The sequence below is a fragment of the Equus caballus genome, chromosome 15 (genome assembly GCF_041296265.1).
Source record: "Equus caballus isolate H_3958 breed thoroughbred chromosome 15, TB-T2T, whole genome shotgun sequence".
Classification (NCBI taxonomy): Eukaryota; Metazoa; Chordata; class Mammalia; order Perissodactyla; family Equidae; genus Equus; species Equus caballus.
The window spans coordinates 93882119-93954207 of NC_091698.1; the positions used below are offsets into that span (position 1 = coordinate 93882119).

The 72089-nt window shown below is 42.8% G+C and overlaps 1 long non-coding RNA gene across 1 annotated transcript; it reads left to right on the forward strand.

The window, feature by feature from the left end:
• The first annotated feature begins 25217 nt into the window (after positions 1-25217).
• LOC138917906 (uncharacterized) lies at positions 25218-31462 on the forward strand. The gene is made up of 3 exons (XR_011426563.1): positions 25218-25298; positions 28444-28522; positions 30830-31462. It is a non-coding gene; the product is annotated as an uncharacterized lncRNA (long non-coding RNA).
• Positions 31463-72089: the final 40627 nt, after the last annotated feature.

The following is a 72089-nucleotide window of genomic DNA, read 5'->3' on the forward strand; positions in this document are numbered from 1 at the left end:
AATATAAGACTAACGTTATTTAAACTGTATTTCTCATTGATGGTTGTTGAAACCTCTGAGTATGGGGAATTCATTACCTTCAGAAGCAGTACCATCTCACCCTGCAACATATTCTAACGGATGTACTTGGACAGGCACAGAGATATTGAAACAGAGACTGGGAACCGTGAGGTCTATGTTCTAGCTCCTTCTCCTTCACCATGTGACATATGAACTATCTCAGTTATAGATTTGAGGCTATAAAAAGACTTCAGGCTAAGTAATGTCCCACCAATATGGATACTATAAGTAATAAATATATAGGCCATTGTATCGTGTGAGTATTTCATTTAACATGCTTCCAACCTTGAGTGTTCTCTGTCTGTCCTTCTTTGTCTCTCTTTAGGCATTTTCAAGTTTTGCAATTAAATAATAGAATTCAGACAGATTGGCATCAGATAAAACTGTCTACATAATGTAGAAATAAAGTAATCTGTTACATTTATATAGTGTTTTTGGCTTAGAGAAGGATTTCACATCTCTTCTTTGTTTCTTCATGTGATTTTCACAGTGACCCTTGGCTACACCTCCACTTGACAGATAAGAAAACTGAAGCACAGAGAGAAGTGATTTGCTCAAATATCTGCAATTAGATGGCGGTAGAGCTTGAACTCAAAACCAGGTCTGCCTGACTCAAAGTCTGAGCTGCCTTCCCACGTGGCCAGCAGTCAGATGCACCGAACTAAGACTCTAGGAAAAGGAAAGTCTTTTGCAGGATGGAGAAGCCTAGGTAGGTGAGAGCACCCACAGAATGAGTGACAGGAAGTTTTGAGGAAATGAGCATCGTGTCTCATGGAAATTCCAAATTCCAAAGCAGTTCTAAGAGTGGTCATCATGAGCATTTGCAAATGATATTGCAAAGGACTCTGAGCATCTTCTACATCCACTGGAGCCAAGAGGACATGCATATTCTGTCCAATACAGAAAAGCTAGCGTTTCAGTCTGTGCTGCCTAGAACCGATGAGCATAGCACAGTGAGATTACTTTTCGGTTGAAGTGATAAGAGAAATAAAAATGTTATTCTGACTATTAACAAGAGTATATTTTCACAGATAGCTGATTATGATTGAGACCATGGTAAATGATGCCCAAAGCCTACCTGAAGTATAGATCTTACACAGCAAATATCAATTTTTAAACCCTTTATCTGGTGATGCTGTACGTCAGGCACTGTGCTTGCTAAGAGGAGCCCCAGGAGAAAAGGACTTCTTAGTCTCTTTACCTCCTTGTCTATCTTCCGTACTTCCAAATCTTTATCCAATTGCCATAGACATTTTTACCAATCATCTTTAAATATTAATTCAGAGAGGTCAAAGGAATAGAATAAAGGTTTACCTTAAAGTGAGGTTGATATTTTCATCCTTTATCTTTAAAGAGAGAATTTCCTAAGGTCTGCGCAATAATTGAAATACTCAGTTGTAGGGGACTTGGGTTTGTTTGTTTGATGTCTCGGTGATGCAATGACTTCAGCAGTTAAATGGCAGAGGCCCCTTCCTGAAGACAGGGAGCTGGTCCAGACCACGGTTGGCAGGTTCTTGCTGTTCTGAGGACTGTGATGCGAGGACGTTTGGCTTGGGTACCCAGCTGACCTAACATTATCTGAGCCAGTGCTATATAAACACTTTTACTCCTCTGAGTCCATTTCTTTCTGGAGACTTCCCAGATGCAAAACAATTGCATAAGCTGCTGCTAGTTAGCTTAATTGGCACGTTCAGGTTGGTCATATAAACCAGGTTCTTTTTATATTTTGCCAATCTCTCTTAGTGTAACAGGACTGTTCCCATGTTAAGGATTTCAAATAAGTGTTTCCTGGAGTGATTAGAATCTGACTAGACTGCTTAGCAATTATCTGTGAACACGCTGACACTTGCACATGATGGTGCATAGAGTTCTGAAGGCACCTCCATGCCATCCTTCACTGTCTCCTTGGAAGAAGAGAAAGACCAGCTGTGCTGGTGAGGAGGTTCCATGGGGCAGTTCTGGGAAGAGGTTTGGGGACTCTGGAGCTGCCACATGTTAGCCCTGTCCTGACTCTGTGCCTTTTTCTGCCACCATCTACTGGCTTGCTGTTCCTTCACTTTTCTTGGATCCTTAAACTCCTCCTCATTTCCAGGGCTAACACCCTAGTTCACGGCCCGTCTGTCTCTGGCCTCATGACTGAAATAGACTCAACTCATTCTCCTCAAATCCACTTGCATGGAGTGACCTTTTGGAAATGCAAATCTGAAAGTCTCTTTCACTTCTCTTCCAACCCTTTTCTTAGGTGGTTCCCCACTGCTTATAGAACAGACACTGAACAAAATCCAAAGTCCTTTTCCTGGCCTGGGCCCCATCTACTCATCAAATCTCATTTCCCTCCACTGCTACCTTTCTCCTTAAACTCTAGAAAAGACTCATCCTTGTTGGAGGTCAAGGAACCATGAAGTTCAATCTCTTAGGCAGGAAGACATTTCTGTTGGCTGCTGGTGCTCAGACAACTGCCAGGCAGAGCTGTGTTGTGGGACATCGACGGGGTTTACTTCCAGAGCCCCACTAGGTTCTCAAGAAAGATCCCCTCTGGCTCTGGCAGGGAGAAGGGACAAGTGCCCATTTCTAAATAGCCCAGAGTGTTCTCCATGACAAAGTCCTGCTCTCTAGGGAGGGAAGGCATTCTCTTCCTGGGGGAAGGGCATTTCTCCCATTGCAGCCCCTCTGGCCTCCCTGTATCACCTAAGAGGAGAAAACAAGGTAAGAAAATAAAGTCAATTAGGAAACTCCCATGAATTCCAAGAGGCCTGGGAGTCTGAAGGCTTCAGAAGAGGACTCTGTAGAAAACTGAGCTCATCTGCAAGACAAAACTTTGGCTGTCTTGTGGGAGTCAGAATTCCAGTGACCTCCAGGTGCCCTCAGTCCCGTGTTAACTCTTAATTCAGACCTTCTTTCATTCTGCTGTGCACTTTGCTGAAGAGTGGGAGGGAATCCTATGAGAAGAAATACCCCAGGCAATACCTGCCCACAGCAATATCACATCCCAGGTGACTACTGGGAAGTCTGCTGTAGCCCTCCTGGCTCTCATACACAGACATCAGTGATGGATTCTTCTCTCACAGTCAGTCTATGGTAGGGGTCACTAACCAGGGTTACAAGACCCAGAATTATGTGTGTACATGTGCATTTTCTGAGGTCATAGAATCCATTATGTTCTATCAAATTTCTAAGATTCTGTTAACCAAAAAAGGCAAGGTACCACTAAAAAGAAGCCTCTTCTTTAAAGGGTGCCCTGGGAGAGGTGTTCCTAAAGAAAGCTGTTGAAATTAAAATAAATCCATCTACTATGTCAGAGAACAGCATCTTTCACAAGACGGGATGAAAGCCAGAAACCATAAAGGAAATAACTGGTATACTGGGCTACATATAAAATTAGAAGCATCTTCATGTCACAACTACGACATTCCCCTCACTTCCCTCCACATCACAACTGCCATAAACATAGCGAGAACACACATAATCAACTGGAGAAACACTTGCAATGTAAATGGCAAACAAAGAATAATATCAGAAACACATAAAAAGCTCTTGCAAATCTATAAGGAAAAAGCAAATCTCTCAAGGAAAAAAATTTTTAAACAGGTTAATCTATAAAGCAAATAATGCAAATGGCCAGGAAATAAGAAAAGTCACTCAACCTCACAAATAATTGAAGAATAAAAAACAGGCGTATCATTTTTTTTAATCTAAAGTATTGATGTGGATTTAAAAGACAAACCAAACTGATATTGATGAGTGTTTAAAGCACTGGTTCTCAACCTTGGCTGCACAATGGAATAACCCAAGGAACTTTATAAAATATTGATGCAACATCTGCTTCTGGCCGTGAAGGACTAATCGCTATGGGAATTGCCCTCCCACCATAAACAGCTAGAAAACCAGACAAATACACGAAACAACTGTTTTCAGATATTGGCAACAAGCAGAGCAGGACTGTTATCCCTGAGGGAAGAGAAACAAATGAGATGAGCCCCACGATTGCCCAGTTTGCTGTCTGGAGGCAGCTTCCAGGACACAGAGCAGAACTGAGAACCCAAAAAAGCCCCCCACAGTCTTGCTGAGTTGAGGACAGAGATCAGAGATCCAGGAAGGCAATTCGCAGGACGAGAATTTGCAGAGCAGAATGTCGAAAAAGAGGAAGCTGCAGAGAGAGCTCTAGAGATCTGAAGAGAGAGTCCCTTATATCTTTGACAGACTAGTGAGTCCACACGCATGGGCCAAGTTCCATGAGATGGGCAGGGAGGAGAGTGAAGAACAGCAAAAAGCAGTGGCTGAGCCATTCTGGGGGTTCATGAAGCACTGTTAACAGTGGATATAGTCGTCCATAAGGTATTGACTTAGCAATGGGCCTAAATTATAAATTAGTCTTAAACTAAAAATTGCCCTAGGTTCTCCCTAATGAAGCTTGAAAGCCATCCTGCAGAGGCTCAGGCTGATGGTAAGCAAATTAACTGCATTATCCCCCCCAAAAATTCCATGCTAAGTAAAGGTTTACAACAAAATCCAAAATCCACCAGTGTCAAATGCACAATATAGAGCAACCAATAAAAATTAACAGGCTTACCAAGAAGCAGGAAAATATGATCCATGACCCACAGAAAAATCAACCAATAGAAACAGACACTAAAATGACAGAGGTGATGATATTAGCAGACAGGACACTAAAATATGTGTTATAAATATGCCCTGGTAACTCAAGAATGTAAAGGAAAAGATGAACGTGATGAGAAGGTAAATAAAAGATATAAAAAGAACCAAAGGGAACTTTAAGAGATAAAAAATGCATTATCCAACAAGAAAAATACACCAAAAGGTATTAGCAGCACATTAGACATGCAGAAGAAATCATTAGTGAACATAAAGACATAGCAATAAAAACGAACCAAAATGAAACACAGAAAGAAAACAAATGAAATAGAGAAACAAACAAACAGGTAAATAAGAAAACACAGCATCAGTGACCTGTGGAACAACAATATTAAGCAGACTAACATGCATGTAAGTGAAGTCCCAGAAAGAGATGAGAGAGATATGAGGGGGAAAAGATGATGGCTGGAAGTTTTTCCAAATTTGATGAAAGTTCTAAACACAGATCCAAAAAGCTCAATGAATCTAAGCAGAAGAAACAAAGAAAAGCACACCAAGCACATCATAATGAAACTTCTAAAAGCCAGTGATAAAGAAAACTTGTTAAAGCAGACAAAAAAAAATCCACAGTAGACAGAGGAACAGAAAAAAGTCCAGCAGACTTATTACAGAAGCCGTGCAAAACAGAAGATAATGAGCAACGTTTTTAAAGCAGTGAAAGAAAAAATGTAAACCTACAGTTTATTAGCAAGTGCATTAAAAAATGAAGACATTCCAAAGAAAAGCTGGAAGAATTCACCTGCTTCAGATATGTACTATTAAAAAATGCTAAAGGAACTTCCTTAAGCAGAAGGAAAATGATAGCAGATAGAAATTTAAGATCTATGCAAAGGAATAAAGAGCATCAGAAATGGTAAATATATATTTCTCAAGTCATAGTGTTGTGTAAAGTAAACAGTAATAAGCGTATGGTGGGTTTGTAACACACATTGACTGTGAGGCAATAGTATAAAGATCTAGAGAGAAAAATAGAAGCAATTAAAAATAAAACAAATCAGAGACAACATGGAATCCTATAGTATACAAAATTAATCACCAAAAAACTGGTAAAGGGGAAAAAGCCAAAAATGAATACGTAGAAAACTGATGACAAGCTGATGGTTTAAACATAACCATATTGATAACTACATGAAATGAAATGATTTAACTGCCCAGGTAAGATTCAGAGATTGAGACTGGCCTGGTTGCATAGTGGTTAGGTTTGCAAGCTCCACTTCAGCTGCCCGGGGTTCACAAGTTCGGATCCCAGGCACGGACCTAGCACCGCTCATCAAGCCACGCTGTGGCAGCATCCTCCATAAAGTAGAGGAAGATTGGCACAGATGTTAGCCTAAGTGACACTCTTCCTCAAGCAAAAAAAATAAAAAGTGCAGAAATTATCAGATTGGTTTAAAAAAGCAAGATTCATCTGATTCAAGGATTTGCTTTCCGCAAGAAACCCACTATAAATATAAAGATACAGATACATTAAAAGTAAAGAATGGAAAAAGATATACCACGCAAACACCAACCCAGAGGAAGATGGAAAGTCTATACTGATGTCAAAGTTGTTTCAAAACAAAAAGTATTACCAGAGATAAAGAGAGACTTTCATAAAGATAATAAGATAAATTAATCTAGAGGATATAACAGTCCTGCATTTGTATAAACTGAATAACAGAGCTTTAAAAAATATTAAGCTATAGCTGATAGAATTGTAACAAGAAATAAATAAATCCACAATTATACTTAGAGACTTTTCAACACATCTCTCTCAGTGATTGATTAAACAAATAAAACAATCATTAAGAACAGAGCAGAATTGATCCACACTATAAACAATTTGATCAAATTGACATTTATAGAACATGTAATTGAAAAGTAGCAGAATGTAAGTTAATTTCAAGTGTATATAAAATATCCACCAAGGTAAATCACATTCTGGCTCACAAAACAATCTCAAAATATTTAAATAAATTGAGACACAACCTATGCTTTGTGGTCATAGCAGAATTAGACTAGAAATCAATCACAAAAATATATCTGGGGGGTTGGCCTCGTGGCCGCGCTCCGCTGCAGGCAGCCCAGTGTTTCGTTGGTTCAAATCCTGGCGCGGACATGGCACTGCTCATCAAACCACGCTGAGGCAGCATCCCACATGCCACAACTAGAAGGACCCACAACGAAGAATATACAACTATGTACTGGGGGTCTTTGGGGAGAAAGAGGAAAAAATAAAATCTTTAAAAAATATATATATATATCTGGAAAATCATCCAAATATTTGAAAATTTAAAAATAAAAAAAATTCAAAATAACCTCTGTTAAAAAAAGAAACTATAATTGAAGCTAAAAAATATGTTGAACTAAATGAAAATGAAAAACAAGATGAATGTTTGCAGGATGCAGTTAAATCGTTAAACCATGGTACCTCCAAATGATACAACAATATGAATTTGGGGAGCCAGCCCAGTGGTGCAGCGGTTAAGTGCGCATGTTTCACATCATGGCCCAGGGTTCGCTGGTTCAGATCCTGGGTGTGAACATGGCACTCTTGGCATGCCATGCTGTGGTAGGCGTCCCACGTATAAAGTAGAGGAAGTTGGGCATGGATGTTAGCACAGGGCCAGTCTTCCTCAGCCAAAAGAGGAGGATTGGCAGCAGTTATCTCAGGGCTAATCTTCCTCAAAAAAATAAATAAATAAAATAACATGAATTTTTTTAATATTACAATATACAGATCTATGTTTTTTGGTTGGGAAAATTGTTCATGAGATATTGTTAAGTGAAAAAGTAAATTATGGAAAGTATGTTTAATATGCCTTTTATGCAACATTTTTATAGAGTGTTATATTTACCGTAAATGTGTGAAATGATGATCATCAAAATGTTAACAAGATGACTTTTTAGGGGAGGGATTTCAGATGATTTTTTCTTTCTTTTTTACATTTTAACACGTGTGAATTTCATACAGCATGCAAGTATATGTATTATCAGAAAAAAAAATAAACTATATTTTTAAAATGATAAAAGATGAAAAATCGTTCACTCACTTTCTCAAGACATTTATCAATGTCCCCTATGTGCCAGAACTTTCCTAGTTACTGGGGATAGGGAGATCATGAACAGGAGTTTGTTTACTTCAGTTCAAATCTCCTCTCTTTCACTTCCCAGCTGTTAGCACTATGCGTTCAGAGCTGACTGTTCTTCATCTCCATTTCCTAATCTGTGAAAGTGGGTATAATAGTAGCATATATCTAAAGTGATCATTATGATAACTAAGCGACATTATGGGCGGAGGGGCTCTTTCTCTGTGCCCTTTTGCTTCAGTGAAGACAGAGAGGCTGCAGCCCAACTCTGAGGACAAATAGGCACTGTCAGGCAGAGACGGGTCTCAGTGTTCCCCAGGCTGCCTTAGCTCCTGTGCAATATGGAAGCTGAGATGAGAGCCAGTGGGCCTGCATGGGAGGTTAGTGGTGGACACCCCTGTCCAGGGGTCTGATGGAGGACATGGTGGAGACTCAGAGGGTCTGCACGGTCAATGCATGTGGGAGAATGGGAGGCAGAGGTCCAGTTACGAGGCTCTTTTATTTATTTTTTCAGCTATCCTGTCAGGCAATCCCTGACTGCTGATCAATCTGCCTCTTTGCACATTTCTCTAAAGACAACTTCAAATGCCAAACGAACAGGAGGATAGTTTACGGGAAGCTTCAGGGAATGGCAGTGATGCTTCCTAGGATCTTCCCACTGAGAGCATAGAGTTGACTTTTTTATATATTCAATACCTGCTTCACTCTGTTAATTGTCAAACAGAGCCCTTAGGGCCATGAGTTAAAGAAGATCATTCAGTATTTCTCTAATGACAATGACTACTAAGAGTCTAGACTACAAGCTCCGTGACAATAAGGGTCAGTTTTTACATATATCTGTATCCCCAGTATCCAGCACAGACCAGGCACATAGAAAGTGCTCCATGAGACAGTTAAATTAATGAACTCTACATAAGTGAATGAGTAATTGAATGTCGTGGAGCACAGGAGAATTCACAATTCAAACTGATTGAGATAATTCAGGGTAATAACAGGGATCTTTAAGAATCAGGTGGTCTTCAAGATGGGCCTTACAGATCATGCCCCGTGCCAGTTCAATGTTTGTTTGCGTACTCAAAAGGGACCTGTAAACCATGAAGGCCTAAGGATAGATAAGTCAATCTGAATTATCTAGTGTTCAGCCAGGTGAGGTGAAAATCCCAAGAATTACTTCCTACACCTAACGATCTGCAGCTGGCTTCACGATCAAATAAAGCCCCTCAGAAGTGGTCTTAATCTACCTCTTCAAACTTATCTCCTCTTGTCCAACAGCCCCGACCCAGCACTGCAGGGAGCCTGGTCTCCTCTCTGCCTCAGAACTGGCCATTCTTGATCCCATCACCAGTCACGCCTGTAATGCCCGAAATGCAATTCACTGATGAACAATGGTGAGCTACCGAAGTTCCTAGATCAGAGGTCCAACACGATCTAATTTGTGGTTTAGAACACAATAAAGATAAGTCCCCATGGTAGTTAGGATACAAGTTTAGGTGCTTAACACTGAGAAAAATAAAAATGATTGCAGCAAAACAGCTTGATTGTTTTCACATGGAAAATTCTGAAGTGGTAGATGACCCCAGAGGCATAGGAAGCTCTGCTCCACAAAGTCATCCAAGGACCCAGGCTCCTTCTCCTTTGGTATCCCTCCATCCATTGAGGTGTTGCCTTCATATATAAGGTAAAATTGACTCACTACTGTTGTTTACATGGTCTTGCCCATGGGAGAAGAGAAAGAGGAGGTAGAGGGCAGGCGGCATGACATAGAAACTGTACACATCCTCACTTCCATTCACATCTCCTTGGACAGAATCTAGTCACGCAGCATACCACACTGTAAGAGAAGTGGGCAAATGCTGCCTCTAGCTGAACAATCTTGTACCCAGCTAGACTTTAGGTGTTCTTTTACTAAGGAGACGAGATACTGGGGAACATTTAGTTGAATCTAACATTTCCCTTTCCCTCTCCCTTTGCACTAAGTCGTATTGTCCCAACAATGACATTGACCTTCTGATGTGTGAATATAGGCCCAGAGGTTGGCAAATAAAGCAGTGTATGTGGGGAGCGTGGATGTGTGTTTGGAGTGTGTGTTGGGATTGTGTGTGTACTGGGAGTGCACACGCATGTGTGTGTTGGGGAGGAATCACTGTTTCTTAAGTACCTACAGCTTGTCCACTCCATGATAAGTGCTTTCCCTACACTATTACAATCAATTCCCAAAAGAACAATGAAAGCAGACATGACTCTCCCTAACATGGTTGAGGAATCAAGGTTCAAAAATTTTATGGTCAGCAAACTAAGCAACAGAAACTGGATTCGCACTCAGGTATATCTAACGCCAATTCCTCTTCAGACGGCCTTTCCTGCCTAAGGTCTTATTCTGGACTGAGTGATAAACTTAAGACTCTTTTCCTCCTTCTGGTACATACTAGTCAAACTATTTTTTTTCCTGATAGTTAATAATTATCCTTGACGGCAGAGAAACTCAATCCATACATTGTCTATCTTCTTGTCCTTGAATAACCTGAAATTGGGTATAATACAGTGTTTCATGACTAACCAATATCTGAGAAACTGTGGTAATTTTAGCAAATACTAGATTTCCCATTTCAGGGACCACACAAGGAAAGCCAAGTCTTTTTTATTTTTTCTGTTTGTTTGTTTTTCTTTTTTTTTTTTTTTTGAGTCAACTGAGAAAACATTCTGTTTGGTTCTGAATCTCAAACTATCTTTGAGTTATAAAACTCCACAAATGAATTCTAGATGCTACATAGGAATTCATATTTACATGTCATACACAGCAGTGAACATCCTCTTCTTCATCAGACACTGAGCATCCTGATCTATTAAACAGGTCCCCTGATCACTCCTTCCATGGGGCCAGGATGCAATTTGCTAACAAATTGGAATCAGAATTGGATTTTTAAAGAGAACCTTCCCACAGTTATAAACATCCTTAATTTTTATAGCAACACAGTGACTTCAAACCGGACTCCTAATTATTGCAATATTTCCTTTAAAAGCTTGCCTTGTAGATTCGGCAAGGCCTAGACATCTGCTTCAAATCCAGAAATTTCTTTCCTTTCTCAGAAAGGTTGCTCTCCTCCAATTAGCCTCACCAGAGCAGCAGGAGCAAGTGGAGCTCTGCGGATGGGGTTTCATGTTTACTGGGCACATTCCAGCCTCACCCGCCTTTTCCCACATGGGACCATAATCACCACTTTGCCTGTTGGACCAAGGACCAAATGGCTTTTGAAGTACAAAAGAGATGTCTTGACTCTTTTTAAAATATCCTCTTGCAAACCTTTGGTTTATCATAAATAAACGCAGTTTACCTAAGATGAATTCTTTGACATTTCTATTTTAAGAATTGGACGTAAATTTTAAGTTACATAAATTTTAAAAGTTAACTTTTGTTGTTGTTGAAATCTATCTTTACACATCTGAAACACAAAATCCTGGAGGCTGCTTAGCTGGAGTTGGTGGCTGGAGGCGGTAACTTATTATCCAAAACCCAGAGGGGTGCGGTAACGATGATTTCAATTCATACCTAAACCTCTCTTTCATCCCCGATAATCTCAAAGCTCCCAATAAATGGTCTTACATTAAATGTCAATATGGTTAAATGAATTATTCTAACTTAAGTCTGCTTTCTCCAAGAATCCTGTACTAAAAAATCATAGGTTTGGGTTTCATAAAAATGTGGGTTTAGGTTGCAAATCTGTTACTTAAGATGAGCGACCTTATATGAGACTTTTACCTTCTGGGCTCAGTGTATGTCAGCCTCAGGTCTAATTTTTCCCCACCTGTAAAATGCGAATATTGGGGTTTTCATGGTCAATGTTAATTATTTCTCTTTCATCCATCTACCTCCACATTTAGAACCAATTGTTCACAGATGAGCAGAGAACAAGATACCAGCTTATCCTGATAAAGTGAGTTTGAAGAATGAGGCTCATGAATGGCACGTTCAACTAGAGCCGCCCACTGAATGGTTAGAAGTGTGGGTCTGGAGCTCAGAGAAGAAATCAGGGCTGGAGATAAGACCAGTTGTGGAAATCATCAGTTTATGTCTTGTAATTGAAACCCCGAGAAGAGATGAGATCACACAGAGGTTGTTCAGACTGAAAAAAGACAAGACAGAGATTCAGATGGGCAGAGGGACCCGGGCAGGGGCTGGCTCACAGCTGGGCCTAAAGAACACACTCTGTTATGGACACTTTTGGGCTGAGAGATGCTAGTCAAAAGCAAACCTGCTTCCCTTGCTCAGCCTGCTGAGACTGTTTTTAGACCCAGCACAAGATCAGTAACCGTGCCCAGCTTGGTAGAGGATGGAAGTATGGCTCGTGGAATCCCTGCATCTGCACGTTTCATGCAACGGCGAAGCCATGTTATCAATTAGCTCTGATGCTCCAAAAATACTGAATAATAACTACTCCTACTCCACACTCCCCCCAAAAATTCCCAATGCAATAATAACTCTCTTTAAATTGCCCTGTTTATTTAAATTTTATTAAGCACACCAATACCATCAATTCTTAGAGTCTCCCAGGAAAAGGGTTTTGTCAAACATGGGTCGTGATTTTTCTTTTAGAAGAGAAGTTCCCCAGCAATCCTTTCCAACCAGCAATCAAGCTGATGAAAGTGAATCATGGGAGTATGTTCCATGAGGTCCAGTATTACTCTAGCATATCTGAGGCTCTCCCTAGGCGGGGCTACTGCTCACCATTATGTAGCTGTGTGCTGCTCAACTCTAGGGGGTTCCATTTACATTAGGGTCTATGTGATTATCACCTTATAGAGTTCAGGCAAATGGCACCTCTAAAGCTGAGTAGAGCACAATCTCCACAATCATATGCAGAAGTCCTTAACCCGGTACAGGATCCTTTTCTTGCTTTCAATAAAGCCAACCAGATACCAGAGCTCAGCCAGCATTCCTAGCAGCTGCAGGCAGCTTTTTACCTTCAGAAGACAAACATCATCTCTCCATCCCATGGATAAGGCCACTAAGATCTGGTCAGAGGGAAGGAATTATCTGAGGTTCTTCCATCCACTGAATTATAGTTAGGCCAAGGAGATCTGTCTTCCTGCAGCAGCCAGGGCTGACTTTTCAGAGAACTCGTCAACCCCTTGTTCTTGCTAGTCAAGTTTCTGAAAGCCTTACCACTGAATTCGAGCGTAAGTGGTCAGCTAAGTGGGCTCCCCACATGCCCTTAGCTTCTTCCTCCTCTCGCTCCATCTCTCTCTATCACCTCGAGGTAACGATAATCACTCCTCTTTCACTCAGTCTCTGGAGAAGATAGAGAGGAGCTGGCATGCCTCTGAGAGCTGAGTGACTGACTAAGAGGAAGGAAGAAAGAATGCACAAGATAATCTAAAGAGGAATAGAGAGACAGGGACAGCTGGAGTGGAGAACAACCCATCACTTTATCCTGGTGATGACGGAAGGATGCACCTAAATCACAGACAGCCCCTACCCAACTACCTCCACCCGTGGGTTTCACTCCAAATACCTTTGCTCTTGAACCCACAGAATATGTTAGTCTCTCAAATGTATCTCAATATTGCTGAGTTCCATCCCCCTTTGGCATATGTACCAGTTTATTCTAAGTGTTTGCCCTTCCCACGTGTATCTGGGACTCTCTGGACCACTGAGAGAAGGTTGAGGTTAAGGACGGAAAACAGGGTTTTGTCTTGTAGCCTGGTTGTGAATGAGTGGTAGTGGCTCCCTGGAGTGCTACTTTGACCAGAATTCAGATGCTTCATCTGGGAGAGCTTGTTTCCAGACTCTAAAACAATGCGCATTTCTTAGCCTTTAGTGGAACTATGTTGGCAGTAATCCAGTCATGTTGTTCAGATCCAATAATGGCCATTACGCATCTGAGTGCCCTTAAACTTCGCAGGGAGGGGAATGCCATGGCTCATGAGTAATTGAGAGTCAGTCAAGACCTGCAGTGGAGGAAGGAATTCAGCTGAGCTACTGTGGCACTTAAAACTGTCTGGAGCTGCTGGGGTAGAGAGTGCAATGATAGGACAAGGTCCCTGACCCTCAAGAAGCTCTTAAGTCTAATAGGGTAGATAGATATGTAAATATATAGTGACAACAGGGTGATAGGAGCTTAGGTGCAGTAGACACAGAAAAGGATGTGATTAGTTCTTCCTGTGGTCTAGGAACTGAGTTACAAGTCTAGAAACAAGGCTTTGTAGAACTGGAAAGATTATACATCAGAAAAGGAAAAGGAAAGGTGTATGGAATGTTTTGAAGAAAAGTCTAGAAATGGGTCAATGACATGATGTATAGCTGGAATGCAGGCAGCATGGCAGAATGCAGTGGGAACTCAGGCTTGGGGCCAGGTTTTGGGAAAGCATGGTCACCAAGTCAGGAAATGAGGAGTCAATGAAGAATGTTTAATAACAGGAGTGATTAGATGACATTTGTGCCTTAGAAAGTTTACTCGGTAGAATGGAGATTGAGTAGAAGACATGAGTCTGGAAACACGAACAAAGGTTAGGAAGCTGTCAAGCCACTCTAGGGGATAAATGATAGTGGATTAGGTAAGGTCATACCAGCGGGGGCGGAGAGGAGACAACAGGCAGAATATTTAGAAAGTAGACTCTGGAGAACATTTTGATGGTCTGCAGATGTGAGGAGACTGGTGATAGCGGAGCGAGAGAACCCCAGGATGACTCCGTGAAGAGGACAGACGATGCACGGATTCTCTGAATGAAGGAAAAGAGGAAGGAGAAACACCCTGTAGGGAGAGGAACACGAGGTTTGGACCCCACCCTATCCCTACCACTCCGTCCTCAGACCCTACGTTACGGAAATAGAGAGCGGCTTTGCCGGGGGACTGTGGGCAGCGTCCAGCATTGTCTGGCCTTCACTGAATAGGGTAAGTCTATGCTTAGAAATAATGTTCTAGATACAACTCTAAGATATTCCAAAATCCTATAAAAAGAAAAGGGAGGTGAGAGCTCTGAAAATTCAAATAAATTGATCTAAATAGTGCTAATAGTAACAATATCTAAATAATTGAGTAACATCTAGTGACAATTTTAATGTCTAAACAATTAATTTACCTATCTGATGCTGCTATTACTACTAATAATGATAATATCTAATACTAGTCTTTTCCTTCTGAGTCCTTTCCGCCCCTCCCCAGGACTGGGCACAAATACAATGTGGTAATCATTCCAACGGTTTTTGCATGGCTTTTTGGTCACATCAGTCTCGCTCTTTAGATTAAAGTTGTCTCATAGCTTTTATGATAATATACACTTATCAGTTTACAAAGCTTTTTGATCATGTGTCTGTACATTCATTTGTATGTTCATATACTTGTATATTCATTTTTTATAAATAACACATATCTATCTTGTTAATTTGTATGTATTGTAAACTATATATCAAATAAAAATTTAAAGAGGGGAAAAATAGATGTTCTAATATTTTCCCATATTCCTAACGACCATTTTGTGCAATCTCTGTGTGTGCTTACTACATCAGACCAAAAATAAATCTTGTCTAGTTAATTTGTCTAATAAATTAACATAAAAATTGTGCTTATATGGGTAAGTATTCTTTCTTACCATGAAGTGGTTAAGATAGGAGGAGACTGAGACAAGAGTGAGAAGGTGAACGAGATGATCTCTAGGGCCCTCCTGGTCCTGCTGCTCTCAGACGGAGTGACTGGTTCACTCTAGAAGGACCAAGAAAACACTGACCGCTGAGGGGCACATGGCCATCTGATCTGAAGAGGCCTCGCCAGTAGCCACTTTGATTGGCTGAGCAGGGAGAGGGGCTGAAGGGCCAGCCTCAGGTCACCTTTCCCCCTAGTTTGGGAAGAAAGGATATATTGCCTATCCCAAATCGTTCCATCTTCACACTCGAAAGGTCTCCCTGCCTGTGAAGGTCTCAGCTAGATGGCAATGGTCCCACACGGAGACCAAAAACATAGGCACCTCTGTTTCTTAATCAGAAAAACTTTATACTTTTGGATTTAGAGGAAACAGCAGATTTGTTTGAATTCCATACAAAAACGCATGTGGGTCCATTTTCTTTTCTCTGAGACCTGGTTCACATATTAAAATAGATAGAGACATTTGGGTGACAGCCTAAGTACATTCCTTTGCGTCAGACAGTCCTGGTTTAAATCCTGCTCTATAACTATCTATTATCTTAAGAAATTTGCTTAACTCTTCAAACCTGTATCCAAAAATAGATAAATGCTAGTCTCCTAATAGAGTTTTGTGGGCATTAAATGGGAGAACAAATATAAGCATCTAGCACAGTTCTTTGGCACATAGTTGGCATTCAGTAATCAACACCAGTAGCTCCTCCAAATCCTGAGTGGCTTCCACAATGCCACATGAGGCTGCCCCCAGAAAGGTGACTGTCATGTCCTTTGGTAAATTTGTAAGTATGAGCCTTGGTAAACATGATTATGTGGGACATGGAGGAGAGTTGGAGACTAAGTAAAAGTTAAAAAAGCCGAATTACCAGTAGTTTGGGGGTGGGGGGGGGAATATCCATGCTTAAGGGCAGTTGGGAAACATATGCAAATGGTGCTCCCCAAGTCACCGCAAGGCGAGGGGGCTTCAGCTCCCATGCCTGGCAGTCCTTTGATAGCATTGATGTTTTATCAGTGTGGGCTCAGTTTTTCCTTTGGTTAAACTTCCCCTTTACCACACTGAGCAAAAGCATTGTCTTCAGAAGGAAGGGTTATGTGGTGGGGAAACCACTTCTTCAGGGGAGTTGATTGTGGCCAGTTTATTCCTGGGCCCAAAGCAAAGCCAAAGGGTCTCTCTGAAGAAAGAAATAGTTCTCGTGAATCATGAATCATGTTTTCAGTGTGTCAAGGGCAGTTGACTGAGGGAAGATGTCTGTTCCTTTCACTGCAGGATGCCAAAGCTCATAACTCTTCCTGAGACCATAGGGTCTCTCTGTCCTGTGGGGCCATTCAGAAGCAGGCACATCACTCAAGCCTCAGCCTGGTGGTTTGTGGCCTCTGGAGTGTCTACAGTTTGGATGGGCTCAAAGACTTGACTAATAAACCTCAGGAGCCAGTGGCCCCTGACCCATCCATTTCATTAACCAACTCAGAGCTTTGGGCAGTAGAGAGAAAGTCCTCATTTCTTTGATGCCCTTTCATGCTCTGTGCACTGGGAAAAGGCTTAGAGTGGAATCCTTCTTTGTTTTTGTAATGTTTGCCTGAGACCTGGGGACGAGATTGCCCTGTATGAACTCAGACACCTTCCTCCTTATGGGGTTGACCTATGGCACAGATTGAGCTGATTTTACATTCCAAGTGTACTTATGTGCTCAGGGCACCTAGCACACAACTGCTCCCTTTCTCTCTTTTCTCTCTTTTCTCTCCCTTTCTCTCTGCACCTTTCTCTCCTTTCTGAGAGAAGAAAACAATATGCAAAAATGGGATACAATATATCTTAGTGGTTGAGAATATAATCTTATGATTCATACAGACTAGGGTTCAATTTCTGGCCCTATCACTTATGGCAGTTATTTTAACAAGATACTTTACTTCTCTAACTCAAGGTTTCTTCATTTATAAAATGGAAATAATATTAGGACTTGGTTAGCTCATAAAATTATAATGAGCATTTCATGAGATAAATGCATAAGAAATAGCATAATATTTGGCACATAATAAGACTCAGGAAGTTCTGATTTGTATGTTACTCTTGAGCCCCATACCTGGAAATTGAAACTCAATCTTACATGTGCTGATAAACTGAACAGAGTCCATAGGACAGAGCCCAATCTTCAAGGATACTCCATGCCAGGTCCCTTGATGAAGAAAAATGGGCTTGTCCAGCCTCTATAAGTCTCCAGAAAACCCAAGGGCAACCATTTTATCCAACTAACTGATGAGTTGAATCTACTCAAGCATCTCCACTCTTTCATTAGGAAGATTTCCCCAACTTCTTAAGCCAAGTTTCTTTCATCTGGGATTCATAGTCTCTGAACTTCTCTCTTTCAGAGAACTTTCTGCATAACAATCATCTTTATGTTTGTGATTTTTTTTGAGTATCCACCAGCTCACCTTTCTCAGGCTCTGAGCTCCGTGAGCACAGGAACCAAGTCTTATATATATTTATCCCCTAGCATAGAACTAGAATATAATAAAAACTCAATTGTTGGAGTGAATGTTGAGACACTAAAAGTTCTGATCACCAATTACAATGTGTAAAGTGGGGGATTTCCCCTCCCACCACCAAGCAATGCTTGGGACACCAGTTGAGTGTCCTACAATTCAACTCAATTCTGACACTATCTACCCAAAGACAGCATCAGATCCCACAGTTAAGGGCTCAGTCCTACAAAACTATCCCCATTGCCCATTCACACACTAATTGTAAGCCCAGCTCATCGCTTGTGCTTCTGACCACCTGGCTATAGATTGGAAGTTCCACTGACCCCCTCCTTGGGTTCAATTAATTTGCTAGAGTGGCTCACAGAACTCAGAGAAACATTTCTCCTACTAGATTACCAGTTTATTACAAAAGGATATAACCCAGGAACAGCCAGATGGAAGAGATTCATAGGGCAAGTGTGGGGAAATGCGGCAGAGCTTCTATGTCCTTCCAAGAGCACCATTCCTTTCAAATCTCCACGTTCACCAATCAGGGAGCTCTCTGAACCCCATCCTTTTGAGTTTTGATGGAGGTTTTATTATATAGGCATGATTCATTAAATCATTGGCCACTGATAACTGAACTCAATCTCTAGCCCCTTGCCCCTCCCCCTGGCAACCAGCCCCCATCCTTAGGGGCATTCCAAAATTCACCTCATTAGCATAAACCCAGTTGCGGTAGAAAGGGGCTTGTTATGAATAACAAGACACCTACTTTACCTCTATGGCTCTGAAGTGGTTTTAGGAACTGAGGACAAGAAGCCAAATATTTTAACAAAAGATGCTCCCATTGCTCTTATCACTCAGGAAATTCCAAGGCTCTTGAGAGCTATGAGCCAGGAACCTTGGATGAAGACCAAATATATGTGAGAAGTATATTTTGCTCATCTAAATAACGAAATACGTATTTCTCATAAATCACAATATTGCAGACGCCATCATCTCCGAACACCTCTACTGTGAACTTTTTCTTACCAATTCACTCCTTAGACCTTCTGATTAGTCTTTTTTGAAAAATGAGCCACCTCTTTACTTTCTGCCATTCAAAAGGCTTTTTTTTCCCTAGTCTCATCTTTCATTTCTGCCCAGCCCCTTCCTGGAATGAGTAAATCAGACAATGGTTTGAGCATGCTAGTCTCTGGGCATTCTTTCCCACCCAATGGGCATTTGCTCTTGGTCTTTCCGCTGCCTGAATTGCTTTCCAGAAGCCCATATCAGCTGTCCAATTGATATCGGTCCTTCAAGTTGAGCTCATGTATCCTTTTTCCCATGAAATCTTCCATGATTGTCACCAAAGGGAAATCCTTGGATCTCTCACAACATACACTCCCCACCTCTTTTCCCATACTTAATGTTCTAGATATATTAGCGTTACTTGGACCTATAGTCAAGCATCATATATTGACCACATGTTTTGATTTACTCTCCTCCAACTAAACTGGTAATTAAGGGAAAAACTAGGATAATCCTACAAAGATAAAGAGAACAGGAAAGGAGATGTTAAACAGGTAATAGATTTCATCAAACTTCTCATAGACAAAAATGGAATAAAAAATTTGGACAGAGGAGGAAGCTCATCTCTCTCTGTTCTTTCAAGGGCACTAATCTCATTCCTGAGGGTTCTACCCTCACAGCCTATTATCTCCAAAGGTCCAGCCTCCCAATGCCATCACTTTAGGGATTAGAACATCAACATACGGATTTTGGGGGACACAAACATCCAGCCCGTAACACATGATAATCTTGAAATTTTAGGAGTAATGTTAACAGACATTTGATCCATTGGGTAGAGCCTGGCAAAAATTGAGGAGAGATGAAAAACTGAACTGGTAAGAAAACAGGGCAATTATTAACACCAGATTTATAAAATGTTGTACAGGTAAGGAAATATTATCATAGTCTATTACTTGAGCTTATGATAAACAATATTTATTTAATTATAACAATGTAAAAAACTATTAATGACTTTGACAAAATTTTAATATTGCTATATTGGAAGGATAGGGCAGGGTTTGGCAAACTTTTTCTGTAAAGGGAAAGATAGTAAACTTTTAGGTTTTGTGGGCCACATACAATCTCTTTAGCATGTTTTTGTTTTTGTTTACAACTCTTTAAAAATGTAAAAACCGTTCTTGCCTCAGGGACAAAAGAAACAGGCTGCTGGCTGGACATTAAATCCTTCACTTGCCAGGAAAGAAATTTAATAGAAAATATATAAATGTGTTGATCAGGAAAAGTCAGTGTAAGCGTATTATTTAAGACAAGACAAGACACTATATCCAAAGAGGAACACCTAAAAGACTTGTGATGGTTGCCTCTAAGGCTTGAGATGAAGGAAAGGTTGCTCTTTGTTTTGTCATCATAAATATGTTAGCACTATTTGATTTTTGTTAAACTATATGCATGCCAATTTCAAGTCAAATTAATTAAGGTACCAGGAAGAATTAGTTCTAGTCTAGTCTGTGCTCTGGTTGCTCCAGAGCACAATTCTATCCCCCCTGCCATGGCCCAGCAATGTGATTCATGCTCATCTGAGAATTCTGGTTTGTCTAACCCAATCCTGGTACCTCTGATCCCTTCAAGGGATTAGATCAGGATCCTGGCCTTAAATCCATCACAGGATGGCATTTCCCTGACAGTAGTTCTTGGACCAGGATCATGCATCTAAGTTGGCCCCATAGAGGCTTTACGGGTTCAGGAGGGGCTATCTCTCTTTCCCACGGGTGTGGACAAGACAGTGAGAAGTAGCCCCATTTCCTACTGGCAACCATTTTAACCCAACGGAGGCTTCAAGTTAGAACCAAGGCTGCAGTTGGCAGAGCAGAGACCTAGGTTCTCAGTGACATATTTAAGAAGCTGAATAAACCAAAGCTGGTATCCACCCAGCTGTTATGTGCCTTCCTTCAAATTTCAAGTTCCTTAGGCTCTCCTATTGATTTCTGCATTCCCAGTGCCCAGAACTGGCTGTTCTGTTATGGTTTTTATGTAAATGAATGACTATACATAGAGGAACAAAAAGGAAAAACGGTAACAATAATTCCGAAGTGCAAAGGGAGGCAAATTTAAACCAGAGCACCCCCGCCTCCACCCCCAGCATAGGACACACCAGGGAGCGGACTCTTTACTCAGCTGTTTCCAGCTCCAGTCCCCACTGAATCCTGGTTCTAGATTGGAACACTTGGCCTCTCTCCTTCATTCCCCAAATCCACGTTGCCCCAGGACCTAGGCTGAGCAGCCCCAGGAGAGTATGAGAAGAAAAGTCATTTGTTTCTTTGTGGGTTTATAAACCTTATTTTTCATCAGAAATAATTTAGGATCAAAAGAAGCATTAAAATATCAAAAAGCTTAGATCAGTCAAGAGCTATCCTTGGAAATAGGCGTTTTGGTTCCGTTCCTGCTGCTGTTTGCTCCGTGGGAGCCTCTGACTCATTTCCCATTTGTGCCGGGGCTGAACAAGAAGAATGATCTTGAATTCACGTCCTGAACAAGTTCTCTCCCATCCTCAAAGGTCTGCCATCTTAGTCTCTTTTCTATAGTCCATGGCTATGGGAACAGCTGGATGAAATGGCTCCCGGACGAAATTCCTCAGAATGGCATTTCTATGCAAAAGAGAGACTTTCCATTTGAGTCTTTCGATACTGGGCTAGCTTTCAGGTAAATAGACAGGACTGTTCTCAGTCAGTCAGTTATGCTGACCTGAATGTGCAAACTGTCTCTTCCAACGGCAGCACTCCAAGTGAGAAGTTCGAGAAAGCCCCAGGAGGCTCAGGGTCCAGATCTGTGGTCTTGTCCCAGAAGCTGGGAAAGCTTAAAGCTCAGACCAGGGCTGGCTCGCTCTCTGGAGGGATGTTTCACCATTCAGTGACTGCAGAGATCACCAAGGGGAATTTTTCATGAAGAAATCCAGTCTGATATTGGCTTTGAGAGCAGAGACGTGTAGCTTGGATGCAGGTGAGTAAAGAGAAGGCAGAAGGACACATTCTAATTTTAGTTGGGAACTGTTCCTACTGATTCATTTTCCTAAGATTTTGCTTTGGAAAAATTTTGTGGCCAATTCATGTTTGTTTCCGTGGTGAGCACTGAGCGTTATAATAATACTGTTTTGCATGAATACTGGGTGTTATAAACTGAAGTGTGCCCCACCCCCAAATTCATATGTTGAGGCTTTAACACTCTATGTGACTGAATTTGGAGACAGCATTTTTACGAGGTAATTACAGTTAAATGAGATCGGAAGGTGGGGCCCTAATCCAGTTGAACTGGTGTCCTTACAAGAAGAGGAAGGGACACCAAGGACATACACACACATGGAAAAGGCCGTGTGAGAACACAGCAAGAAGGTGGCTACCGGCAAGCCCAGGAAAGAGTTCTCACCGGAAACCAATCTTACAGGCACCTGATCTTGGACTTCTGACCTCCAGAACTGTGAGAAAATCAGTTTCTGTTATTTAAGCCAGCTAGTCTGTGGGGTGTTGTTATGGCAGCCCCAGCTGACTCATACACTGGAGTTTATCCTTCATGAAGTCAATTCCTGTACGTTATTTCAATCTGTTCCTTACAACAGTCCTGAAAGAAGGATACTATTATTATCTCAATTTTACAAATGAGACAGCTGAGCCCGCAGGATCACTGCAGAGCTCCTGGTAGTAAATGCAGGCCTCTCCTGGAAGATGACAGTGATTGAACAGTACTCAAGGGTCCTCCTCTGTCATCGCTCCACGGAAACGGCTCCTCAACCGGTTAACCCCAGTAGCTGGGCTCGTCACGTGAGAGCTGCCATTTAGATTCAGACACTGTGACTCCGGAAGGCCTCTAGGAAAGTGCAAGTTGTCTTCCTAGCTAGGCAGGGGCCCAGGATTCTTGTCTCCCTCTAACCGACGAGCCTGTGTTAGCTGCTCTGCGCTCTCTAGACAAGCTCAGCTAATCTTAAAAGCAGAGGCCACGGCTGCTACTCCCAGTGAACGGGACCTAGGACAGACATGCTAGAGGAAAAATTCAGGAATCTCAGGGAGGACAGGCCAAGAAAGAAAACGCAGAGGACACCAGAGTCAGAGCCAGGGGTTCTGACGGGGGCGATGTACTGTTGACGTCCTTCTGCACAATGGAAAATAACAGATTTTCTGAAAGTATATAAATAAGAATAATTCTTGGAATGCACAAAAGTCTGTACAGGGCAGAGCTTCAATCATTATTTGGTAAGGAATGAATGGTTTCTAAGGTGGCCTAAAAAAGTCTTGTGTCCTTTAGAACTAAGACCTTTCAGTAGTTGCTTTCTGGTTTTTTGCTGTTTTTGTTTGTGTTTGTTTTTTGTATGTTGTATAAACAGCAACATATATACAAGGCACTTTCCTATATCGGTCATCATTTGAACCTCACAGCAATCTTGTAGTGTATGTATGATTAACTCCGTTTACAGGTAAGGAAAGGGAGTTCCAAGATGGAAAACTAATTCCACAACCTCCCGGGTCCATTAGTGGTGGCACCAGATTTTGGACTCAGGTGCTCAATTCCTCATCTGTGCCATATTCCCTCCTCTCTTCAGGTGGAAACCCTTTGCTGGGCAAGGGTCATTCCAGAAGATGACTGTTCCCATCCTCCTTCTGTCCTTAAGACATGACAGAATGCAATTCCTTTCTGATGTCCCCATGCATTGGAGCGAGAGTCACCATGTGCTGGGGCTGGAAGCTGAGCTGAAGTGCAGCTGTTTGTGGCCAGCATCTGACCTGATTGGTCAGTAGTCACACCACTGTACTTGTTGCTAAATAAATTGCTTGCATCTCTTCAGGCTGGGAAAGTGAGTGGTGACCCAGGCAGGAGAACAAAGGCCCCCGCCTTCCTAGGCCCGTGGGAGGGATGTGGTCTGACTGGGGTCTTAGCATGGTCTTCCCAGCCTTTCCGGTCTGGTCCCAGCTGCCCCATTCCCCACCATCATCCCATATCTCCTTTTTGCCACACTGAGCTGAACACATCATGAATGTATTTACCCCATGGTTCTGGAGATCGAAGTGTGAAATGTCTTCTAGGCTAAAATCAAGGTGTCTCCAGGTTGCACTCCTTCTGCTGGGTCCCTTCTGCCCTGTATAGATAACAACCACAGGTTTTGGGAATTAGGACACAGGCATCTTTGGGTAGGGGAGAGATATTACTTGGCCTATTATAGGGGGTCAGGTGTTAGTTTGGTTTATAATCTGGAACTCAGAAAAGAATGTATGTTAGAGAATAATTTGGAAGTTATGGGTTTTGATGAAATAATTGAAGCCTTGTGGGTAAGCATGATTATCTAGGGGGACAGTATAGAGTAAGAAGATAAAAGAAGTGACAGTTAGCATAAGGTCTCCAAACCCATAAAGGCAGGTAAAGGAAAAAGAGCAGGCAGGAGGGCCACGGTAGGGGAGTCTGCATCTCTTGGGGTTTCTGCCGCTCAGGGTTCTCAGGGACTGCTTAGTATTTGTGGCCCTGCCTTCCCAGTGGCTGAGGTCCTGGCTGCTCGTCTCCAGAAGCCCACAGCCTGTCTGCCTAAAGAGGGCCCTGCCAGGGTCCGCACCACTTATCTGCTTCACAGTCAATCTCTTACCTTCGCTTGCCTTTCTCCCCATCCACCAGCAGGGCCAGAGACCCTGTCTAGATTCCCAGACCCATCCATCCACCCATCCATAGAACAACAAGCCTAAACATAGCCCCTGTTGCACCCCAACAGGTTCATCAGCCCCTGAGTGAATGCTGAGATCTCCAGCCCAGATTCTCCAGCTGCCCAGTCTGCTGGTTTTAGAATCCCAGTTCTTACATTAGCATTGACGTCTTCCGAAAAAGAGGCAAGAAACAGGGGACAGTTGGGATTACCCCGCCAGCCCTGGAAACACCAGGACTTAAAGTAAGCACCTCTTAGGGTTTTAGAGACACAAGCATATTGAAGGAAATCCTGCTTCTTGCTATGAAGGAGCAAAGCAGGGAAAACTCTTGCTCAAAGTTGGCACAGTCAGGAAACGTCAACAATTTCAAGAGTTGTAAATATATTCCTGGATGATAGGCTGGGTAGGGCTAATGAGGCAATACTTGAAGGTTAGGGCTAGTCCCGGTTTTTAAGGGCAGGCTGCTCTGTATACTGTGTGTTATCTATCTGCAGAGAGGTCAGCGCAGAGGGAGAGTAAGTATCTAGAAGATTGTAGAGCAATGATATGGTCATGATATCAATGTGTGTGATCATTTTCCCAGTAATTCATTGTTATTGTATTTTATAAAAGTATTAGTTCACAACAGAATTTTAAAAATCTGTTCATTCATCACAGATGATTTGAGAAGCACAGGTATAGAGAACTTCCAAGGGCCGTCTCTCGGAAATTGACCCCTGTGTGGAGGAAATATAAAGGTGATTGGTCCTGGGTGTTTGGGGATGGAGGGTGGGGTGGGTTGGAGGAATTAGTAGGGATTCTGCCAGTTTTATCATCTAAACTCTAAGAGTTTACTTGACTGGAGTCCAGCTTCAGTTTCACGGCAAACTGATGAAAGGCAAATGGTAACCTTCACTATACGCCTTTTTTAGCAAGGAGAAGAAAGTAAATGCACCCTCTCTACTATGGTTCAGAAGGAAGGACCAATCATTGTTACTACTATTTATTGAGTGGCAGGGCCAGAATTTGAATCCTGCCTGCCTCAGGACCTTTGCAGGTTACCCTTTCCACCTGGCAAGCACCTCCTCAACCATCTCCCATCACCATGGTGACTTTTGCCCTTCTTTCAGAGTGAAGTTCATGTACTTATTCCTCTGTGTGCCTCTCCTGCTCCTCCCCTCCACTCACTCAAGCTCTTCATTGCTCCCTGTGCTTCTCCTGCATTAGCAACAATAACAGAGCTAACTGCGATTAATTGTTTAACTTCTATCTTTCCAAAAATTGCTAGTTTCCTGGGGGGCAAAACCTAATCTATCCTCTTCACTCTTGTGTCTTCATGGCCTAGATCTGCTTGGCATACAGTAGGTGTTTAATACATACATAGGGCAAAGGAATGAGTAGGTAAATAGACAAATGAATAAATGGATGGAAGGATATACAGCAGTCTCTTCCCCATAATTGGCAAAATGTCTAATCTCCCACTTTTCTGTCTCTTCCACATGTTAATCCTGGCTTTGCCAACACTGAAAGAAAACAGTCAATAGCCTAAAAATTCTAATTCCCTGCTAACAGAGCCTTATACGGTGCCAACACGGAAAATCTCGCAGGGCTCCCCCACCCCAGCCCTGCGTTTTCCCTCTAGAGAGATTCCTGGAAGGTGAGCCGCAGGCATAATCATTCGCTATCATAAAGTAAATTTGCAAACCTTTGTAATGTACCAATCCAATTTCCTCTGAAAAACATATACCCGATAGTCTTCAAATCCTGAACAATGTTGTGTTTCATTTCGCAGATATTTAAGAAATGGGAAGCAGGGATTGTTAATAATAGAAGGAAGAGAGTGGCCTCTTGTGTAAACCCGAGTGCTGGGCTTGTGTGTGTGTGCGATTACCGGCACTAATGAGACTAAGGGGGAGGTGCATGATGGGGGTTCCTGTAAATCTATCCAGAGGATAATATACCTCTTAATTTAAAATAGCTGATAAAGGGTGAATAAAGGCCTCTCGTCTTTACCACTTCTCATTTCTATTATGAGAGGAGTCACATAACATTTTAGGACTGTAAACTAATTGTGCATATGGATTTGGAGGGCACGTGCTTTTCGCCCAACAGGTTATTCCCGACTCTACGTTCATAGGAGGCTGGAGCGCTGGGGCGGGGAGCCCTGGACGGCTCTGATCACCAGAAGGGGCTGTCTGCTCACCTCTTAGCAAAGGAGAGGAATCGCTAAGTCGATGGTAGAGACGGAAGGACTGAGGACCAAGGCAAATAAGTGAGCCAGAGAAAAGAGATTAAAACCTTTGAAAGGCTTTAAGCGTCTTCCATGTTGCCTTAAAAACCTGACCACGTGCTAGCGACCCTGAAATGTGCCCCTGGTGAGGACTCTGCTCTAAAGATTACTTCTCAGAGATCTGCAATACGACAATCCAACTGTGTTTAGAAGGAAGAAATGGGCAAAGGAGAGAACAAAGAGATTTTTATTTAATCTAAACATATAAAAGATATACATGCTTTCCACTCGCTATATTGTTTTTGATTTATTATTCACCTCCTTCTTGATGTTTACCAGACCCTTCTGGCTAATGTCGACATTAGCTCATGTTTGGTCTTTAGCTGTGACATATGTAATTAACAAACAAGATAAATATACACTTTGCCATTCTGATAGAAGTGGCGTAATTAGATATTTTTCTTTACATTCCTTCCTTAGAGAGATATTCACCATCAGCAAAAGGATAATTGAAACAACAAACTGATACATTTCCAGAATGCAACAAAAGAAACAATTTCTATAAAAGCCACTAATTCAAAACCAAAGAAATTATTTGATAGGAACCCTTAGTAAGCACTGAATAAGATGTGTTCAATTAAATTGAATTGAGTCGAAAATTCAAAGAAATCATTCATATTCAATTCAAAGCAGCGCTTTTCAAATGTCAGCAAGTTGGAAGCTACTCTTTTATTCACAATTTCCATGTAGTTTGGAGGGAAAAAAAGTATTTGTCTTCTGTTATGTCTTCTTCTTCCCTCTGTAATTAGATGAAAGTTAGACAGTCTCGTTAAGACAGTCTCTTTTGACTTTTTAAATTACGTGAACAACGTAAAGCAGACAGACCTTTCTCAAGAGAGGAAGGAAGTAACCCCACAGAACCTTTGCATTTCCAGCAGGGCCCTGAGTGACAGAGCCAGCTTTAGAGAGAGCGGGCACCATCACCGCTCAAGGGCCAAACTGCGTACTCTCCGCCATATAGCATTCCGCTTCCGCCGCTTTTCGTTCTCCTTCCCACCCCATCCCCAACCTAGTTTCTTTTTTTCCTCTTCCAGATGTTCCCTGGATACTTCTTGATTTTAGGGCAAATGCGGTAAATCTGCAGTATTTCCAGCTTGAAGGTGACTCCCTCTACCCCTGCTGAACAACTCAGCGCCTTGTTACTCAGAGTTTAGGGCAGGCAACACGTGACTCCAAGGCACGTCTGTAAAAAATGCCCGTGGAGCGAGAGGGAGACTCATAATATGGCTTTTTCAAAGTGCAATAAAACGCCCAAATCTACCAAGAGTTAGTGGGCCCTTGCACATGACAATTAAACATTAACAGGCCCCAGGGCCCTGGGAGCAGGGCCCAGCTATCCTTTGAAGCCCTGTTTGCCAATTAAACACCGGCTGACATTAGCGTCAAGGTGGCAGGGATCCAAAGCAGAGATAGGAACGTCAACCACTTCAGGGGCATTCATTAGCTCCCCAGACATTCCTGGCGTGGCCTGTTTCTTTACCATTGCCAAATCCACACCCTGCTCGGGAACTCAGAGGCTCTGAGAAAGTTTACTCAGATAAGCTTATTATGGAAATAGCACTTTGTCACCATTTACTACTCACTCCTTGTTCAATTATCTTTTATCTGTTTAGAGTATTTGCCAGCTCTCTCAAGGTTCCTGGGGATGAAGCACTGGCTTGAAAGCCCTCACTGGGGCTGCGGTGGGGGAAGGTGAGGTACCACTCTGTGCTTGCCTTTCTGGTCCCAGGATGCCGGGCTCTCCACAGAACTTTGGAAATTGCTGAGAGAAGACTTGCAAAAAGTCTTATGTTTTCTGATCATGGGAAAGTCGCCTCCCCTTGAGACAGAGACCTAGGCACTCTGTAGCCACACAGCCAGCAGAAATAGGGATGGACGGTTATTTGGATTATAATATTTTGATATAGCAGATTAGAATATATTATTTTGATATAATAGAGCATTTATTGTGTTACCAGTGTTGAGTGTTGAGCAGAGCGTTTCACCCACTCCCTTCCACCCCACAGAGGGTGTATGGGAATTTTACCCACTCTCCTCACTCATCCGTAGCTGTGGAACCAATATAATTGAGATTTTTATTGATGGGCCTTAGTCAAATCCCAATCTTCCTCCACCCCCATATTTTCTACTGAGTCATCTGAGTCTCTTATTATTTGTATTCTAACACCTTCAAACTGAGTGATTTCTGTACCGTGAACTCATCTCACACGTGAGGATACAGACTGCACTTTTGCTGCTGTCGTGGTTTTAAAATATACTCACAAATTCCCTGGCACTCCTCCCATCAAGAGGTGGGGATTAATTTCCCTCCCTTTGAGTGTGGGCCGAACTCGGTGACTGACCGACGGCAAACTGAATGTGGTGGAAGTGATGGACCGTGACTTCCAAGCGCGGGTCATGAAAACATTGCAGCTTCCATCTTGCTCTTCTCTTGTATCACTTGCTCAGATGGAAGCCAGCTGCCACGTCCTGAGGAGGCTCAAAAGTCTCGTGGAGAGATTCACGTGGGAGAAACTGAGGTCCCCTGTCAATGGCTGGCAAAGAACTGAGGTCTTCTGCCCAGAGCCACGTGACTGAGCTTAGACACACATCCTGCAGCCCCAGCCAAGCCTTGGGCTTCACTTGTCCGATTCTACAGCTTGACTCAACCTCAGCTGAACCAGAACCACTCAGCTGATCTGCTCCCAAATTGCTGACCTACAGAAACTATGAGATAGTATGTATTGTTTAAGCCACTATTTGGGATAGTTAACTATGCAGCAGTAGATAACTAATACACCAGCCTCAACTTGTCGCCAAGAAATTGCTAAGATATCCCAGGGCAGAGAGTCAGGGGACCTGAATTCTACTATCAGCTTCACCATTTACAGGCTGTGTGACCTTAAAAAATTTACCTGCCTGCTCTGGGCTTCAGTTTCATCTGGGGAAACTGGCCCTTCTTTCCTTTTACAGTTGGTATGAGAGTCAGATGAAATGTTTTAAGAAATTAAAAGTTCTCTGATATCATAATTGTCATTATCATCCAGAATTTTGGCTCCTCACGGCAATCCATCCCCATCCCTTCTCCTTGCCACAGTCCCAAACCACACACTGCCCACATACAGAGCAAGGACAGCACCCTCATTTCTTCGTTGGATGTCTTATCTTATCCAGGCCCGAGAGGACCAAGACAGTGCCATGTTCATAGCAAAGATTAGCTGGGAAGGGACATTGGCCCCAAGTGAGAAGACTGCTGTAACCGGACTGTCAGAGAAGATGACCACACAGTTCCCTTGAAGAGGCAGAAGATGCAGAATTGCCCATCAGGTTCCACGCAGGCTGGCAGTGCTCATTTGAATGAGGGCAAAAGCTCTCTGGCTCTTAACTCTGATGGTCTCTTTAGCCTATTTGATATGAGTTGTTTTCATTTTGTCAACTCTCCATCAGCTGGGACACCCACACCACCTTCAGCCAGAATGTCAGGTGATCAGAGACGCATCACCACCCAGTATGTGCACTGAAGCGGCACATGCAGCGTTCATGTCGAGGTTCTGAGGGATGCTGCAGGCTGAGGATGCTATCAGCTCAGTCTCCACTCTCTTCTTTGAGTCTAGCTCCCCCTCTTGCTTTCATTAATCATTTCTCCTTAGATGAGGCACCCTCATTTTTGCCCGTTTGGAATGCCATCTCCCTATTCTAATTATGTAAAACAAATCTATGTGCATAATGTACTCAGTTAGTTGCCTACAGCACAATGTTGTTCTGGCCCTTCTTTCTAATGGAACCCAAATTATTTTAAGTATGTCACCTCCTCCCAACCCCAATCGGAGAGTAAATGCTAATTAATATGAGCAAATCAGGGTAATTTCTTTCCCCGGCTAGTGATTGGTTTAGTATTAGACATGTGATGCAATTCTGGCCAATGAGCTGTAAGGGAAAACCAGCTGGGGGAATTCTGGGAATGTTTTCTTTGCTCCTAAGAAGGAGGCAGAGAAAGAGAAGGTTCTGTTCTTCCTCTAGGTTTTTTGTCCTGCCTGGATTTGGCTTCTGAAACTGCTCTGTCATCGTGCTACAATCCAAAGCTCAGAGGAGGACACGGCTGAGAGTTACTGCAGGGAAGCAAAGCTGCAGCCCTGGCACCAGGGAGCCATGAGCCAGCTCTTCCGACACATCCTCAGTATATAGGATAATTGCTTTGCTGTCAACGCCAGTGTGAGTCAGGATTTTCTGCTCCAGATAACCCAGGCTTCAGGGCAAGGGCACAGCCCAGCTCCTCCAAGACGCCTTCGTTGATGTGCCCACCCTTCAAGGCTCTTCTCACCTTAGACTTCTGGTGCCACTGCCTGGGCTGGCAGCTGCACTGGTCGTCACTGAACTCGTACAGCTTTGTGCCATCATTCAACTTTTAGTGCGTTAGATCTCCATCCACCACCGCCATCCACCACACTGAGAGCCTTAAGGAGAGTGTGCGGGTTATTAATGTCTGTATTCCCCATACCAGCACCCATCCTGCAAGTGAATAAGCCCGATTAAGCCCAAAAGTTTTGGTTGCACCTTCTCCTCAGCCAGTGGGCACCTACTGGTGTTACAGTTCTGAGACTTAGAAGGGCACATCAGTGATTCCTCATGTAATAAAGAATATTTGTTCTAAAATATTGCCCTCTCTTCCTTTTTAGAAAAGCAGCTAGCATTTTTTAAACTTCTGCCACATATCAGTCACCTCATTATAAATGGGTGAATCTAGTAATCAAAGCCACTATTGCTTATTTTTTCTTAAATATGTGAATTGGAAAGAATGAGACCTACCTCAATGTGGTGAAAAGTGAGCGAGATAATGCAAGCAAAACCCTATCATAGCTCATGGCATAAGTCAGAGATCAACTAATAGCAGAGGTTCTATGGAGCAGATGATGCCTGGATAGTACATGCGAGGCCAAATCTAGTCAAATCAGCTGGAAGGGAGAATCCACTCAAAGGGATTGCTGCAGGCAATGAACTATTCAGGTCTTTGCTAGGTAAGAAGAGAGATTAATTGTGGATAGTGACTGAGGCTTTAAAAGAAGACATGAAAGGCTGACATGTATCATTGTCCTGATTCTTTATAGCTCCAAGTAGAGGTTTTATCCTGTGATGATCAGGTATAACAATAAAACTCCTGTAACCTGGAAATCTAATTTTCTCTTCTATTTGGGCCAGAATGGAAATATGTCGCTGTTTTCCCATGGTTGAGTGCTGCCTATGCTCTTCATTCTCCCAAATAAAAATTTCCCTGAGCAAGAGAAGTTGAGAGAATGGCCTTAGACGGATGAAACTCGTCACTAATAACCATAAGTGGTGCACTCTCCCAATCTTTAAAATTGCAAGAAAGAGTTCAATGAGTTTGAGTCTCTAGTGCGAAATTCAAAACTTAGACAATTTGCAAATATTTTTTTTTGTTACGTGATAATTCCGATCAACCACCATGGCTCAAAACAAGACTCTTATGACAGTCTTTCGGAAAACCATAGTGTTAAATCCAGCCTCATTTGTTCCATACACCACTCCTGCTGCATGAGGTTGTAACGATGCTTTTATTGTGTGCTGCCATCTGCTTCAAGACTGTATCTCCTTTCCATTCAAATGTTAGTTGAGTCTCACACCAGTATCACACATTTAATTTTTTTAATGATTGTAGCTTTAGAAGGTTTAATATTTGGGAGAGAAATTTCTCCACATCTTTTTACTTAAAAACAACCATTTAAAATAAATAATAAACATTCAAATTATACGTTTATCTCCCAAATGAATTGTCAAATTATTTTATCAAGATTTCTGAAATCTTTATGGAATATTTGACATTGGTATTGTATTGTATTGTATTGTATTGTATTTATTTATTTATTTATTTATTTATTTATTGAGGAAGATTAACCCTGAGCTAACATTTGCTGCCAATCCTCCTCTTTTTGCTGAGGAAGACTGGCCCTGAGTTAACATCCATGCCCATGTTCCTCTACTTTATATGTGGGACAGCTGCCGCAGCATGGCATGCCAAGCAGTGCCATGTCCGCACCCGGGATCCGAACCAGAGAACCCTAGACGACCGGAGCGAATGTGGGAACTTAACCGCTGCGCCACCGGCCAGCCCCGTGGTATTGTATTTAATCCATAAATCAGTTTTGAAAGAATTGATATCTTTCTGATATGTCATCTTCTTGTTAGGGGATATCATATTTTTTTCCCATTCATTGGAGTCTTCTTTTATATCAGTCAGTAAAATTTTCAGTTTCTTTTTCTTCTTTTGAGTTCTCATACATTTCTTATTTAGGTTGCTATTAGGTATTTTCTATTATTTCTGTTTATAAATCATTAATTTCTTATTACAGCATCTGTTTACTCCTGAAATACAGGATTTTCATATAATATTAGATAATTTGCCTTTTATTGAACTCTTAGTAATTTAAAAGAATTCGCATCGATTATCTTTGGTTTTCTAGGTAAATAATTGTATTGCCAATGGATGAGAGAATTTTGCCCCTCCCTCCCTATATTCTGTCTCATATGCTATTATGCTGGCTGGAGCTGTCTGCTTCCCATCATCCCCATCATCACCACCACTCTTGTCCAAGCTCGCAACAGCTCTCATCCTCGCTGAAACCATAGCTTCCAAACATGTTTACCCACCTTCGCACTGGTGGCTTCTCGTCTATTCTGAGCACTGCAGCCTGGATGATCTTTTCAACGTGAAATGATTGTGCCACCTTGATCCATAGAAACAGCAAATATCTTTCTATTGCTCTCATGATAAAGACACAGCTCCCTACTGTAGCCTACAATCCGAGGCAGCTGGTCCTTATTCATCTCACCAGCTTCCGTTCACACCATCCTCCACGTCTCCAAGTTCCAGCCTCACTGGCTTTTGGCCCTTCATATTTCCACGTACTCCTCTTTACTTAGCAAACTCCTAACATCTTTCCATCTGTGCTCTATACTCACTTTCTCTGGGAAGACTTTCCTCTGTGTCAAATGCCCAAATTACACACGGTCAAAGCACCCATGGAGCTCTCTTTTGTAGCATTTACCACTGATATAATTTTACATATTGTGTGTTATAATTTAATGAATATCTACCTCTCTTACAGACTGAAAGCTCCATGAGGCCAGGTACCATATCCATTTTTGCACACCATTTTGTCCCCAACATTTGCACAATGCTTGGCACATGATGAGCCAGATTGATTAAGTGTAATGCACAACATCTGCAAAAGAAAGTTATGAAATAACTGTGATAGAGATCATTTTTGTTCTATTTCTGATTTTAGAAAGAAAGCCAATAGCATTTCACCATTTAGTGTATTTGCATTCTGCTGCTGACTTTAGCATTTTCTTTTTCATATTAGGGAAATGTTCTTCAGTTCCTAAATCGTTGACTCTCCACATGGGTACAGGTTGAAGCCCCTTCTCAGGTCACTACACCCAGGTCTCTTTTCTGTCCCCATTTACAACACAAAAAAAGGTCACCTTTTTAAAAGCAGATTACCTCATAAAAAGCATCAGAAGAGCAGCTGTATCGAATTGTGGTGCAGCCATTGAGAGCTGAGACCCTCAAGGGGTGGACCGTGAGGAGGAGCGTGGCGGTGCCCACTTCTTCTGCGATAGCTGCATTGATCTCTTTCAGGGGCAACAATTAGAAATCATGATTCTCAGCGGACCTGCCTAGTGTTGAGGTTGATGGGATTTCTTCCCAGAGTCTCACAAGAGTTCCACTGCCTTTCTAATGTGAGGTTAAGAGAGGCTGTGTGAGGCACTATTGGGCGGCAGACTATTTTGAAGCAGAAGTTTTAAAATGATTTCTGGAACCATGACTGCCTCCCTTAAGTGGGGGAAGGGACACAGAGATTGACTCTCAAATAACCAATAGATGCCCTCCAAAGAGTAGGCATTGATGAGGGAAAAAGAGAAAGAACGAAATCTCTAGAAACCTAAGAGTTGAGCCCGGGAAGGGATGAAAAGTGGGAAACTGGTGTCACAAACAACTATTAAGCTCTGGGATTCTTCACATCGGGGACTGAAGTATAACCTCAAACTGTCTGTTCTCCAGGACTGATCAGTAGCTCATTTATAGAAAATAAATATACAAACTTGGTTGTGAGATAGAATGTCTTTTCCATGAAAACTCTTGCTGCATCCTGCCATTGGAAAGCTGTGTTCCTGGGTAATGCCATGCTGGCCTTCATCCTCATCAGTCCTGCGAAGAGCCCTTTGTCATTAAAACAAGAGATTTTACACTCTTCCTTTTATACTTATTGCAAAAACCTTATGGTGGATTTGGTTCAGAACAACACAGGGAATTGTCTTTATGGGGCCCTCCGGGAGAAATTTCTTCTTGTCTCATTTCTAGTGCTTTCCCTGAGCAACTGATGTACTTTCATCATGTGTATTGTGTAACTGACCATACTTCCCCCTCCACTGGCTACAGAAAATTCAGAGTCTAAACTGCAGCTCAACATGGATGACCATGCAGAACGTTAGAATATGCAACTAGATATTAGCATTCTCTTCTAGCTTTTCAAGGTCTGTTGTGTTAACAATCATGTACTTTCAATGGTATTTTATTTTTTATCTTGTCTTATTATTTGCATCTTGTCAACTACCACAGATCTTTTCAGAAAGGAGTTGAATATAAGTAATAAATACATTAAGAATCATCACATTTGTAGAAATCCACAGTATAGCCTCAACTGTAACTGGAATTTAGTCGACTCCCAGAAACAACTTATAGGAAAGAGAAAATGTCCAAAAGCACACAGACTCATGGCTATCCAGCTTTCTGTATATGTCTAGGGGCATGATGCTCACCACTTCCCAGATAACCAACTCAGAGATTGAAGGCTGCAGTTTGTTTATTTAATGTGTGTGTATAAAGAGCATAGTCCTGTGTCTGGCATATATTATTAGTAAGGGCTTGAAAAATTTTGAAAGCAAAAGTGTGCTCTCCACATCAGATTTCAGGTCTGCACAACCAGTCCCTTCAGAAGGAAGACAACACCCAACGTTACAGGCTGAACAGATGGGCTGTGCTAGGACTCTACGTCCAATAGAGATTTGGCAGTTTTAGCTACAAAACCCTTTTTCAAAGGATACATAATTCAAATTTTATAATTCAAACCTCCTTGAAAATAAAACATGTGGGGACAATCATTTTTAGCTACTATTCTCCTGTCTTTGTTTAGCCAAATATAATTTAGTGTGTTCCTTTGGCATTATGTAATGCTCAAAGTCTCTCTGTGTGTGTGTGCAGCCATCCACAGATATTGATCCATAAATGTTCACAAGGAAGAAACCTGCCAAAGAACACCACTCTCCACCCCCTGGGTGGATAAAGCCCATCAGGGTGCAGTCATTCATTCTGTGGACAAACATTTGTTGACCTCCCACTATACCACCTACTATGTGCCGGCTCGTATACTGTAAGTTATAAATACAGATTTAGAAAAGATTGTACATGTGCTTGCATGTTCTCTCATTTTGTCTTTTAGGGCCCAAAGGGTTTTATGTAAATCAACTGTAGATATTAGGACATGTTTGCAAATACATTTGGATGCAGTATGATGGGCATGCCTGGGAGATACATTGTTCTGTTCCAGGGAGCATTAGTTACGGTAGCTAGACTCACTAATATAGAATTAAACCCAAACATGGGTTAGCTCAATGCAGCTATAGAATTAAGCCCTAACAGGCATTGGCTCCACAAAGTGGAAGGCTGTTTCTAGCTCATGCTGATGGTCCTGAGAAAGAGAATAAATCCATGGGGTTTCTCTCTTTCACTTGCTCATCCCGGGACCCAGAACTCCTTCCAAATGTGGCTCTGTTTCCATTTGGGCCTCCTCATCACCTGCATTTAGCTGGCAGAGGGGAAAAGTGTGATTGGATGGCCCAGGCCTAGCGGTGACACACAGCCATTTGCCCCTATTTCCTCAGTTCCAACTCAGGTGCGTGTCCCCGCCTAACTGCAGAAGGGATTAGGAAATGGAGTCTAGCTGTGGTCCAGAAAGAAGAGAGTAAAGATTTTGATGAATAGCTATCAATCTCTGCTCACAGAAAGAAAAACTAGTTCCATTGGGTAGAAGTTAAAGGAAGACATGTCTGAGGTCAGTAAAAGGCAAAGCCACTTAATTGTAAATGTCTGACAGTGCAACACTCTGTGATGTCGTGAGAAGATTCACATCGTTCCTCAAGCCAAGATGAGATGTCCACACAGCAAGGCCGCTGCAAAGATAATTTCAGCCTTGGGTACAGATTTTATTCACAAAATTAGAGGACCAGCATTGGGCTCATAGTAACTTGTGACTGAAAGTGCTTATTTTTTAGAAAATATCACTTCATTTTAGATCTCCACTTAAATGTTCCCTTCTCGCAGAAGCTTCTCCTGACATCTCTTCCTGAAAAAGAATCTCCCTGGCCCTCTGACGTCTAACTTGAACTTGTCAGTACCTGAATTTGTAGCACAGGCTGTGACTGCTTGTTTATGGTCTAGTTCTCATTCTGGTTCTGGAATGTAAGCTCCCTGAGGGCAGGGACTTTGATTCTGCTATTTGATGCTGTTTACCAATTCCTAGGGCAGTGCCTGGCCACAAGTATTTACAAATACTTGTTGAATGAATAAATCCAAACAAAATAAAAGCAGAAACTTCAAGATTATAAAAGGCATTAACCTGCAGCATGATGTTCACATAAATTTAAGGTCAAGGAGCTAAAAGAACCCAGACTTCTTTGAATTTGGCATCCTCATTCTTTCAGTCTTTTGTTTGTACCGTCAAACAGCAACATTCACTAAGCATCTATTATGTGTTAAGCCCCTTGTTAAGCACAAGAAACACAAAGATGAATGAAAGTGTCCCCTAAGCTGGGAAGCAACAGAAAGCGTGTGCTTTTCCCATATCAGAGCCGGCAGCCCACTTTCTATTACTGCTTGTTCTTTGTGTGTGTTCCTCTTTGGCTATAAGGTCCATACGCAGAGCCACTCTGTTTTGGTGTTAATTGTGTTTTAACACAGAGCTTGCACAATGTAGGCGTGCAACTCTACACACACTTTTGCGGAAAGATGACAGAAAGAAGAGTAGCAGGTGGGGAGCGAGAGACAAAGAAACAGGGAGGGAGCGTGCGAGGGAGACACAGCCCTGCCCTCAGGGAGTCCACAAATGAATGATTTCAATTTACAGGTGAGAAGAGTGGCAGTCAGAGTGGGCGTCACAATCTGCTGGTGGCGAGCTTGGTCTATGCCCTTGTCCCTTCTCTCCTTCTCCAACACATTCGTCCTTCACAGGTAGATTAGACGTTAGCCATTTCACATGTATGCATGTGTGTAGCTGTGACATGTTTCCTGCCAAATAATCTTACTTGACTTCGGAACAAAAGGTTGCTGTTCTTTATGAAGTGAGTGAGGTGACCAACCTGAAGTGGCCCAAAGTGCACTGAGGGCTTTCCCTGTTTCCTCCCCCTCATGGCAGATGTCTTAGTCTGTTCTGCCTGCTCTGACAAAATACCAGAGACTCGGTGGCTTATAAACAATAGACATTTATTTCTCACAGTTCTGGAGGCTGGAGTCTGAGATCAAGGTGCCAGCATGGTCGGGTTCTGGTGAGAGCCCTCTTCCTGGCTTGCAGGTGGCCATTTCCTCGTTGCATCCTCATATGACATAGAGCGAAGAACTCTCTGAGGTCTCTTTTGTGAGAGCGCTAATCCTATTCATGAGGGCTCCACCTTCATGACCGCCCCACCTCCCAAAGGGCCCACCTCCCACTACCATCTCACTAGAGATTAAGATTTCAGCATATACATTTTGGAGGGACACAGATGTTCAGCCCATAACAGCAGACATTGATTTCATAGTAACAAGCGTGTGCCTATGTGAAGATTCACAATACTAATGTGTCTTCCTTTAAAATACCATATTCCTATGGACAAAGAAGGATGTGTGCCATGTGTGGCACAGATGGACCACGGAAAAATCACAAGACTTGAAATCAGAAAAATTCAGATTGATTCTGCCACTTGCTAATTATATACTGCTGGAAAAATCACTTTATCTTTTGGAGATTAAGCTTTCTCATCTGCAAACTAGACCTATAAATACTTCCTCAATTGTTGTAGCTCATGAAGTAGTTTATCTGAGAAGGACCAGAGGGTAGTAATGTCAGTACCCATCAGTGGAACTGAATAAGATCAGGAGACAACTCGGATGCGCTTAGGAACCTGAGCACCTGCTCCTGGGCCTTGCTCTATGCTGGCACCTTTGCGCAATGAGGCTGGTCACTCCTCAAGGGTAATGATCTTGCTCGAGACCTTCGAACGTTTGTAATGCTGACCGCATGTTGTATTTAACATGAAAGTGGCCAGTAAACAGTTTTTAGTTGTTTTGGAGTTTAAAAATTAAGTAATATTTATATGAGTTATTCATTCATTCCCTGTCTTTCTGCATAATCATAGGAGTTACCTTATATTGGTCTTTAAATTGACAAAAAGCACTCTTGTGTGTTGTTTCATTTGCTCCTAAGTTCAATCTCGAAAGGGTACACCCTTTATCTCCACTGTACAGCAAAGGAAATCAAGGTGCTGAGAGCTTAAATTATTTGCCTAACATGGAAGACTTGACAAGTGATAGAGATGTAACTCAAAACTCTTCCTCCTAACCCCAAATCCATTCTTTTCCCACTCTTGGAGAGCTCTCAAATCCACTCATAGGTCATGGAACACCATGAGAGTACAGGAAAATCTTTCCTGGCCAGAAACAACCTACAAATTCCTTCTTAAGGCCTTCAAACATTGTCTGGCAATGAGGTGCCCCTGGGATAAACAGCACAATTTGCCAGCCTCCCTGAGATGGTACAACATGTTTCAGACCTTTACATCACGTCTGTAGGATTATCTTCCCCTCTGTTATGTAAAAATAGTCCTTGCACTCATCATAGCCAGCATGACTGCACATGATACCCCCTTATCTGAACGTGCAGGCCTCTCATGCAGGGAGCGTCACTCAGCCACATGCCCTGTGAACCTCTGACCGCTGGTCAGCGGCATAGAAGCCAAAACATCCTGGGCTGTTCTGAGGCTGCCTCTTCCTGACAGTTTTCCAAGTCTATCTCTTGCCGCCAGTGTTTTCTTTATGAGAGGAGAGAACATTATTAATCATCGGAATTGATCACTACCTCATAGTTAATGATTCATCACTTGGACAAATATTTGTTGAGTGCCTGCACTGGGCCAGGCTTTGTTCATGGCACATGGGATAAATCAGTGATCAGAAGGGACAATAATCCCTGGCCGGGCTGAGCTTCCATTCTAGTAGAGGGAAACAGACAATCAACACAGACGTGACAAAGAAGTGAAGAATCTAGCATATTAGAAAGGGACAAGTGCTATGAAAAGAAAAAGGGCAGAAGATAAAAGAATGCTGGAGGGGGCAGGCTGCAATTTTCAGTAAAATAGCTAGATGAGTCCTCCCTGAGTAGGAGAGATTTGAGCAGACTCACATATCTAGGGGAAGAGAGTACCAAGCAGAGGAGATAACCAGTGCAAAAGTCCTGTGGGGTCCAGATATCTGGCTTGTTCAAACCACAGAAGAAGTCTGGTGGGGCTGGAACAGAATTTGAGGGGTGCAGAGGGTAAGAGATGGGGTCAGAGAGGCAGGGTCAGGTAGTGTAGGAATAGGTCACATGGGGTCCTATAGAACCTTTCAAGAACTGTGGCTTTTACTCTGAGTGAAATGGGGAGCCACTGGAGAGGACTAAGGAAAGGAAAAATATAATCTGACCTATTTTAAAAGAAGTAACTACCCTGTCAAGAATAGATTGAGCATATGGGGTGGGGGCGTGCAAAGGTAGAAGCAGAAAAATGAGTTAGGAAACTACTGCAGTAACCCAGGTGAGCCGTGATGCCTGGAGGCCAGCCAGTGGCGGTGGGGGCGGGGGGAGGGAGGGAGATGGTACAACTGACGTGCTTTCCCGATGGACTGGATATAGCCTGTGAAAATAGAGTCATGAGGGGCTGGCCCGGTGGCCAAGTGGTTAAGTTCGCGCGCTCCGCTGCAGGTGGCCCAGTGTTTCATTGGTTCGAATCCTGGGCGCAGACATGGCACTGCTCATCAAACCACGCTGAGGCAGCGTCCCACATGCCACAACTAGAAGGAACCACAACGAAGAATATACAACTATGTACTGGGGGGCTTTGGGGAGAAAAAGGAAAAAAATAAAAATCTTTGAAAAAAAAAGAGTCATGAATAACTCTAAGGTTTGGGGCTTAAGCAACTGGGAGGATGGTAGCGCCTAAACTCCTGGGGGGTGGGGAAGGTGTTTTTAAGACTTCCATTTGGATTACCTTGATTTTGAGATGTCTAACTCACAGTCATGCATATCTGTTGGGTAGACAGTGAGACACGGATCTAGAGGACAGGAGAAAAGATGGGTGGAGATAAATCTGGGAGACTTTGGCATATAGATCGCATTTAAATCCATGAGATTGATTAAGACTATCAAGGGAGTGAATGAAAGAGAACAGAAGAGAATCAAGGAGGGCAGCCTGGAATCTCTGGGCAGTATCCAGGTGAGACTGTGGGAGAAGCTTGGGAACCAGCAGAAGAGGCTGAGACAGAGCAGCAGGTGAAGTAGGAGATGAGGGGAGAAAGCACAGTGTTCTGGAAGTCAAGTGAAGAAAATGAGTAAAGAAAAGGAGGTGACTGGATGTGTCAGCTGCTGCTGGGAGGGCAAGAAAGAGGAGGACCAAGAACCAACCACTAGATTTGGCAAACTGGAGATCATCAGTGACATGAACCAGAGCAGTTTGGGTGTTAGAATAAGTTTAAGAAGAATAACAGAAGCAAAATTAAGTTGGCAACCCTTTTGAAGGGTTGCACTGCAAAGATGTACTGAGAAATGGACAGTAAGCGGTGGGGGAAGAGCAGTCAGGAGAAGATTTTGTTGGTTGTATTTTCTAAAACGGAAGGAATAGCAGCATGTTCGTATTCTGATGGAATGATCTAGCAGAGAGTGCGGCACTGATGAAGGAAAAATCACTGGAGTGATGTCGTTGAGTAGACAAGAGTGGATGGCATCTAGCACACAGGGAGAGTGTAGCTTTAGACAGAGGCACAATAGTTCATCTACAATAAAAGGCTGGAAGGCAGAACCTAGGACAAGGGCCAGGCGGCAACTATTTTAGACTTTGTGGGCTAAATGTTTTCTGTTGGAACTACTGAACTCTGCTGATATAGCTCTAAAATGGCCACAGACAAATGTCAATGAGTGGGCCTGGCTGTGTTCCAATATGAGTTTATTTCTAATTCCAGGCGGTTTGGCATGGGCCATAATTTGCTGACCCCTCGCCTAGGGTATACTCAGGGGACAGTCTACTCATATCTGTTCTCTTCATCTAAATTCCAACTGGTGATGAGTTGGAAGATGCAGCTCACACCAAAATAGCAGGCCTCACAAACTATGGAGTCAAAATGAGAACCAAGAATTCACTGCTACAGAGATTCAGTGAAGCGTAGCATTAACTAGGCTGTAGACCCCGACAGGAAGGAATGAAACGTACTCACCTGTATTATGCCCCGTCTAGCCCAGCCAGCACGGAGTATAATAGGTGCTCAGAGACTGTTTATTGATAGAACAATGACCAGATGATTCTCACCCTCCCAGATTCACTTTCCCTTGGTTTCTCGGATAAAATTAGGTCCTCTCTGCCGCCCCTTGAGAGAGCCCAACAGAAGGTGTGAAACAAAATGAAGTAAGGCCGCCTTTTTTACGGTGCATAACTACTTTTCACTGTTGAATAAAATTATTGCTTAGGAAGTGGGTGAGAGTTTGTGAATGAATTCATGCAAACTGAGTACCGCTGGAGACAAAGCTGAGAGGAGAGATGTTGATCGTGGCTGAGCAGTGGGATTATCTTTGGGATGAGGGGGATGATGATGGTGGCAGTGATGACAGTGGTGATGATGATGAGGGAGAAGATGGAGGAGGAGGAGTGGCAGCCACTGCCACAGCAGCTCTCACAGGCTTTGCTTCCTTCCCAATGACAGGCAGCATTTTATAACAGAGTGAGAATCAGAAGGTTGGATTTGAATTCCAGCCGTGTGACATATTAGCTGCTCATCTGTGAGCTAATCGCTTAGGCTTTCCTGAAAGATCTCAGCTTCCTCATTAATATAGTGGGAAAAATAGAATCCTCGCATACTAACAGACTCTTGGTGAAGTACAAATTAGCTCGTGGGTAAAAATGAAAAACACTAAGTGTGCCAGAACCACAATTATCGTTAGTTTCTTCTCTACCAGACTTTCACGGTTGTGTCCTTTGTAGGATCTTATTCTTCCCCTAGATTTTTACCTTTGAGAAAGAGAAGCTGGCCAAAATTTACTTTATTCAAATAAAGTAATAGGAACTATTAGCAGTTCAAGTATCACTGTATAGGAGCAAATTATACATTTTATTAGTCCCAGCCTGCCCCAGGCCCTTTTAGCAACAATTACAAATATCTGCCCCTTGCAGGCTCAGCTCGCCTTGGCTAGGATGGCTTTTTAGGATTCCTCCAAAGGCCCCTCGAGCGGAGTCTAGAAGTATTTTGCTGCTCCTCCAGCTAGTATCCACTGAGATGAACTTTATTACGGCACCTGCATTGGCCTAAGGCCACGGCCTCCCTATCTTACCCCCATGTACATGTCTAATCTACCTGCCTGCCCGGCCTTCTAACCAGGTGGCCACATCTCACCAGTTTCCACTTGCAGCTGAATCCTAGCCCTGAGCCTCAGGCTGGTCAGCAAGGGGCCTCACCGCAATAAAAATTGTGACAGCCCCTTATCCAGAGTCCCTTTCATGAGCACTGATGGACCTTCTTGACCTATGTTTAACACAGAAATCCTTGCTTGATGCTGAAAACCCCATGCATCACCCAGCCGCAAGGCGAGGGTTCCCATGCTCTTTGGAGATTATACACTCTTCCTAACGGGGCCAACCTCATGCCCTGGGCTACTCTATTCAGAAACCTATCTCCCAACAGCCTCATTCTCATTCTGTGAATTGTCTCATCACAGACAATTTCTGTGCAGCAATATTTCATGTGCTTCCCTAAATTTCTGAGATTCCCTTACAATTATCATGGGGCCTTGGTGACAGCTCAGGTCAGAGTGAGTAGAGGCAGTAATTTCTATCACTTCTGGGCTGAAGCTGCTTTGAATTCACGTGCCTCTTCCATCCTCTCTTCCCAGATTGTAAAAACCTTGAATGCAACAGTCCTCGTATTGCGGCCACAGATGCAAGCGGGATGCGCACCCTCATCTGATGTCACCTGAGTAAGACATAACCCTTATTATGTTAAGCCATTACAACCTCAGAGCTTGACTCTTGGTAAGGCTGATAGTAATTATCCTGACTGATCTGTCTTCCATCTTGGACCCAGTGAGAAGCATGACTTCAAATACTGCCAGCTACCACCTGTGTAAATGTTTTAAGGAAATGCTCCTTTGCGAAAAAATTTAGGCCATGGTTATATCTGCTTCTGTGAACATGAACTACCCAGAGAATACTTTCACATTGTTTATAAATCAAAGTTTCAAACTCCTGGGCTGCAGGTATATCAACACATCAGAAAGAAACTTGAATTCTTGATCGGAAAACACAACATAAACACACTTGTTAAGTTGCTTTTGCAATGCTAAACACCAAGGACCGAAATACGAATATCATTTTCTGTGGTCAGATACTCTTTGCGGAAATAGTGATATCGTTTAATCGTCCCATCAATGCCTTATTTCCTTTGTCCTGGAAAGCATTCCGTGATTCTCTTCTTTTGATGTATTTCCCCAGCATCTTTGCTATGAGAAGGTTCTAGGCCTTGCTCAGATCTGCTGGCCTAACAAGGATTGTAAAAGGATTCTGTGCAAATGCTAAACAACAAGATAGAGGGAGGAGGCAGCCCCAGCAATGACATTTATTGAGACCACATCCCAAAAGCTCTATCAGGAGCCACAGCAAACATTTATTTAGCACCTACCTTGTATCAGGCTGTTCATTGGGAGCTTTTGTCCTAAGCTCCACAGCGTCTACAAATCAGGCATTCTATCACCATTGAGAAAGAAAGGACACTGAGTCTGAGAGAGGCTTGAAAACCGAGACCTGTCACACTGCAAAGCCATGCTTTTTCCATGACATCATGGGCCTTCCATTCACATGCTGTTGCCACTAGCCAGATGCCTTCGAGACATTTGGCCGTTGGCCAGTCTAAGACAGGAGCGGGGCAGAGACAGGAGCTAGCCTCTTGAGCACCTACTAAGTGCCAGACCCTGTGCCGAGGCTTTTCCCAGCTCATCCTGCTGCCTGACCTTGTGCCCAGGGATTGGATCCCTCAGGCCCCCTTCCAGGTCACACGCGCCTCTTTTATTAATGTAAGAGCTGCCACGGAACTTCTTTTTAATGAAATATTTTGGACCACTCCATCAGTTGTTTGGGTTCAATGAGAAATTGATGCCTCTTTATTCAAAGCTCTGTCAGAAGCTTGGAAAACATCATGCTACTTTGAAAAATGAGGGTTTTTTAAGATTTAAAGAAAAAAAAAGCCCCAATGATTTGAGAACTTCTCTGGTTGCCAGTTGGCCCCGCTCCTTCCTGGGGAACCTGGCGCCACAGGCCAATCAGGAGCCACCATGGCAATAAAGCGGCCCTCACCCCTCCGTGGCTGCTTTCAAGGGCGATTAGCTGAGAGGGATTCATAAGCCTTGGTTTTGTGTTGTTTTGTTTTGGGGAGTTTCTTTTTTTTCTTGCACTTGGAGAATAAGTTAATTATGATTGGTTAAAATTTGTGTGTTTTTGCTTTTATCCCTGAGCCACAATTAGAGCTCCTGACAGCCTCCTGGCCCTCAGAAATTCCAGCTGGTATAATAATTGATAACCGTGGTTATGAATAGATTGGACACAAGGCTGTGAAAGAATGCCTAGCCACTTCAGAGGGTCATTTATAGCGTGCTGAAGGGAAAAGAGAATTTCAGGCCTGGAAAGCTTAGAAACAGAACGAGTTTTTATCAGTTTCCTTGACACTGGCAGATCAAAGCCTGGGTTGCACTCTCTGAGGCTTACAGATAATGGGGTGGCCGCTAATTCATTCTGCGGCTGGAGCTGAGGCCTATTCAGAAGGGTAAACCAGGGAGTTTTCATGTTGCTGCTTTGTAGTCTTTATCATGGTACCAATGCAAGAATCACCTTTTTATTTTAATGAGACATTTGAAAAGTATTTGATTCCCTCTGGCTCGGGGCTCCTTCCCCCGACTGAGACAGTAAGAAAGGGTCGCCCAATGGAGCTTCATTTTCTGGAAGCAATAGTATCTGCATTCCACCCCCCACCCCCCATCAGCTTAATAATGTCAGCGCAAGCAAAAGCTGGGCAAGTGGGAAAAGAAGAGAATATGCTTGCTGTGAAATCCAAACCGTTTTCACTTTTTTTTTTTCCTGAGAATGAGGTTGGCAGCAAAGATGCAAGTTCGAATCCCTGCTCCACCATTCTCTATGTGTGCAACTTTGAGAATAGCTTTCCGTCTTTTCCTGAGCCTCCTCTTCCTCCTCTATGAGATGGAGATAATAATAACTCCCAGGCCATGTTGCTAACAATAGTCAATGCTGTATTGTACCTACAGTACTCAAAATATCTAAAGTAGAAGCATCCGGTAAGCATTCTGTGATTGAACAAATGAACGGGTGGTCTCCCCTGAGCTTTCATGAAACTCCCTTAACCGTGGTGAGTAGATTTTTTTTTAAGAAAGCTTGGCCCTGGGCTAACATCTGTACCCATGTTCCTCTATTTTATGTGAGGTGCCGCCTCAGCATGGCTTGACTAGTGGTGCTAGGTCTGTGCCTGGGATCCGAACCTGTGAACTCTGGGCAGCTGAAGCAGAGTGTGAGAACTTAACCACTATGCCACCGAGCCAGCCCCTGGAGTAGATATTTTCAATACCATGAACATTTGTTAAGCATTGTTGGGGCTGAATTGTGTTTCCCCACTCCTGCCGGATTCATATGTTAAAGCCCTGAGCCCCGGTCCCTCAGATGTGGCTGTATTTGGAGACAAATATGTACGAAGCACTGGTTCCCCACATTGCATACTGCCAGACTTTTGTGGATGATAAAGACAAGGCACAGGATGTGGGTTTGTCCCCCTTTACTTTCCATCTTATTGTATGGATGGGAGAAAGCCATGGCTGATCCAGATCTTGGGGAGCCCACAAGTAACCAAGTTAAAACGCGGCTGTTAGGGAAGGCCTTGCAAAATGAGACTGGTGTCCTAGTAAGAAAAGGAGGTTAGCACACAGGCACACAGAGAGGGAAGACCATGTAAAGACATCGGGAGAAGACAGCCAACTATAAGCCAAGGAGAGAAGTCTCAGAAAAAATCAACCCTGCTGATACCTTGATCTCAGATTTCCAGCCTCCAGAACTGTGAGAAAATAGATTTCTGTTATTTCAGCCGCTCAGCCCGTGGTGCTTTGTCACGGCAGCCCTAGCAACTAAACTAGGCATTTACTATGTGAGTGTCTTTAGTTCACAAATCTTAACACAGACTTTTGTCAGGCTTAAGGGACTTTTCTATTTTGGCAGAAAGGAGGCCAGAATTGCAGATAGACTCCGCAGCTTTGCATCATCGAGCAGTCTTTGGAGCACGTACAGTGTCATCGCTGAGTGTCAGTTCTCTCATCTAGAAAATTGTGGGATTAATGAGAAGTGTCTTATAACAGACAAACGCTGCTCAAACATTTGTCACGTCCCCAGGACTCCCCCGGGTGAGGTGTGGTGGAGCCGCCAGGTCACCCAGGCCTCCCATCCCCTGGTCGATGGTTTCTCTTTTCAGTACGTCTCATAGGCATGTAGGATGCAAAGGTTGTCCTTGCCTGAGAGCAGCTTCAAACTATAAGGCCCCAAATAAGCCACCTAGAACTTCTGTCAGCTCAGGTTTGGGGACAGCAATAAAGTCCAGGAGGATTGCAAAGCCCCTGGAACCTGGTCATCAATTGTTGCTCCTGGAAAAATCAGTGACAGGTCCCACTCCACTCTGGCCATGCCTGGGCAGCCCACCATGCCCCACAGGTGACTCCTTTTACCTCCAGGAGGAGAACATAATCTGGTATTGGTGACAGCAACATCTCTGTGTGGCTGTGATCCAATAAGTCCTAAATAGGCATGCGTCTGTGCCCCAACAGTTCTGGAATGTTCCACTGAGATGTGGCCTCTCCCAGAACATTAGAACCCAGACGCTGGTTCCACCAAAGGTCTCACTCAGGAATGGACCCCAGAGCTGCCAAAGAATCTCATCCTCAAGGTGTCGGCTCCCAGAAGTCCCTTTTCTGCACTTTTCTCCACCTCACACTGACTACAGGCTGCCTGGTTCTTTGCAGGCCAAGGATCCTGTCTATTAACGCAGAGCCCAGCAGGGAGGTGGGCTCCCCAAGATCTGGATCAGCCATGGCTTTCTCCCATCCATACAATAAGATGGAAAGTAAAGGGGGACAAACCCATATCCTGTGCCTTGTCTTTATCATCCACAAAAGTCTGGCAGTATGCAATGTGGGGAACCAGTGCTTCGTACATATTTGTGAGCTGAGTTCAATTCCTCATAATTTTTCATATACATGTGAAACAGCTTCCTGGTGTTTCCAGTTTGATTGGCGGAAGGGGTTAAATAAATCAAAACACACAAAGTAGTTTATGAGTGTAGACATACTCGAAATTACTCAGAAGCAAAACTGACCTTATATATAAGAAGCATCACAGAGCCCTTGGAAATTTTAATTTTGCTTCAAAGATTAGAAACTGATTATCCTGGACCACTGCAACCATCCCCTAATTGTACTCTCTGCTTCCATGCTCCAGTCCATTTTTCATATTGCTTCTGGGGTGACCATACAAAAACATACGTTTGATCGTATCATTCCTCCTGCTTAACACCTCTATTTCCCTAGAAGAAAAGCCAAATTCATTAGTGAGGCACTGCAAACGTCCACAATGTTGAGCCAATCAACACTCCCATCCTCATTTGCTAACTCTCGGAGCATCCAACACCTCCCCATACACATTTCTCTGAACACGCCTTGCCCTTGACCTCCATAGTGTTGTTCATGTGCTTCCCTCAGCCTGGAGCGCAGTTACCTACATTTCCTGCCTGTCAAAATCGTACTCACATTCAAGGGTCAGTTCAAATTCCACTTCCCATCTACAATCTACTTCAATCTCATCAAGAGTTTGCTCCTCCTTCTCCACTTGTCTGATTTCTCTATTCACCTGGGCATCCCAGCCATGTGTTGATGGGGTGAAGGGAGAAAGTATGTGGGGAAGAAGAGGAAGATGAGGTGTAATGCACATGGAAATGCTTTCTAGATGGGCTCCCTGGGGCCACGCAGGATTCTTTAAGGACGTTACCTCAGTTGAAGGTTTTTGTTTCAGAGTTTTGACCCTGATCTGTTGGGTACTTCATCTTAGAGGAATCTCAGTGATGGAATCAAATTAACTAAAAGTACAAAAGATTGATGAATAAATCAGAATGTTAACCCGTTCACTGATAATTGAGAATATCCACGTGTAAGTGCTAAAGAATTGAAAACTCTATTTGCAATACCCCACCCTCTGCCACATCCTGGAATCTTGGTACCTTAGAATTAAAATTGTCTCCACATGTTGTTTGATTACCTTATACTCAGAGGAGAAATAGAATGACTTGGGAAGGATATTGCACATGAAGGACAGTGTTAGAGGGATTCTGACATTCGTTTGTCTTAATTTTGCTTTTCTATGTCCACAACCCTTCTACTGGCACGTTTTTCTTTAATGTATTAATGCCATATGAAATGATAATCAAATAACAGGTCTTGTTGGCCTAGAAACGTTCTGATACCTACTATGCATTGGGTATTTCTTTGATCACTCTCAGAATTCTAGGTGGCCTTGGTAGAGCTGCCTTTCATATTAGAGTTATTTGTTAGTAGATGATGTCACCAAACCTTGACTGAGAACACTGTGAAGAAAGGGTTTGTGTTCTATTATCTCTCTTCCATTCAATAGTTAGCTCAGTGACTGGCATAAAATATGTGGTAAATAAACTCTTGAATGAATAGGTGTCGTAATGAATGGATGTGTCCATAGATGTCTGGATGGATGAGTGGATAGATGAATAGATGGATGAGGGAATAAATGTTACTGAAATCCTGATTCTATCATTGCTTTAGAAGGAGATCCAGTAAGAAAACAAACAAAGAAAAAGCTTTGACATGCAGCCATGATGGATGTTGTAGAATTTCCCATGGTGATAAAGTAGATGGTTTAGAAGAATCCAGTTAATGTTTTTTGCCACATACCACCTAAAATTACCATGCAATTACAAAATATTGGCTATCTAGCTTGGCCCGCCATCCATGTTTCTTATTGACTCAACACATTTGTTAATCAAGAGCTGTTCCCAAAGCTGTACTGGACTTACAAGGGTTCAAGTCAGCCATACACAAAAAAACATGTGGACCTAAAATTATACAAAGTATGATTGCGTCTGTCTCTGGAAATTCAGAAGGGCTTTCAATCTCTTTCGTGATTTGAAATTTGAATCTAGAAAATCAGCATTTGAATTCTGACTCGGTTACTTAGCCATGTGACCCGTGGCCCGGCTTTACCTCTTTGACTTCGGTTTCCTCATTTGTCAGGCGAGGATAATCATTTCTGTCCTGCAAAGCTGATGGAGTTAGTTCGATCAGGGTAACGTCCATAAAAGCCCATTGTATGTGATACAGGATTAAAGGAATTACCATTTATGGTGGACATGTATTGTTTGCCCATCACAGTCCCTTCCTGGGAAATGCTGCTCTCCCACCAGAGTGGTCCAGGAGGGCTTCATCTTCTCAGGCTCACGCTCCACCTTCAGCAGATACAGGGATGGGCATGTTACCCAACTAGGCTGATTACTGCCTTTTCCCAGGTTTTTAAAACTGAGATGAGAGAGAGACAGAAGGACAGATAGACAGACACATTCTGTCTCTGACAATGACATTGAGCAATGTGAGACCTAGAAGGAGCAGTCTGTACGATTTTGGCAAAATGGAGAAGGTCAGCCTACGCAAATGGAGCCCTTTCATCAAGGGAGGCCAAGATTCGAGGGGAAGAAAGCACAGTCTGGCTTTGCTGATGCAGTCCTCGTGGCTCCAGACGTCCCTGGGGACAGGCCACTCTGCTTCTCTTTACCTGTCTGTATAGGTGAGGCAACTTGTGTCCCCTTTCAAGGGAAGTCAAGCTGAGATCTCTCCACCTACAAACAAAACATCCTCACTTCTCACTTCCTTGCAAGCTACAGGAAGACAGGAACATTTGTAAGTTACTTCTCCTCTGCTGTGTTCCCCGTGACTGCTCATAGCAGGCACACAACAAACATTAGTTGAATACATCATTATATTATTATGATTATAATAAGCACTGGTGTATAAAGAGCTCTAATTATTAGCAAGCAGAATTAGCCAGTTTTTAGAGAACAGCAATATCCTTCTTGAAGTCTTCCCACTTCCATATAAAGCACATACATTTTCATAATTTAATATAATGTCAATTAAAAGCAAATAATTCAGAACAGCCAATAATTCAGGACAGCCTTAGCAGGAATGTGGCAGTGGTCCATAATTTTAAACTCAATCTCCCCATGACTGAAGTCACATATTTACTGATAACAATGGCAGAAACAGCAGGCATTGGAATCACAAGGCCCAAGATTGAAACCCAGCTTTGCATTTGGCAAGTCAAACTCTCAAATCCGCAGTTCCCACATCTGTAAAATGGGTTTGATATTTATATCACGGTTTTTGCAAGGATTCAATTAGATAAATATTAAAGTACTTAGCACCTAGTAGGTGCTCAAGATATAAACTCTGTTATTTATATCTTATATGTTAGATATGTATACATACATACATGTATATGCATATACAATGTGTAGTGTATTATGTTAAACGCCGATGGGCGGAAATTTCTCCCAAGTGAGTTCTCAGGTGTATACTACATTTTAAGCCCCGCCCCACCTCCATCATTCCAAACCAAAAGTGAACTTTGGAAAATGTCCTAAAGGCACTTGAAATAGGTTTTCTTCAGTGCGATTTGCTTCCCAGAAAGCAGCTCTGTAAACTCGCGTCCTCACAATCTCCCTGCGGCGTCCCCAGCAGACGTATCATTCTGAAGTGCCTTTTCATCCCCAAAGGAGCGCACTCATTAACTCTCACCCATGGCCAGTCCTTGCGCTAGCAGCCCGGCTGGATGAGCACAGCAGCTTCCCTCAGCCCTCTTCCCGGTAAGTGCTGGGAAAATCCTCTGCAGAATTATCAGGGATCTGACCAGCTTTGAAGAGCTCGCGTTTATCTTTATGGCTTCTGCTGGGCTGAGCCTAGGTATAGAAAAGGTCATGACCTGTTCTTCCAGTCTCCTGGAGGAGAGAAGAAAAGGAAATGGCCAAGAATCACAGAAAAAGATCCTAAGTCGATAAATGAAGCCACTCCTCAGCCTCACTGAGTGGATGGCCAGCTTCTTGTACAGAGTTGTTCAACAGGGTCAAGTGATCCCCACCCTCAGGGTCATAGGACCGAATCTTGTTCTGACAAACCATAGCCCTACTTTGACTCAGCTACTTGTGATAAAATTTAGGCCTCTGGCCCTTTGGAATTTTCAGTTGCATTTCTATGAGGGGCTCTACGCCACTGCCCCTCCGTGTGCTCAGCTCCCAGGAACTGGAAATCAGAGCAAGTCTTTTAGTTGATGTTTCTCACAGTGGGCTCTCCTAGCATATGGGTATGTGAAAACCATTTGACACCTGGAATAAATATACATTAATATTTTTATAATCACATATATCTGTATATTGGTGCATATTTATTAATGTCTCTGTGTAAGATTTTATATGATATTAAATCTCACTGACATCAGACAGTGAGGTGTATACAAAGTAAATGGGTACAGCCATTAGCTGGGTCTATTCCAGTGTCTATAGCTGCTAGTATGGTTATGAGGTCATAAATAGTTGTGTTATATATATTTATATATATACACGTTGATTATATACTGTCCATATAACACCCACATATCTATACATAGACACGGGCCAATAACTTTATATCTAATTAAAATCTGAAAACTTAGATTTGGTTTAAATGTGAAATTGATCTAATCAGTGTATTTATAGAAAATTGATATAATAGACCATTATAATGTGAATTTTAAATCCTTTTTGGAAACAATAAAAGTCTGCGTTGACTTTAATGGAGATAAAATAGCTCCTGCCTTCTTAAAATGATATTTTCAGTTTTTACGAGTCCTGGGAAGCCAATGTTGTATGAATTTTTAACTCTTTCTTTTTTTTTTTGAGGAAGATTAGTCCTGAGCTAACATCTGCCACTAATTTTCCTCTTTTATTTTTTTGCTGAGGGAGACTGGCCCTGGGCTAACATCTGTGACCATCTTCCTCCACTTTATATGTGGGACGCCTGCCACAGCATGGCTTGACAAGTGGTGCTAGGTCTGCACACAGGATCTGAACCAGTGAACCCCAGGCTGCCAAAGCAGAATGTACAAACTCAACTGCTGTACCACCCGGCTGGCCCCTGAATTTCTAACTCTTAATGTCTATCCAAATGAAATAAAATAAATAATAACAATAGATGCTATTATTCGACATCTAAAATATGCCAAGTAAAATGCCAGCTACACTACAGACACTGTATCTTGAAACCTCTCCACAGGCATGCTCATTCAGATACTAGATTTCCCATTTTACAGGTTATAAAATAGGTTCGGAGAAGTTCAAAGAAAAGCATGGCTAGTCCACCATGCAGTCAGGATTTGAGCTGGGCTCTAACACCAGAGCCTCCTGCTTCCTCCTACACCTCACTACCCACCAGCCACCCACTCCTACATCGAGTGGGCAAAATACTGGCTGCCGCTCCCCTGTGGCCTGTAACGACCTAGTCTCTGACCCAGAGGTTGTCTGTCAGCCACAGACGAACAGCAATGACTGAGGCAGCGGCCCTGGTACTCCCACGGGCTGAATCAGGCTTGATTTGTTAAGAATGTGGGGCAAATGCACGCAGGGAGCTGGAGAAATCGCTGATAATTCATTGCGTGAGTAACCCCCATATTTCTAAGAAAGTGAAAGAATGAGGTGGGAGAATATAAAACACAACAATTAAATTTTCCGATGGTGGTAATATCGTTTGTTTAGAAAAATGCTCTTTAATTTCAATAACAAAAACATCCATTTGAATACATTTTCCAAGTGGTCAGATTTTCTTGTCAGACTGAACCCTATTTTTAAATATCTGCTTTCAACTGTCACCAAAATAAGAAAAGCAAACCCCCTCTTTGTTGTTAATGGCATGCACATCTGGCTATGAAAGGCTGTTCTCCAAAACTCTGCTTCCTCAACCACCTTCAACTCAGAGGTCTGATCCCCACCACAGAAGCAGCTGAGGACAGGAACAGGGGATCTGAAAACAGTCACCATCCATCTTGGGAGCTCTGAGCCACCAGCGTCCAGCTAGCCCACCGTGACTTGTTCCCTCCTTCAACCCTTAGCAAACCCCCTCTGGAGACCTACCAACCCCTGTGCACCAGGCATGAAGAGAAATGATGACCGGATCGCTGGCCACAAGGAGCTCCCGGTCTACGGGGAGAAACACACGTAAGTGAACAATCATTGCTACTACCGTGTGATGATGGCATACACAGAGCTGTGTGCAGAGAGCAGAGTGTGGGCTTCGAAGAGGCAGCTGCCCACTCTACTTAGGGATAAAATCGCCATTAGAGGAAGCACCTGGTCCACTTTGAGCTGGCCTATTTGCCAAGGGAATATGGAGTAAGCCCAAGCCAAATCCATGGAGCCAGTCTCCGGGAATCTACACATGGCAATGAATAGGTCTGGAGGTCCAGAAGCAGAGTAGTCACAGCTTCTCTGGATGGAAGATAGAAAGCAAGATAGCCCATCCATCCTCCATGACCCATCCCAAGTGCAACTTCTTTCAGAAGACGTTTTTATAGGTGTGCTCTCTCTTCATTGGAACTCTATAACCTTTTCTTTCTATGTCTCGCCCGTAACACACAGCTTTAACTTTCCGTGATACTTCCTTTAGCCACAGAATTTCCAGCCAGAGACTGGACCAGAAAATGCAATTCAGTCCACCACTTCTGCAAATCCTTACTGTGCACAGATGCTGAACAACACACCATGTGAAGGGTTGGTTCCACGACAGGGCGGACGCCTCACCAGCCGCCAGCACCCGGGCACTCAGGGCCTGGCCCCTTCAGGCTGGCCAGACACCACCACCAAACCTCTCGCCCTGCCACATTCCCCTTTTTCCTCCCATCTTTATCTCACCCTCTTATTCAGGAACCCCAAAGAATCTGGAAAATGAAAATAGATTGTCCCAAAAACACTGTTGAAAAAAGTCAGGGCCCCATGGAAAGAAGAGGAGGCCAGAGCTCTGGGCTGGACACTCAGGAGCCCCGGCTGCTCATCCCAGCTCAGCTGAGAAGTAGCCACAAAACAACAAAGACAACAATAATCTCGAGGCTTTGACATTATCAAGCACCTCTGCATCTGTTTCCTTCATTTGCTTTTCACTCTAGCTCCATTTTACAGATGAGGACTCTGAGTCTCAGGACAGGGAGGTTCTCGCTCAAGGCCACAAAGAAAGTCAGCCACAGGGCCTGAGCCGAGGGCCACATGGCTCAGCACCTGGCCTTCCTCCCTCTCTGGTCTCAGGGTCCTCACCCGTCACAGGAGAGAAACCCCCTTCTGATCTGGGGTCCGCTGCTCTGGTGTCCTGTGATCTCCAGGGTCTGAAGATACCCTACTCTAACACCGTCTGCCTCTCCTGGGGAGCTTAGTGAGTACAGACCTGCCCCTTCTCTCTTCCAGGTCTGGGCCATTCCAGAAATGCTTCTGACACAAGGGGGCTTGGGGCCTCTACGGGAGTTTATGTACCTGAATGTGTGCAAGTATGTGCACATGACGTGTCTGTTAATGGGGAGCATTGCAATGGCAGCTGAGTGCTCGGTGCTCATGGAAAAGCCTGGTCAGAAGTAATCTGCACAGGAGTGCACACATGCACACACACCCCCCATATACACACATACATAACCACAGAGATAAACATGCTTCCCCGAGGAGCACGCAAATGGTCATGAGTGTCTGTGTATCCATGTTTCTGTGCACAATCGAGTGCTGGGGTGTTTCCTCTCTGTGTAACCAACAGTGCAGGAGTATGTGTGTGTGTGTGTACACATCCTTGTGTTTGGTATATGTAGATATCTCTGAGATATGTGTGCATTTATCTTTATTGTGCATGTGTGGTGTGTATATATATGTAGAAGTCCTTATGGTATATGACTGTTATTCTCTGTGTTGTGTATGTCTCTGCTGTGTGTGTAGATGTCCCTGTGGCATGTGTGTATGTGTGTGTAAATGTCTCTGTGGGGTGTGTGCATATATACAGATAGATAGATAGATAAAGATAGATACATGGATAGACAGATGTATAAATGTCTCTGAGCTATATGTGTATGTAAATGTTTGTGGTGTGTGTGTTGTGTGTATCTCTATGCTGTGTAGGTATATGATGTGGTGTTTGTGTGTTCATCTCTCTGGTTGCATGTGGGGGGTGTGTGTGTGTGTGTGCTCCTGTGCAGATTACCGCTGACCTGGCTTTTCCATGAGCACTGAGCACTCAGCTGACACAGCAATGCGCTGAGAGAGAAGCCTCCGGAGGAAGTCCCGGCGAATGTTCCTCACACATCCAGGATGAGAAATACAGTAGCTACTCATGCATTTTCCAGTCAGCAGAGGTTTCCCAGCCTTTGCTCCCCAGGGGCCCAGAGAACAGGGGAACAGGGCCAGAGATAGCCAAGGGCACGCACAGAAGTGGTCCTGTTGTCATTCCAAGTGGTCCATATCTGACAGGCAGGGCTGGTCTAAGAGGTCTGAAAAAGTGAGGTTTGAGCTGGAAGATGGTGGGGTGCAAAGCGTTAAGGAGGAGCAGAGGGAGGGAGGTGGGTGTTCCAGGCAGAGCTGGAGCTGAAAGGGCCTGGAGGCAGAGGACTCCCAGGAGGCCTCTGCAGTTAGGGCAGAAAGTGGTGTGTGAGAGTGTGGTACACACGTGTGTGTGTGTGAATGTGTTTGTGTGAGTGTGTGTTCTTGCACTGTGTGGGTGTGTGCGCATGCATGTGTACATGCACAGGTGGTGTGTGGGTGTGTGTGTGTGAGCGCGTGCGTGCGCACGAGTGCACACACACACTTACCCACAGGGTTCACATACTTTCAATTCTTTCTCAGCTCACTTCTGGCTCACCAAGCGGAGCAAACATTCTCCTTCCAACAGGGTGGGGAAGAGTCAGCCCCTCACCTGCTTCTCCCCAGGGCCTCTCCATGCAGAAGATGACACCCCAGTATGTCACAGGCTGCTGGGACTCCGCTGTACCAGGTGAGAACAACAAGGCTCAGGGACTGTCAGAAACCACACCGTTTCTCCAAACAGGCGGGCAGGCCTTTGTTCTAGGCCACTTAAAATGCTTTTATCTGTAGGTTTGCCTTGAACAAAATCCTGTTCGAATGGTCTAGACCTGACGATAAACCCAACCTTTCAGATTACAGTTGAAATTCGACTGCCGCACTGCGGAGGAGAAAGAGCAGAATTCCTGTGCGTTTCAGAAAACCTCTCTGAATAATCCCTTGAGCCTCCCCACAGGGCTCCAGCCCCTAATGGATGCTTTGATGACAGCAGATAAAGGCCAAAGGTACTTTTATTCTCTCAGAAATTGCTCCAAATAAACAACCTTGATGATTAAAGCAATAGAAATCCCCGGAAGATTGATGGCTTGGAAAGTGCTGCTGAGTGAATGAATAACTTCCCCCTTTATTTCCAAGAGCTAATATTTGTCCACATTTGCTGCCTTTTGGAAAAGAGCGCAATCTTTTTTTGTGCTGAGTGTTGGTCAGAGACAAACAGTCACCATCCAGTTATTACTTGAACTTTAAACTAAGCTCCATGCGTGAGCGACTGAGGCTGCTGTCAGCGTTCACCCATTTATCAGGCTCAGACATGGGGCCTGCACAGGGAACACCATCCCTGTGTGCGGACTTTGAAGGTGGTGCCAGGTGGTGAAACTCCTTTTGAAGGCCTTAACTGCTCTGTCTCATTTTCTTCTGCCCCAGTGTCTCCAGGAAGAAGTCCTGGAACTTTTTGCCACAGTCACGCTCGTTCTGTGTCTAAGCAACACTTGCCCTTGAATGCCAGGAAGCAGCCTTCAGCTAGCCACGCGCCACTCTGCCCTGGCGCACGGGGGGATTGTGGTTCCCAACCACACGGCCAGGACTTGGCTGAGGGCTCCACCGGTGGATGGACTACACCCTTCACAGCCAACCTGGACAGCAGGAGATGTGACCAGCTCAGCAGCAGTGTAATCAGGGCTCTGGAAAGAATCTGGCTTACACAGCACTGCAAGAAACATTCTGAGGAGTGGCACGTGGCTAAGGCACCAAAAGGCTGAGGCAGAGTCCCCAGCAAATACACATGGGCTCACATTCCCCTGCTTCTCGTATTTGGGTGATAAATATCGACTCTCCTGGACCAGCTGTTAGCTTCCTGAACAATCTCCCCATGAAGATTTTGACTCTTGGATCTCGGGGTTGCTCTTCACCCCAAATGCAGCCCTCCTCCTGAATGACCTCTACTACACAAGATCTTCCGGTTCCTGGATCAGCTCAGTTTATGCCACCTGTCCTTCTACCCCAATTCAGCCACTCATTCTCGTGACTTCACCTTGAAACTCACCATTCCCTGGAACTAGGCCAGCTCTGAAACCGTGAATGCAGAGCTGTCTGCTTCTGACCACAATCTCCTAAATCCTTCCAGCTTTTCCTCAGTTCTTCCCATTGCTTCATCATTCCACTTATCTGACTTCATTAAGACATCTTTCTTTTTAACCCCCTTAACTTCCCCCTATCCATTAGCTTGTCCTGATTTCAACTGTTCTTTCTTCAAACACTTCTGGAAGCATTAAAACCCTGGATCCAGCCAGCCAGCCATGATCTCTGTACCCACACCCAGAATGCATTGCTTTAGTGCGGAAGATACCAGATGCGCACGTTACCATCACTGCAAACTGTGGTCTCTCTCTCCATCCAGGTCTGTGACACTGAGTGAAATACTTCTGGGCTTCCTGTGCCTGACTCATGCCCATCTCCAGAGCCCATATTAATTGCCTCTCGCTCTCCCAGACCCCCCACCTCACAAGCTTGCCCTGGTTAGTAGCAAACGTCACTCACAGTGTCACACACAAATTAGAAAGGACCAGAAAGAAAATCCTACAATGTCTTGCCAAATTACCTACCAGTTTACTTCCATCTCCAGTCCTCCACATCCTATTGGAAGATGGGAGAGCTCTCTTATCTAAGGCCAGGCCTTCTGGCCTCATTACTTCTTTGAATCTGCTCTTGCCAGAGTCACCAAGAACTCCTTTGTTGTCAAGCCATTGGATGCGTTTCATCATCCTCTTCTTGAATGTTTCAAAACTCCTGACCCTCTCAGTTCTTGTGGTTTCTACATTCCCATGCTCTCTAGTTTTCCCTCCAACCTTGTGAAGACTCTCCTCGTGACTTCTCTTCTCCTTGCCCTTGTTTAGATAGTGGTGTTTTGGGAGATTCACATTATCTTTTTGAATACACTCTTTCTGAGCATTACAATCCATTCTGGGGCTTCACTGAACATGTTTGTGCCCAAGACTCCATATATGTGTTTCTAACTCCAGAGTTTCTCCTGGTGTCCAGGCACATAGCCCTGCTTCCCTACCCGACATCTCTATGTAGATACCCACAGGCACCTCACACCCTAAATGGTCAGAACTGAGCTTATATACTCCCCACCCTAAGCTGGTTCTCTCCTTGAATGACCCCATCATTTTCCGGGTTTCCAAAGCCAGAAGCCTGGGCATAATCCTTGACGTCTTCCTTTCCTACACTTATCAGAGCCACAGCCCGTCTGTCCTGCATGTGCCAGTGTCCTCTTCTCTTCTCTGAGGTCCGGAGGGCAAGGACACGTCTGAGTCATCTGGGAATGTTAGCACCTAGCATGGTGTCGGGACTTCTTAGGTTCTCAATAAATGTTGAATTAATGAGTGACAAATTCTTTGAGGCAAATGTTGTCACTGCGTTACAGATGACTGAGGCTCAAAAAAAGTTAAATAATTTTACCAAAGTCATACAGTTAGCAAGAGGAGCCAAAATTTGAACCTAGATCTGTCTAAATCCAGAATCCAAACACTTACATGTTTGTCCTATGTCAGATTTAGGGATGTGGCATTTTCACGTGCCAACATTCTGCCCACATTTATGGAAAGTTGAAAGCTAAGCATATAAGAAATTTGCATTGAAACTGAACTTGGAAATAAACTTTCACTTTAGTCTCTCAAGCTTTTAAATTCCATTTTGTCTCTGATGATAGACAGGGTCCAAAGCCTTCCACATGATCAGGAAAGTTTTCCTAATCACCTCTGCCTGACGCTGGCTCAGGCTCCTCCTCAGCTCCCTCTCCTTCATCCTTTCCTTTCTCTCCTGGTGGCTATGTGCCATCTGGCAGTTAAGCCCAAGGTCCCGCTTTGCCAAATGTGCTCCATCTCCAACAGAAGGCAGCAGAGCCTAGAGCTTCCCCTTACACACACACACACACACACACATACACACACACACACACACACACTGTCCTGTTGGAGTCAAGGCTGCTGTGCCCCAGGCTTCACTACAGAGTAAGGGAGCTGGCAGAGGCTTTAGTGAGGCCAGCCAGGTTTTGAGCATCTCTGATCCACCAGTCCTGCAGGATAGGAAGATTGGATACATGGTTCAGTGCAGGTCTGAGTTGGAAGAAAAACATGGGATTTATTGGCATGCAGATGGCAACTGAAAGGATGAGAATGTAGGCGTTCCCCAGGGAAAACATGAAGAGTGAGATGAGAAAGCAGCCAAAGATAGACTTCTGGGGAGCATCAGCCTCTAGGGATGGGGGAAGACAGAGAGGCCTAGGGGGGATGAGGAGGGAAGAACAGTCACTAAGACAATATGATGTCATGAAATTCAAGAGTTTCCCAAAAGACGGGAATGGTTGATGCTGTCAAATACAACTGAAAGGCCCTAAAATAACGAAGACAACAACAATAATAATAACAAGGAAGAGGAAGAGAAAGGGAAGCGAAACCATTTATTAAATGTTTATTCTGTGCCAGGCTCTGTATCAAGCAGTTCTCATACCTTATACACTAATTCTGAAAACAACCTTATGAGATAAATCTTAATATCTCTATTTTACAAATGAAGAATGACTGGAAAATATCCACTGGATTTGGCCAAAAGTATATCACCGGTAACTCTAGCAAAATGAATTTTACTAAAGGAAAGTGACTAGAAGCCAGACTGAAATGGGTTGAGTAGTGAATGTAGGAAAGTAGGAAGGAATGTGGGAAGTAGGAAAGGAAGAGAGAACATAAGACTTTTTCAAGAAGTTTGGATGAGAGGGAAAGAGGAGAGATGGCACAGTGACTAAAAGGGAGCATAAAATCAAAAGAGGTTATGTTTTAGTGTAGATGTGGCTTGAACATGTTTATAATCTAAGAGAGCAATAGAGATGATTGAAGACAGGTGGGCATGGTGGGAAATTAAAGCTAATATGGCAAGAAAACTCAAGTCAAAGGCTTGGGGGAGAAGATGTCCTTAAGCAAGGGAAAAGGGGCCCCATTTTCAGAGATTAGAGAAAGGACATGGAGAGGGTATGGGTGTCAATAAATCTGTGAGTGATGAATGGGAAGTTGAGGGATATTGTGTCTTCTGGTGGCAATGTTCTTAACGAAGAAATGGAACGCAGAATAGAAATAGAGCCAGAATTTTTTGGAGAGTGAAAGGCTGGAACAAGATAAGGAGCTTGAAGAGAGATGTGGACGTTGAAGTACTCCCTGAGGGGTGAGAGAGGGAGCAGTCCCCAAATTAAAGGATTGGCAGGTGGCTCTTAGGGCCCCACTGATAATCAAACATATGAAGGTGCAATGGCTCCAGACTCCTTGTTTTTACCTTTTTATTACTTCAAGTACCAGGTGTTAGAGCAGAGAGACAGGTTAATGCATTGATCCCAAGTTGGAACACATCTGAATGCCATCAGTGGAAGGATTCGGACACACTGTGAAGATTAACTGAGAGAGCCTAGGTTGAATGCCAGCACAGCACTGACACAGGCTATGTGCTCAGCGAACACCCATCTGCTCCCCTCTATAGAGGTTTCTCAGCAATAAAGTGAGGAAGTTATATTAGAGATCACTAGCTCTAACATTCGAGGTTCATGTGGCCATTTCAGAGAAATCTAAATTCGCTTTCTTAAAGTGTGGCTATGTGGTCCACTTCTAAAACAATATTCTGGAGAGCTTCTTAGAGATTCAGACTCCAGGACTGTTGCTTACATATAGGAATCTTTGTGGGGACGGCCAGAGTCTCTGCATTTTAATAAGCTCCACAGGGAGCATTATACAGAGTTGTGAACTTACAACAAGAAACACCAAGACACTGAATGGCCAGACTGACGGGTAATGATTGGAGGCTGTGAGGCTTCTGGGTGGGATTTAATGTTAGCCCTTTCCCCAGAACTTTCCTGGTGAAATTTAGGGGTAAGCTGCTTGTTTTCAGCCTGCTAAGTCCTGGCTTTGGACCCCCTCTCCCTTGGATGTGGGCATCTGTCAATATGCACTTTGGTCCAATTGCTGTTTGAGGTTTTGCCTGCAGACAACATGTCTTACTCATGTTTCTCCCCTTCACAGTGCCTGGCTGTTAGGAGAAGATCCTTAGGAAAAGGTTAACAAATGTTCCATTGCGATTATTATTCACCATATCTGCATAGCTCTTTAAGGTTTACAGAGTACTTCTAGACACATTCTCTCCTTATCCCACAAATCTGTGATTTGTATAAAGATTATAACTTCCATTCAGATTTATATTAACTAAGGCTCGAAGTGATTAGGCAGAGTGCACATTGTCAAAAGATGGGATGGTGGCAGTGCTGGAGGCCACACCATGTATCCTAGTCTGTTTGGGCCGCTATAACAAAACATCACAGACCGGGTGGCTTACAGGCAGCAGAAATTTAATTCTCACATTTCTGGCAGCTGGACGTCCCAGATCAGGGTGGCAGCACAGTTGGCCGAGAGCCCTCTTCTGGGTCACAGACTTCTGGTTGCATCCTCACAGGGCGGGAGGGGCTAGGGAACTATGGGGTCTCATAAAAGCACTAAGCCCATTCATGAGGGCCCCTCCCTCATGACCTAACCACATCCCAAAGGCCCCACCTGCTAAAACCATCACCTTTGGGATTAGGATTTCAACCTATGAATTTCAGGGCAACACAAACATTCAGAACAGAGCACCACAGCTTTCTACCTACAACTAAGTCCAGAGTTCTTCTAAGTGGTTAAAACCAGAACAAAACTTTCTGATTCCTCTTTTTCTGCAACCAGACTATACTAGCCTGTACATTCTCTCCAGCCTCCCTGGCCCCAACTCCTCAGCTGACCTCTTTCCCACGTCCTCACCACGATGGTTGTCAGCCTGCAGCCTGGGGATCATTCCAACGAAGCTGAGTCTGACTTGGGATTCTCAGGAGCAGCTGGATGCAGAAGATGTAATGTCTTCTCAGCACGAGCAACCACGGTCTTTGCTGAGCCCTCACAGCCTCCTCTTAGGTCCCCCGGAACATGGTGCCTGTTGCTGCCATTCCAGGCTGCTGTAGAAACGCACAAGAACACTGTCAGGGAGAAGGTGCAGAGGCAGAAGGCCCTGACAGAGGCTGAGGGAAGCCCCGCAGAGGCGTGTGTCCTGGTGCTGAGGACTCCTTCACTCCGGCAGTTGATTAAAAGGTGTAGGACTATTTAAATGGTTGCTAACTTCATGACTAAAGTGTCAAACCTAATTTTTTGAAACTTTAGAGAATGCATTTGAAAAGCTCTTTAAATGGAAACTTTTTTTTCTGCCAAGTTCCACCATAGCACACATTTTTACAGCCTTTATAATTCCTTGAAAAAACTCAATGTATAATAGAAGTGCTGACAGCTGCTGGACCACAGCAGCCAGTCTAACAGCTCAGCTGTATTTATTTTTCATTACACTTGACTCTAATTGTGCCGATTTAACTGTGGCTCATACCAGCGAGAACCTTTCAACTCAAACACCGACCCAGAGAAATTGGCTTTTTTCCCCATATCTTGGCTCTTAATATTAGTGACTGCCCACATTTCTCCCTCTTCAAACTATCTTTACGTTTATTGAGATGCAGTTAGATTCATTTTTTTAAAAGCACAGGATTTGAAATGAAATAGATCAAAATTTTGATCAAGTCTCCCCCATCAAGTGAACCTTGGAAAGTCATTTGACCTCCGCGAACCTCAGTTTCCTCGTCTAAAATGGAGATCATAATTTCTATTTGGCAGGGCGGTGGTATATATCTTGCAGAAGGTTAGATATGCGGTAGGTAATGCATCTCAGCAGAGTGTCTGGAGCATAATAGGAGTTTATTACCTGATATTATTTTCAACATATTATATATTTATCAGCATAATAACCAACGATAATAATGTTTTATGCAGAAAAAGAACTCCCTATCTGATTGGTCCGAGTGGAATCTTCTACTGCTGTGATGAGATGCAAGACCACTAACTCAGACATCGAGAACTCCTTTGACAATCCCACACAGACCAGGCCCCTTTTCATTAAAAAGCTAGCAGCTTGGAGCAAGACATAGACTTGAGATTCAAGGTTGCCTAGGTCTTCCCAGCTGCTCTGAGACACTCTTGGGTGCGGGAATTCTTCAAATGACTTTTAAGTGGCCTCCTTAGAGATGCTGACAGGTCCAATCAGACTCCCTTCTACTGTGCCCTGAGATGAAAGGCAGTGTCAGAGGTGTCTGAGAAATAAAAAAGGTGCCCTGCATAGTCCCGAGGAAATTCCCTTGGAACAGAGCAACACACAGCCCAAGCTCTTGAGTTCTCTGGGTTGTGCATCCTCAAAAGAGTCAACATTAACAACAAGAGTGTCTGCTCATCTAGATAGAGCCACTCTGGAATTCAGGTTGGAAGCCCGCCAGCTGTAGCAAAGACTCCCCTGAGGGAACCCAAAGTGGACTTACTCCATAAACCCACCTGGATCTATACTAGGGGGTGGGAAAAAAAGAGCTTTCTCATTTATTAACTGCCATACATAAAAGCTTTTACATAGGTGACCTTGACCAAACCTCACAGTAACCCTTCAAAGCCCGTATGGCTATTGCTATTTTGCAGCTAAGGATGCGAGACACGGAGAGGTAAAGTGTCTTGCTAAGGCCATACTGGGGCTGAAGGGGCCAGCATTTGAACCCAGGTCTCCAGGAAGGAGAACTCTTGACCACAGCCCTGACTGAGGAGGAATCAACAGAATTAAAGAACTCATGCTAAATCTTATTTTATTTCACAAAACATTATAATAGCAAAAGCAGAAATTTTAAAAGAAAAAACAGAATCCTACCACCCTATAAAACCACTTGTTTTTATTTTTCCATGCTCCTTTCATCCTGGGCAGAGGTAGAATTGTAATTGTGCAGGTGAGGATGATTTCAGCAAAGATTTATTAAGCACTTGCTGTATGCAGTAGCTCCTAAATCCATATGGCATCATATGCTAGTATTGGATCACATGTATTTTGTCATGTACTGGTTGAGATGACATAAATAGCCATTGGGGTTCCTTAACAAGGCAGAAATGTTTTGCTGATCGTGTAGCACATACATTCACAAAGACTGCTAAAGAAGAGGTAGACCAATGTGGGCTGTAATCATGATCTTGGAGGTCCTAGGAGCATGAATGCTGTCCCATCCAACTGGCAGCATCGTTTGAGCCTGACAGCCCTAGATTTGGGTACAGACAGGAGAGACACACAGAAGTGATCACGTGCCTCCTCAAGCTAAGCCCAACTCACTGAGTGGACTTTGGGTCTCATTATACGGTCATGCTTTTCTGCTAATCAATGTGGCATATATTCCTCATAAAAAAATTTAAAGTTTATAAAAGCATTTATTTAGCAATTTAACCACCATGGCAACACCATCCAGAGAACAGTAGGTATTATTTTACATTAGTTCCTTCCCGTCTTTGTATATGCGTTTGTTACTTAGTTGAGACATACAGTTTAAATATTTTATTTTTCCAGTTAACATTATAATATTAGAATTTTCAAATGTCATTAAAATTATTTCAAAAACATAACTTTGAAAGGCTGCATAAATTCCATACTATGAAAGAAATGTAATTTAGTTAACCACGTTAACTGTGTTGGATATTTAGGTTGTTTCAAAATTTTTACCGTTAGAATTAATGCTGGCTTCCAGTCAAGATGGGGCTTTGATTTCCCAAATAAACCACCTCGTTCCACCCTTGCACTCCAGACACATATAATAGTAGGTAAATTACTGAAAATATATCAAAAACAGTCATGCTTAAAAACAATATTATCAACTCCGTGAGCCATGAATAGTGGAAATATATCACTAGAAAGCTGAAATGTAATCTTACTGAGCTCTAGAACCAGAGCCAGATAGAAGCAGACAGTAATTACATATGCTCAGTATCAATGAGGAAGACCAGAACAAGCATGACTATTATGTGTGGTTGGGCAAGTAGTGCACTGTCCAACTCCTAGAGAGCTACAAACTCTACCCAAAACTGCAGCCATACTAAGATGTTGCCAAGGGGAGGGGGCAGAGACATCTCCTTGACCTAGATGCCCACTGTTTCTGAAACTGATTTACAGTATCTTTGTGGAATGAAAATCCAAGTCACTATTAGAGAAACTAGTTCTAAACAAGGAAAAGCAAGTGCACCAGGGAGAGGACACTATAAAATTTCAAGGAACTACAGAAAAAAGGAAGAAATGAAATTGACACACAAGGTGAGTTTGCAAACAAAATTACCAAAGTACGTGGGTGAGAATTAACATCATGAAAGATGATAACCATTATAAAGGAATAAAATAACTATCACTGGGGCCAGCCTGGTGGTGCAGGGGTTAAGTTCGCATGTTCCACTTCTTGACAGCCCAGGGTTCGCCGGTTCAGATCCTGGGTGTGGACATGGCACTGCCTGGCAAAAGCCATGCTGTGGCAGGCGTCCCACGTATAAAGTAGAGGAAGATGGGCACAGATGTTAGCTCAGGGCCAGTCTTCCTCAGCAAAAAGAGGAGGATTGGTAGTAGTTAGCTCAGGGCTAATCTTCCTAAAAAAAATAAAATAAAATAACTATCACTTATTGAATGTTCACAACATCCTGAAGACTGCTGCATTTTCCATGTACTTTTTTCTTTTAATATTAGAACAATCAGATATTGACTCTAAAATCAAAGAAATTTTGTGAAACCAAAAGCTGATTCTTGAGAAGATCAATAAAATTGACAAAGCTCCAGTCAGATTGATCAGGAAAAAAAGAGAGGACACAAACTACAAATATCAGAAAGGAGAAAGGTGACATCACTACAGATTCTATGTATGTTAAAGGAATAATAATGAAATATTATGAAGAAATTTAGTAATTTGCAAAAAAATCTGACAACTTAGATGAAATGGAATAATTACTTAAAAGATACAAACTACCAAAACTCACTCAAGAAGAAGTAGACAATCTGAAGTGTCACATATCTGTTAAACTTAATCTGTAGTTTAAAACTTTCCAGAAAAGTAATTTCAGGCCCAGATAGCTTTACTGGTGACTTCTACTAAATATTTTTAAAATAATGATAATGATTTTACAAGATTTCTCTCAAAATATTAGAGAGAAGGGCAAACTTTCCAACTCAGACGTTACAAAAAAAGAAAACTAAACATTAATCTTGCATCATAAACATAGATACAAAAATTCTTAACAAAATTTTAACAAATTGCATCCAATAATATATAAAAAGATAATACATCATAACCAAATGGGGCTTATCCTGGGAATACAAGGCTGGTTCAACATTTAATAACCAATTAGTGCAATTCACCATACTACCAGACTACAAAAGAAAAACCATACAATCTTCTCAATATATACCAAAAAATCATTTGGTGAAATCCAACATCCATTCATGACAAAAGAGAAGGAAAGCTTTACTACCCATTTTATGAAATTAGCTTACTTTGTCCAAAGACAGGACAAGTTTGTCATGAGAAAATAAGATTATGTGCTAAACTCACTTATAAATATAGATGTAAAAGTCCAAGTGGTGCCAAATTGAATCCAGCAATATATTAAAAAAATACATCAAATTAAATCAAGTTTACCTTGGAAATATAAAGACGGTTTAGTATCAGAAAATCAATTGAATTTATCTCATAACGGATTCAAAGATATACGACCGTCTCAGTACTTGCAGAAAATAAAACATTTGACAAAATTTCATAATTGTTAATGCTAGAACAAACAAAAATACCTCTAAGAAAACAAGCAATGAAAAGGAACTTCTTTAACCCGAATACTTACAAAAAACGTAAAAGGCAGATCTCTCAATATACGATGTTAGGATCATTGGTTTCCCTTGTAGGAGAAAACTAGATTCTTACATCAAACAGAACCCAAAAGTTGATTCTGCATGGATTCATCTCCAATTGAGTGACTAATAGATATCTCAGACTTAAGATCGAAACTTCTGAGCAAACCACAGCCTTCCCCAACTCAGGTGATAGCAACTTATACATCCAGGTCAATTGCTTGGGCTAACATCCTTGGAATTATCCTTGAGTCTTACTCTTACTTTATACATTCAATCCATTGGAAAATCCTGTTGGCTCAATCTGAAAAATATATCCAGAATCCAACCACTTCTCACCACTCTTAGCGCTCCTGCCCTGGCCCAAACCGCCATTGTCTCATGCCTGCATAAATGCTACAGTTTCTCTGCCTCCACAACTACTCATCTACATTCTGTTCTCAACAGAACAGGCAGAGTGATCCTTTCGAAATTTGTCAGACCAAGCCACTCATCAGCTCCAAACCTCCTTCAATGACTTCCCATTTGATTCTGAAAAGCCAGAATCCTTTGTTGAGCCCACAGGGCATTCCAACATCTGGCTCCTGTAAGGTCTCTGACCCTCTCTCAGTCAGCTCTAACCCCACTGGCCTCCTTGTTCTTCCTTAAATACACCAAACCCCAGGCTCACTCCCCCCATTCAGGGCCTTTGCACATGCTGTTCCCTCTGCCTGGAAAGCCATTAGAGGATATTCACTTGGCACATTCATTCACCTTCTCCAAGCCTTTGCTCAAATATCACCTTCTCAATGAGATCATCCTATTTAAAGCTATAACCTGCTCCTCCTGAAACCCCAGGTTGCTCAATTCCCCTTATTCAGCTCTTTTCCTTTTTCCATAGCGTGATCACATTCTAAGTAATATATAATGTTCTCATTGAAAATTTATTTGATTTATGTTCTATCTCCTTCCACTAGAATGTTAAATTCCATGAAGATAGGATCTTTGCCTATTTTGTTAACTGATGTAGCCTAAGTATCTAGAATAGTGTCTGCACGTAGTAGTTGCTCAATAAATATTTGTTAAATAGATGAATTAAAGACTATTGTAAAAAAAAACCTTTGAAACAATGAAAAATATATCATAATCTATGAAATTACGTAGTTTATATACAGAAATATCACATACAGCTGATAAAGAGTTATAGAAGTAGATATAGGTATCTAAAAGTATAAAAGCTTAGAAGAACATATACCAAATGCATGTTCAGTTTGCTTCTGGGAATAAAGTAAAATGGGCCTTATGATGAGAAGAAAGAGGACATAAACTTTACATGAAAATTTTGTATTTTTAAAAATATGAACATTTTTAAAACATTTTTTAAAATATGACAAAATATTAACATTTTCTTTAAATTTTTAGTGATGAGTAAATTATTGTTTCTCATATTATTTTTTGTATTTCTCTATATTTGAAAAATATGGGCAAAAATGCAAAGAAAAAGTTCTGTTTTGAGCTTTCTGGTCTACAACTATTTATTTCCCTAAGAAATATAAATGAAATAAAGTTGTAGTACTGTTCAATGAATTTAAATTTGAATCTTAGTTCCAAATTGCTTTCCAGAAAGCTTTACCAATTTTATTTAATTGTAGCAAATATGCATAAATAGCCATCTCATTGCACCCTTGCCAATTTAAGTAGTAGTATCATTTTCATCTTTGCCAAATTATTGTGTGAAAAATATTGATGCTGCTTTGACTATTTCCAAGATTGAATTTTTTCATATATTTTCGTGTATTTATTGGAGATATTTAAATATACTTTCATATGTTTTTTTCCATTAATTTTTTGTCCATACGCTTTGCTGATTTTCCTAAGCAGGTACCAGTACTTTATTTAATTAAAAAACTATGTTGATCTTTTGTCCTGTTTACTTTACCACACTGCTAGCCGGGGTTTGCCATGAATTGTCAGTAAATGCAGCAGCTGACTCAGAAGATGTGCTCGGCTGCCATGTGGGGCTTCTCTGGAAGGTCTGTGCTGTGAACATGGATCATAAGCCTTTGGTCTTTAACATGACTATTCAGCTTGGGTATTTTATCAGCCCTGTTTATGTATAGCTTCTAGTTATTTGAATTTTATTATATTTAATGCCTTCTGTATCCATCACATGGAATATTCTGGAACTTGGCATGTAGGACTAAGTTGCAACATATATAAAATCTAAGAGCCAAGGAGTTACTTTTGCTCAGTGAGTCATGCTTTCACATTTCTCCCTATTTATGTTGTATGTGGTCATATCTCCCCACTTGACTATGAGTCCTTGATTTCAGGCTAATTTTTGCTCATCACAGTATTTCCTTACTGCCTGGCAATGCCTTGCATGTCATAGACTCCGTAAAACATTGATGAATAAATGACAAATTTGAGGTAATGAAAAACTTACAAAACTTGGAGTTCAAGGGCTTGAGTCTTACCTGAGCTGTCATCCTGGGTGAGCCGCTATGACCAGTCCCTCTAGAAAGCAGAGCCTGAGGTCAGGATGAAAGTGCTGATGCTTTCTTTGAAATTGCAAGCCCAGAGCACTGAGAATGAGAAAAAAGGTGGAAGCCAAGTAAGGAAGATGTGGAACAATGAGATGAGATTCTTCACCACAAGCTGTGAGTGAAGATGGCAGCTCCCTCTGAAGACATACTTGGCCTCCACGTGGGGCTCCTCTGGAAAGTTTGTAGTATGGGCTGAATTGTGTTCCCTCAAAATTCGTATGTTGAAGCCCCAAGCCCAGTACCTCAGAATGTGACTATATTTGGAGACAGGGCCATTAAAGGGGGAATTAAGTTTAAATGAGGCTGTTATGGTGGGCCCTAATCCAATCGTACTGGTGTCCTTATAGGAAGAGGAAGCTTGGACACAAAGAGAGACACCAGGGATGTGTAAGCACAGAGGAAAGACCATGTGAGGACACAGGGAGAAAGCAGCCATCTATAAGCCAAAGAGAGAGGCCTCAGAAGGAACCACACCTGCTGACACCCAGATCTTGGACTTTCAGCCTCCAGAACTAGGAAAAAATAAATTTTTGTGGTTTAAACCTCTCAGCCTGTGATATTTTGTTATGGCTACCCTAGCAAGCTAATATAGTTTCCTAGAAAATCTGCACCCCAAAGCTGTCGACAGAGGGCAGAATGGATGGAAAAGTTTTGTACCTGTTTCCTCCCATCTCTTATCTCATTGGTTAAGGTTAATTCCACAAGGAGCTAATTGCTTACATCATCTGACTTCTGGGTGACTGCTCAAAGCCACATCATAGTCCGTAGTACGGTATTTCATCCAGGTCTGCAAGCGAAAGGGCAACTGAATGAGAGTGGCATTGACCAACACCATGAAGGAGGCAGCTGAGGAAATCTGTAAGTATGCACAAGGTTTGGGTCATATAAGCACTTTGTCTCTCTGAATTTCAGTTTCCTTATGTACTCGAATATAATAATAACTACTTCATAATGTCATTGAAAGCATCAAATAAAATAATGGTGTAATTTTATAAACTGTAAGATGTTAGCTATTAGTGGTGCCAACATCATCTGGTAGCAGGCAAGCTATTTCTCCTGCTCACCTCTTGGTTTTAAGTGTCTGAAGTACCTGGTAGAGTTCATACTGAATTATAATATGTTGAATTGTAGCTGACTGGTCCAAACCAAACTTTTAATTGCA